At 38.8% G+C, this 72,089-nt stretch overlaps 4 protein-coding genes and 1 long non-coding RNA gene across 5 annotated transcripts; 3 read left to right on the top strand and 2 right to left on the bottom strand.

The window, feature by feature from the left end:
- Positions 1–14,633: 14,633 nt before the first annotated feature.
- On the bottom strand, positions 14,634–18,776 carry LOC127859713 (uncharacterized). The gene is made up of 3 exons (XM_052397222.1): positions 18,002–18,776; positions 14,996–17,647; positions 14,634–14,779 (listed from the first exon to the last, which is right to left on the bottom strand). The coding sequence occupies exons 1-3, from the start codon at positions 18,774–18,776 to the stop codon at positions 14,634–14,636; spliced, it is 3,573 nt and encodes a 1,190-aa protein (XP_052253182.1).
- An 18-nt stretch (positions 18,777–18,794) lies between these two features.
- LOC127859712 (uncharacterized) lies at positions 18,795–20,315 on the bottom strand. The gene has a single exon (XM_052397221.1). The coding sequence runs from the start codon at positions 20,313–20,315 to the stop codon at positions 18,795–18,797; it is 1,521 nt and encodes a 506-aa protein (XP_052253181.1).
- Positions 20,316–30,953: 10,638 nt separating this feature from the next.
- On the top strand, positions 30,954–62,538 carry LOC127859283 (high-affinity choline transporter 1-like). The gene is made up of 10 exons (XM_052396528.1): positions 30,954–31,008; positions 32,884–33,063; positions 33,901–34,008; positions 37,480–37,635; positions 40,126–40,274; positions 47,618–47,743; positions 49,025–49,178; positions 52,170–52,277; positions 53,786–53,892; positions 54,546–62,538. Exons 2-10 carry the CDS (start codon positions 32,892–32,894, stop codon positions 55,230–55,232), a joined length of 1,767 nt encoding a protein of 588 aa, XP_052252488.1. The 5' UTR covers positions 30,954–31,008; positions 32,884–32,891; the 3' UTR covers positions 55,233–62,538.
- LOC127859286 (uncharacterized) lies at positions 42,909–43,904 on the top strand. The gene is made up of 2 exons (XR_008039290.1): positions 42,909–43,037; positions 43,194–43,904. It is a non-coding gene; the product is annotated as an uncharacterized LOC127859286 (long non-coding RNA).
- A 4,217-nt stretch (positions 62,539–66,755) lies between the features above and the next one.
- Positions 66,756–70,647, top strand: LOC127859284 (uncharacterized). The gene is made up of 3 exons (XM_052396530.1): positions 66,756–67,175; positions 68,415–68,523; positions 69,493–70,647. Exons 1-3 carry the CDS (start codon positions 67,118–67,120, stop codon positions 69,740–69,742), a joined length of 417 nt encoding a protein of 138 aa, XP_052252490.1. The 5' UTR covers positions 66,756–67,117; the 3' UTR covers positions 69,743–70,647.
- The last annotated feature ends 1,442 nt before the right edge of the window (positions 70,648–72,089 follow it).

The following is a 72,089-nucleotide window of genomic DNA, read 5'->3' as shown; positions in this document are numbered from 1 at the left end:
TCGGCCCGATGAAAAGCATCGCTGCAAAGGGGCTGGGCATATGTCCTTATATGACTTTTGTAAAACCGTATAAACACTAAAATTGACATGTCATAATGAAAACTGTTTTGATCATTGGTCTTATGATTTCTTTTCCGATGTCATAAATGGTTACGGTTTGTTGGAGAACGTAGCTTCCATGGACGTTGGAATACGGTTTTCCTTATATGGTTATGGTTATCTTCATTCACAAAACTTAGTCAGAAAGGTGGTTCAATGATTTCTGTTAGCCTTGTCAAAAAATGTCTGGTTCGATGAAAAATATTTTTAAAAAACTGCCAGGGGGAGGGGATGGGGGGGGGATTTTTCCCAAAATGGCTTTTTGACACATTTTTTAAGAAGTCAAATTGTTTGAATTTTCTTCATTAAACCTTTACAGAACATTTGTTCCAACTAAGTTGAAAACATGGCTGCCATGGGTTGTGGCAGTAGTGAAACCGTGCGATTACTTTCTGTTATTTCATATTTTTTTGTCAATAACATCAAAGTACAATTGAATTAACATATGTCAAAATAATCCAATCATCCATGGGACTTGATGGTCATTAACCCATTCATGCCTAGCGTCCTGAAAAAGGGACATTGCAAACAGCGTAGACCCAGATGAGACGCCGCATAATGCGGCGTCTCATCTGGGTCTGCGCTGTTTGCTTAAATGAATTTCTTTATGAAATATTCTAAATATAGACATAAATATACTTGACACCCCTAATTTTGGAAATAAATTGATCCTATTTAGAAGGATAGGAGAGTCCACTGGGCATAAATGGGTTAAAGGAGTCTAAGTGTAGGGTCAGGTTGGAGGTGGGGCGTTATGACACTGCTGTCTGGGGGTATGTTGTGCTTCTATTATTTTAAACAATTATGGAAGTTCACGGTTGTAACCTTGTTGATTTATGTTTATGAAATTCGTCACTGTCGTTATACTAAAAATGGAAGCAAATGCTTTTGATATACCGGTAAACTAGTATGCATTAACGATAAGTTTGCAACAATTTGCTTAGAGCTCGGGTAATCACGTGAAGTTTACAGTAAAATTCCCAGGAAAACTTCAGGGCTATTATTTCAAAACAAAATAACCTTCACAATTTTTTTTGATGAGCTTCTCTGTCTTAAAAAACAAACAATGCGCCTGTACTGTTTGCAATCTGAGGTAACAACTTCTACGATTGTCACATATAAAGGGGCCTTTTCACAGATTTTGGCATTTTTTAACTTATTCATTAAATGCTTTATATTGATAATTGTAAACATTGGATCGTAAAAGCTCCAGTAAAAAATCAAGAATAAAATTAAAAAAGGAAAAGGACATTGCTCGGAGCAGGTTTCGAACTAGTGACCCCTGGAGTCCTGCCAGAGTCCTGAAGTAAAAACGCTTTAGCCTACTGAGCTATTCCGCCGAGTACACGTTCCTGACGTATTTTATACCTTATATAAGCAATCTTCGTAGTTTCACAAAATTTAACGACAAAAACAGAACTCTCCAAATTATTCAATCGTTTCGCGTTGCAACGCTTTATAATTTTTAGGTTTTAAAATCGTCAAAAGATGCATATAATGGCTATATTAGAGCATGGTTAATGTTCAGTATTACTGTTTCCTCACAAATATCATAACTAAAACGAAAACTTACGAATGTGAAACAACTTTTTCGGCGTAAGCTGAATAAGCCAGCTTTTCACCCTGACTTGACCTTTGTAAGTGTCCAATAATACTCAAATAAAATTTCCCGCGGCTAGGTACGAATGAATACACTTCATTTATTCCATTGGCTGATTTGAGTATAACACCAGAACATTGGAAACATATCCGCGTCTTTGTAACACTGTTTTACTGCATGAAACAATTTTATCTCTAATGAAAAGGCCCAATAGATAGAACAGTTTTACAATCAATTTTCGACATAAATACAGTTTGTGCGTTCACCTTTTATTTTCAGAGAATTACCAGCGCAAAAGCGTTTAACTAAAGGCTATGTTGTCATATTTAGTACTTACTTGCATTGCATTTCAACCCGCGAGGTTTCGGGTCAATACGCGGTCATTTTGTGAAAGTCAGTGTTTATATACAGTTCATCACCGGAGTTCGCAAAAGGGGTTGCGATCATTGTGTCTTACTGACAATAACGTAGTGACTGTAATGCATTGCATTCCAATCCGCAAGGTATCAAGGTCAGTTTGCGGTCAGTTGCAGAAATCTTTATATAAACGCCGTCTCGTAAACTTTGTGCACTTGAGGTCTGTTTTGATCAGAAAGATACAAAATAAAGATATTCGGCGATATTATTGTGGTATGTCAATCATCGATTTTTAATATGGTTTCAAAATTTGCATGATAAGGACCAATTTTGATAAAATTAATTAGAAATATTTATCCATTTAGACCAGTTTATTAAGCATGACCACAATAATTCGCTATACTATAATTATGCAATTAAATAAGATTCGAGTATTGCCGGCTGACCTATATGCACTCGTTTATTTTCATGTTTCTTGTGTTTTTCTATTCTGTAAATATAGATATCTGAGTAATAATATCACATAAAGCAAAATAAGCCACGAAATCTGGCGCAACACCCCGTAATTGATTTGCTTATGATGTAGCTAACAACTGCGCAGAAAAAAGGCATCCGCTACTTTTTATCTCATAGAGATAACTTTTGATCGTTCATAAACATCGACCACAATCAACGCCGTATATCTTTTTTAAAGATATTTCTTGTTTTCAATTTTGTCAACTTACCAAAGCGTGAAAAGATCCCTTTAAGGGAGTTCTGTTTTTGTCGTTAAATTTTTTTATTTAAATTTACATTTATCAATATAAAGCATTTAATGAATAAGTTAAAAAAATGCCAAAATCTGTGAAAAGGCCCCTTTAAAGGAAATGCATCAAGATTTAAATTTTAGATACAAGTCACGAAAGCTGCACACAACTAGAGCTTTGTCACAGACGTGACGAATACCCCCACATGCTCCAATGACACAGACTATTTTGGATGTTGTCTTCACATAAAACAGCGGAAACCATGCTGAATGTTTGAAACGAACCCGGTGACCTAGTTTTTGACCCGGCATGACCCATATTCGAACATGACATAGACATCATCTAGATACAACATCTGACCAAGTTTGGTTAAGATCGGATGAAAACAACTTGAATAAGCAAATGGGTAAGCGTGGGGAAAGGTGGAAGAGAGGCGACCTAGAAACACATTCTGCCGAAACCTGGATGCAGATATCAAGCAAATGGGTAAGCGTGGGGCCAGATGGAAGAAAGGCGGTCTAGAAATACTTTCTGCCGAGACCTGGATGCAGATACCAAGCAAATGGGAAAGCGTAGGGACAGGTGAAAGAGAGGCGGCCTAGAAACACCTTCTGCCGAGACCTGGATGCAGATACCAAGCAAATGGGTAAGCGTTGGGAAAGGTGGAAGAGAGGCGGCCTAGAAACACTTTCTGTCGAGACCTGGATCAGATACCAAGCAAATGGGTAAGCTTGGGGAAAGGTGGAAGAGAGGCTGCCTAGAAACACTTTCTGTCGAGAGCTGGATCAGATACCAAGCAAATGGGTAAGCGAGTGGACAGATGGAAGAGATGCGGCCTAGAAACACTTTCTGTCGAGACCTGGATCAGATACCAAGCAAATGGGTATCGTGGGGAAAGGTGAAGGAAAGGCTGCCTAGAAACAACTTCTGCCGAGACCTGGATGCAGTACCCAAGCAAATGGGTAAGCGTGGGGAAAGGTGGAAGAGAGGCGGCCTAGAAACACTTTCTGTCGAGACCTGGATGCAGATACCAAGCAAATGGGTAAGCGTGGGGAAAGGTGGAAGAGAGGCGGCCTAGAAACACCTTCTGCCGAGACATGGATGCAGTGACCAAGCAAATGGGTAAGCGTTGGGAAAGGTGGAAGAGAGGCGGCCTAGAAAAACTTTCTGTCGAGACCTGGATCAGATACCAGGCAAATGGGTAAGCATGGGGACAGATGGAAGAGAGGCGGCCTAGAAACACTTTCTGTCGAGACCTGGATCAGATACAAAGCAAATGGGTAAGCGTGGGGAAAGGTGGAAGAGAGGCGACCTAGAAACACATTCTGCCGAAACCTGGATGCAGATATCAAGCAAATGGGTAAGCGTGGGGCCAGATGGAAGAAAGGCGGTCTAGAAATACTTTCTGCCGAGACCTGGATGCAGATACCAAGCAAATGGGAAAGCGTAGGGACAGGTGGAAGAGAGGCGGCCTAGAAACACCTTCTGCCGAGACCTGGATGCAGATACCAAGCAAATGGGTAAGCGTTGGGAAAGGTGGAAGAGAGGCGGCCTAGAAACACTTTCTGTCGAGACCTGGATCAGATACCAAGCAAATGGGTAAGCTTGTGGAAAGGTGGAAGAGAGGCTGCCTAGAAACACTTTCTGTCGAGAGCTGGATCAGATACCAAGCAAATGGGTAAGCGAGTGGACAGATGGAAGAGATGCGGCCTAGAAACACTTTCTGTCGAGACCTGGATCAGATACCAAGCAAATGGGTATCGTGGGGAAAGGTGAAGGAAAGGCTGCCTAGAAACAACTTCTGCCGAGACCTGGATGCAGTACCCAAGCAAATGGGTAAGCGTGGGGAAAGGTGGAAGAGAGGCGGCCTAGAAACACTTTCTGTCGAGACCTGGATGCAGATACCAAGCAAATGGGTAAGCGTGGGGAAAGGTGGAAGAGAGGCGGCCTAGAAACACCTTCTGCCGAGACATGGATGCAGTGACCAAGCAAATGGGTAAGCGTTGGGAAAGGTGGAAGAGAGGCGGCCTAGAAAAACTTTCTGTCGAGACCTGGATCAGATACCAGGCAAATGGGTAAGCGTGGGGACAGATGGAAGAGAGGCGGCCTAGAAACACTTTCTGTCGAGACCTGGATCAGATACAAAGCAAATGGGTAAGCGTGGGGAAAGGTGGAAGAGAGGCGACCTAGAAACACATTCTGCCGAAACCTGGATGCAGATATCAAGCAAATGGGTAAGCGTGGGGCCAGATGGAAGAAAGGCGGTCTAGAAATACTTTCTGCCGAGACCTGGATGCAGATACCAAGCAAATGGGAAAGCGTAGGGACAGGTGGAAGAGAGGCGGCCTAGAAACACCTTCTGCCGAGACCTGGATGCAGATACCAAGCAAATGGGTAAGCGTTGGGAAAGGTGGAAGAGAGGCGGCCTAGAAACACCTCGTGCCGATACCTGGATGCAGATGCCAAGCAAATGGGTAAGCGTGGGGAAAGGTGGAATAGAAGCGGCCTAGAAACATTTTCTGTCGAGACCTGGATCAGATACCAAGCAAATGGGTAAGCGTGGGGACAGGTGGAAGAGAGGCGGCGAAGAAACACTTTCTGCCGAGACCTGGATGCAGATACCAAGCAAATGAGTAAGCGTGGGGACAGGTGGAAGAGAGGCGGCGAAGAAACACTTTCTGCCGAGACCTGGATGCAGATACCAAGCAAATAGGTAAGCGTGGGGAAATCTGGAAGAGAGGCGGCCTAGAAACACTTTCTGTCGAGACCTGGATCAGATACCAAGCAAATGGGTAAGCGTGGAAAAAGGGGAAGAGAGGCGGCCTAGAAACACCTTGTGGCGAGACCTGGATGCAGATACCATGCAAATGTGTAAGCGTGGGGACAGATGGAAGAGAGGCGGCCTAGAAACACCATCTGCCGAGACCTGTATCAGAGTCCAAGCAAATGGGTAAGCGTGGGGAAAGGTGGAAGAGAGGCGGCCTAGAAACACTTTTTGTCGAGACCTGAAACAAATACCAAGCAAATGTGTAAGCGTGGGGACAGGTGGAAGAGAGGCGGCCTAGAAACACTTTCTGTCGAGACCTGGATCAGATACCAAGCAAATAGGTAAGCGAGGGGACAGATGGAAGAGATGCGGCCTAGAAACACTTTCTGTCGAGACCTGGATCAGATACCAAGCAAATGGGTATCGTGGAAAAAAGGTGAATGAAAGGCTGCCTAGAAACACCTTCTGCCGAGACCTGGATGCAGTAACAAAGCAAATGGGTAAGCGTTGGGAAAGGTGGAAGAGAGGCGGCCTAGAAACACTTTCTGTCGAGACCTGAAACAAATATCAAGCAAATGTGTAAGCGTGGGGAAAGGTGGAAGAGAGGCGGCCTAGAAACACTTTCTGTCGAGACCTGGATCAGCTACCAACCAAATGGGTAAGCGTGGGGAAAGGTGGAAGAGAGGCGGCCTAGAAACACTTTCTGTCGAGACCTGGATCAGATACCAAGCAAGTGGGTAAGCGTGGATAAGTGGAAGAGAGGCGGCCTAGAAACACCTTGTGCCGAGACCTGGATGCAGATACCAAGCAAATGTGTAAGCGTGGGGACAGGTGGAAGAGAGGCGGCCTAGAAACATCCTTTGCCGAGACCTGGATCAGATACCAAGCAAATGGGTAAGCGTGGGGAAAGGTGGAAGAGAGCCGGCCTAGAAACACTTTCTGTCGAGACCTGGATCAGATACCAAGCAAGTGGGTAAGCGTGGATAAGTGGAAGAGAGGCGGCCTAGAAACACCTTGTGCCGAGACCTGGATGCAGATACCAAGCAAATGTGTAAGCGTGGGGACAGGTGGAAGAGAGGCGGCCTAGAAACATCCTTTGCCGAGACCTGGATCAGATACCAAGCAAATGGGTAAGCGTGGGGAAAGGTGGAAGAGAGCCGGCCTAGAAACACTTTCTGTCGAGACCTGAATCAGATACCAAGCAAATGTGTAAGCGTGGGGACAGGTGGAAGAGAGGCGGCCTAGAAACACTTTCTGTCGAGACCTGAATCAGATACCAAGCAAATGGGTAAGCGTGGGGAAAGGTGGAAGAGAGCCGGCCTAGAAACACTTTCTGTCGAGACCTGAATCAGATTACAAGCAAATGTGTAAGCGTGTGGACAGGTGGAAGAGAGGCTGCCTAGAAACACTTTCTGTCGAGACCTGGATCAGATACCAAGCAAATGGGTAAGCGAGGGGAAAGGTGGAAGAGAGGCGGCCTAGAAACACCTTGTGCCGAGACCTAGATGCAAATATCAAGCATCTGGGTAAGCGTGGGGAAATGTGGAAGAGAGGCGGCCTAGAAACACTTTCTGTCGAGACCTGGATCAGATACCAAGCAAATGGGTAAGCGTAGGGACAGTTGGAAGAGAGGCGGCCTAGAAACACCTTCTGCCGAGACATGTATGCATATACCAAGCAAATGGGTAAGCGTGGGGGAAAGGTGGAAGAGAGGCGGCCTAGAAACACCTTGTGTCGAGACCTGGATGCAGGTACCAAGGAAATGGGTAAGCCAGGGGACAGGTGGAAGAGAGGCGGCCTAAAAACACATTGTGTCGAGACCTGGATGCAGATACCAAGCAAATGTGTAAGCGTGGGGACAGGTGGAAGAGAGACGGCCCACAAACACCTTCTGCCGAGACCTGGATGCAGATACCAAGGAAATGGGTAAGCGACTAAGCGTAGGGACAGGTGGAAGAGAGACGGCCCACAAACACCTTCTGCTGAGACCTGGATGCAAATACAAAGCAAATGGGTAAGCGACTAAGCGTAGGGACAGGTGGAAGAGAGGCGGCCTAGAAACACCTTCTGCCGAGACCTGGATGGAGATACAAAGCATATGTGTAGGCGTGGGGACAGGTGGAAGGGAGGCGGCCTAGAAACATTTTCTGTCGAGACCTGGATGCAGTTACCAAGCAAATGTGAAAGCGTGGGGAAATGTGGAAGAGAGGCGGCCTAGAAACACTGTTTGCCGAGACCTGGATCAAATACAAAGCAAATGGGTAAGCGTGGGGACAGCTGGAGGGACTGACTCAGACCTGAATACATTTAAATATTACACTTACACATTTCTTGTATTGTGTTATATGTGGAATGATGGGCATATTGCCCTTTTTCCAGAATAAAGCATATGTATCTATATCTATATCTTAAAAGTATACTTAAGAATGTTTAGCTAACATGAAATGGTTTGAAACTTGGAATAACATTTATTCCATGTATTTGATAAAATGCGCTTCCATAAAAGCTGGTCATACTGATGTCTACTACCAACACACTACTCATATATTTATTCTGGCAAATATTGTATTTTCAAATGCGTATTATACTAGTATACACATCAATGATGTTCATACGTCGCTTATACTGTTTTAGTAAACGCAATTTAGTGTGACAGCACTGAGCATGGGTGTAATAAAATCACTCGCGCGCTCGCCGTTGCGAGTTAACATTGCTGTCGGGGGAGCTTGATTCATGAAATTCTAGTCCAATTGAGCGAGTGCATTTTTATGTGCAAAATCGGCAATTTCCATAACAGATCAAACAAGTCAACTTGATATCGTTATTGTCTTCGTTCTGATATAATTATTTGAAATTTTTCACGGAAACTGTGGAAATAGACTGGTGCTCAGTGTTTCTTTAAGTAAAATTTTGGGCCGAAATTCCAAATGTTGACATTTTTAAATCAGATTTCCTAATGTATTCTTTAAAAAGGTTTTATTTTTCGAAAATTATTTTGGTTGTTTAACTATGTGAATTACACCTCAGCAAATATAACGTCAAATAAATGTTTATTGTCAATTTTAGTTTTTTATCAGCATGAAATAAAATTCAAAAGACCCCGATTTTAGTCAAAACGATTTTGTTCTCAAAAGATGGGCGCTGATCACATTCCGAAAATGATCAGAAACAAGAAATATCTTTAAAAAAGATATACGGCGTTGATTGTGGTTGCAGTTAATGAAAGGTAAAGACTTCAATGAATGAGATCAAAGATAGCGAATGTCTTTTTCTGTGCAGTTCTTAGCTGCAGCAAACGCAGTACGGGATGATACGCGGAGTTTTCGCGGCTTATTTTACATTGTTACATATTGCTGGTCATAAACGTATAGATACAAAACAGAAAACCAAAAGAAGAATGGAAGTGAAATTAAAACATATGAGTCAATCGGCCACACGCGAAGTATCCGTACATATTTTAATTATTTATACGCGCGTTCTTCGAACAAACCTGTTTTAGTGGTTTGTCTGGCGTTGCTAGTTGATTCGATTATTAACAGTATCGAGAATCATTGCGCTCATGCTTTAATTCATCAGTCAATATGATGGCATAATTCTTGTTAAATTAATTAATAATAATATTTATCATGGTATTGTTGTAAAACACATTAAGAATCTATTATTGACATACCATATGATATCGCTGGATATCTTCATTTAACATATGTCTGGTCTAAAGAAAATTCCAGTTCACCTAGTTCACGCTATAGCGTCTTTATTATGAAACGATTATTTTCCTGAACTCCGATCAGCACATAGGGTAGAGACGCAGCGATGACCTGTATGTAAACTCTGACATTCACACACAGTGGCCGCAAATTGACCCAATATACCTCGTGAGTTGAAATGCAATGCATTAAAGTGAGTCTTCGCTTCCACTGATCTCTATACTTTAACATGTTAACATGTTGACTGGAATATGGAAGTTAGTACTAAATATGAGGACATAGCCTTTAAGTGCAAAAGTTCTCGCGCTGAAAATCTTCTGAAAATAAAAGGTGGACGCACAAACTGTATTGATGTCGAGATTGAGTGTAAAACTGTTCTATCTATTAAGCCTTTTTATTAGATATAAAATTGTTTCATGCTGAACAAGCAGTAAAACAGTGTTTACAAAGACGCGGACATGTTTGCAATGTTCTGGTCGTATTCTCAAATCAGCCAATGCAGTTAATGAAGTGTATTCATCTGTACTTGGCCGCGGGAAGTTTTATTTGAATTCTATTGGACGCTAACAAAGGTCATGCTAAGGTGAAAAGCTGGCGTATACAGCTAACGCCGAAAAAAACGTACTTGACAATAAGTCATTTCATAAGTCCTTTTACAACTTTCCACACGTAAAGATGAAACGATGAGAGGCGGACATTTTCGCAGCCTGTTATCTGGGTCGGTACTTAAATAACCCATTTATGCCTAGTGGACTCGAAAAAAGGTCTAGAAAAAAGGCCTTGGCAAACAGCAATTCTCCAGTTGACCCCGCTGGGAGAGTCCACTAGGCATAAATGGGTTAAAATGCGTATTTTGTATCGCTATTTTGCAGGTTATATGTACGTTTGGTAAGCCACATATATGTAAACGTTGTACATATGACCGGTTAGCCCATGAACTTTTGCCTTCGCATAAACGTTCATCGTGAGACCATTTGTACATATGGCCGGTCCGCCCTCGAACTTTCGCGTACACATAAATGTTCATCTTAAGCCCATCTTAATTTCAAGAAAATATAAAGAGGGACGCACACATACTTATCATAACGTTAATTTAAACATCACAAAACGAGTGTTATAACAATATGTGTCTAGTTCTGAGAACACTGCAGATTTCACAGGCTAATCTGGGACGACACTTTATGCACACGCATTAAGCGCGGTTTTCCTAGAACGAGTCTCAAGTGATACCAAAATCTAGCGAAAGATGTTTTTCTTCGGTACATTATAAATGATAAGTTTCCAGTATACGTAACTTGTCAAGCACGAGAATATATTTTATCAAAATATCAAGTTAGTTTTAAATGTTATAACGTGTGTCGCCCCTTTTTTGACTGTAATAGAACCATTACGAATATAATTATTATTGGTTACCTTTTGTTTCACTGACCAATCGCGTTACGTTATGTTGCTGAAATGACTTTGCAACGTCACGAGACGTCAGCCAATATAGACAACTTATCGGTTTTATCAATGGGTTTATATAAATATATACATAAATGTTCATTGTATATGCTAATTGAAAAGCATGTGTTAAAAAGATCTGACACGCGTTGTCATTTTATATCATTATTTAGTATAATAATAGGTGCTACCTTATTAACGGGCAAAAGCTTCTTTGATAACCATGTTATGAATAAAAAAATGGACATTATTGTGTAAAAACATTATAATTTTTTCAAAACAAAAATAAATCTTTTTTTTTGCTGGATGAAGCGTTTTTTATCTGCCAATCTTTTAGATCTACTATTTTATAAGTTTGTGCTTATTTAGCATCTAGAATTCAAAGATAGTTCGGTGGCTGCAGCGTAGTGGATATAGTGTCTGCTTAGCGACTCGGACGTCTCGGTATTGATCCTTTAAAGAGATCTTTTCACGGTTTGGTAAATTGACAAAATTGAAAAAAGTTGTTTCAGATTCGCAAATTTTCGGTTTAGCTAGAATTTTGTGAGGAAACAGTATAACTGAACATTTTTCCATGGTCTAATATAGCCATTATATGCATCTTTTGACAGTTTAAAAATCTAAAAATTATAAAGCGTTGCAATACGAAACAAATGAATAATTTGGAGAGTTCTGTTGTTGTCGTTCAAATTTGTGAAACTACGAAGATTGCTTATATAACGTTTAAAATACGCATGTTATGTATGCTTGGCAGGATAGCTCAGTTGGCTATTGCGTTTTTACTTCAGGATTCCGGGCGACACTGGTTCGAGCCCTGCTGCGGGCTACTTCTTTTTTTTCCTTTTTTAAATTTTATTTTTGAATTTTTTACTGGAGCTTTTAAAATTTAATGTTTACATTTATCAATATAAAGCATCTAATGGCAAACTTCAAACCATGCCAAAATCTGTGAAAAGGTCCTTTTAAGTCGAAGCGTTCTTAAGATCACCCTTTAGAAACCACATACTGGTCCCACACAGGTAAAATATTGTACTATTTTGTCTCAATTCAACTTAAGCTGCTGATTCTTGCATAACTTGATTTAACATAGGTTATCATAGGTTTCAAAATAATGTAATGTGTCAAATCAATTGTTATGGTCAGACTTATCAATGTATAATGATGTAGAACTAAAGGACAGCATACCTGTTTTGCAATTGAAATATTTCATACATATTGGTATCTCACAGAGTTTTCTTTCGCAAACTTGTGTCGCCTACTTTTAATTATGTCGTCACAAAAACTAGCAATTTTAAAGCAATTCATAAATCAAAGTCTTACCTTCATACACTTAGTTTGTTGCTGTATATTAAAGATTTGAATGCAAACAAAAATGTCATATAATCCATATTTTTCTATGTATACATGATAATTACACAAGGAACAGACATAGATATATCAGTATTCATATGAGCTTATTTATATGTCAGTAATTGTCTTTCTAAAATTAGCCGCTAGCAAATGGATGTAAATAATGTTAATATATTCAGTAGATATATACAAACTTATACGGTATGGCGCTACAAAACACTTCACATATTTTATTTGAACGTATAAGAATAGTAACACAATACAAAATACTTTATCACTGTCATCAACTAACAAGAAATTTTACGTACATGTGCTTGCAAAGTGATAATGAATTTTGATCAAATGTTGAATGAATTAATTATATATTATAAACCATTCAGTGCATGCACGAAAAACAAGTATAATAAAGAAAAGTATGCAGTTTGTTCAACACAATATCATATAATTGTATTATCTTAAAATAATGAACATGCTGCTTTGTACCTACGTATCATACATTTATCATGGAACAACAAGTAACAGCCAAACATTTATTTAAACATAATCACCGGGCAGGAATAACACAAATTAAAGGTATATAAACAACACAACACAACTTATGGTATTGTAACCAACTAAAGCAATATTCTCCTTTTTTTTCTTTTTACATTTTCAATCTCATTGTGAAACTTATTTTTTCCTTTATGTAATTTTGACTATTGACAAAAGTCATAGCAAGCACGCAATACAACAAAATCGTGAATAAAAAGCGTTTTTTACCCAACTGTGTACGCTGTTGCGTGAACACATTTATGCCTAGCGTCTAGAAAAAAGGCCTTGACAAACAGCGTAGACCCAGATGAGACGCCGCATGATGCGGCGTCTCATCAGGTTCTGCGCTGTTTGCCTAAAGGAATTTCTGTAAGAAATATTCTAAATATAGAAATAAATATACTAGACATCCCTTATTTTGGAAATAAATTGATCCAATTCAGAAGGATGGGAGAGTCCACTAGGCTAAATGGGTTAAGGCATGTGAAAACCACTCGCAGGTCGATAAGCACACAATTAAATTTGTAAATTCTTTTCTTTTTCATCATGTGCTGGTGTTATTAATAACAACACAACACAACTTATGGTATTGAAACCAACAAAAGCAATATTCTCCTTATTTTTTTAATTTCATTTTTCATTTTCAATCTCATTGTGACACTTAATTTTTTCATTTTTTGTAATTTTGACTCTTGACAAAAGTCATGGCAAGCACGCAATACTACAAAATCGTGAATAAAAAGCCTGGTCTTTTATCTAACTGTGTACGCTGTTGCGTTAACACATTTATGCCTAGCTTCTAGAAAAAAGGCCTTGACAAACAGCGTAGACCCAGATGAGACGCCGCATGATGCGGCGTCTCATCAGGTTCTGCGCTGTTTGCTTACAGGAATTTCTGTAAGAAATATTCTAAATATAGAAATAAATTTACTAGACATCCCTAATTTTGGAAATAAATTGATCCAATTCAGAAGGATGGGAGAGTCCACTAGGCATATAAGGGTTAAGGCATGTGAAAACCTACCACTCGGAGGACGATGAGCACACAATTAAATGTGTAAATTCTTTTCTATTTCATCATGTGCTGGTGTTATTATTAACAACACAACACAGCTTATGGTATTCAAACCAATTAAAGCAATATTCTCCTTATTTTTTTTATTTTTTCATTTTCAATCTCGTTGTGACACTTAATTTTTTCATTTTTTGTAATTTTGACTATTGACAAAAGTCATAGCAAGCACGCAATACTACAAAATCGTGAATAAAAAGCCTGGTCTTTTATCCAACTGTGTACGCTGTTGCGTTAACACATTTATGCCTAGCGTCTAGAAAAAGGCCTTGGCAAACAGCGTAGACCCAGATGAGACGCCGATTGATGCGGCGCCTCATCGGGGTCTGCGCCGCTGTTTGCTTACAGGAATTTCTGGAAGAAATATTCTAAATATGAGTGAGATACAGTTCTGTACTGCTTAAACCACCAACATCATCAGCTGAGAACCGCCTATCAACAAGTGTTTCGGCCCTTTAATCACAGGACACTCTCCAGGCGGCGGGCCCGCAGTGTTGATCAGACACTACGTGTTGGTGGTAGGCTTCCAGCTCCTCTCCTCTCTCTTCATCCACAACCAACTGGATGCCCTTTCTGCTGCTAGGCTCAATTTGCCCACTGCTCTCTTCCTGTCTGCTCCTTTGATGCCCAAGGCATTGAACATTCTCCACAGCGACTGTGCTGGGAATCATCTAGTGCCAATTTCCACAGGGTAGAGCCACACTCGCCATCCTTTCTCTCTGCACTGTTCTTTCAGGTATGTATACTTGGCCTTTTTCCGTTCGAAGGCCTTTTCACAACGAGATTCCCAAGGGACTGTCAGTTCAACCATGATCAGACACTTATCTTTAGTGGACCACAACACAATGTCAGGCCTTAATGTTGTCTGGATAATGTTCGGGAACACTAGCTTTTGCTTCAGGTCAACAGACATTTCCCACTGATCAGATTCATCTAATACAGAACTGGTAGGCTGCAGTTTTTAAGACGCCTTTTGTCCTTCCTTCACGAACTGAATCATTTGGGGTTTCTGTCTGGGCCTCTTCTTGGTCCTCTCGCGCTCCAACTTGTCAGCAAGTTCATGAAGAACACTGTCGTGTCTCCACCTGTAGCGTCCTTGGGTGAGGGCTGTGGTACACGATGACAGAATATGTTCCATGGTTCCTGTCTTGTCACACAATTGGCACTTGGGGTGATCCTGTAGACCCCATCTGTGCAGGTTTGAGGGTGACGGTAGCAGGTCATAGACTGATCTGAGCAGGAACGCTATCCTCAGTGGTTCGTAGCTCCAAATATCAGCCTAGGTCAGTTTTCTTTCTGTCGTTGTCCACTTCGTCCACGCACCTTGGGCACCCATAGCCACAGCTTTCGATCTTCTGTCTTCTTCTTCTGCTGCTCTGACTTCATCTTGCACCATTCTCCTCCTTTCCATGTTTCCAGCAGAGCTCCATAATGTTATCTTGGAGCTGCCTAGCCCCTGTCTGCATACAGCTGTGATGCAGACAATGTCTTTTTGCTGGAGTCTTTTCTCGGCCTGTTCGACTGCTTGGCTTGCTGACCACTTTCTCCCTGTCCTAGTTTCAATCCCAGCATTTCGAATTGAACTGTCCTGCGATTGCTTGAGCGTCACTACCAGTCGTGTCTTTGCAACTTTGAACTCCTCCACTAGTGATGATAGCGGGAGTTGTAGCTGGTTCGATCGCCCATACAATCCGATGCTGGTAAAGCTTGGTGGTATTCCCAGCCATCGGCGCAGGTGTTTGCTGATCTTTCTCTCCAAGCATACGACAGAGGATGTCGGTATTTCATATAGCATAAGGGGCCACATCAGTCTGGGGAGAAGTGCATTCTGGAAGAGCCATGCCTTGAACTTTCCTGGTAAAGCGGATTTGTCAATTTGTTTCAGCCCTTCCTGGATCTGTGATCTGATGCGCTCTACGTTTGCTTTGTCACTAAGGCTCGAATCAAACCACTTGCCCAGGCACTTTATGGGACTGTCCATAATTGATGGTATGTCTTCCCCTTGGACTTGTAGGGTGAACCGTTTTGTGACTGATCCGCGCTTGATGACCAGACTTCTGGACTTCTTGGGTTTGAAATTCATTCTAGCCCAGGTGGCTGCCTCCTCCAATACTTTCAGTACCCATCTTGCTTGTATGTGTGTCTGTGTTGTCACTGTTAGATCGTCCATGAAGCCTCTGTTTGTTGGCAGGTGTAACCCTGTAGATGTCTTAGGCCCGCGGGTTTCTTTGTTTGCAGGGTTGATTATGAGGTTCATGCCCATCACAAACAGGACAACTGAGATGGTACACCCGGTCACTATTCCCTTCTCCAGTCTCTGCCAAGCTGTCATCTTCTCGCCAACCATGAAGCGCAGTTTCATTCCACTGAAGTACGCATTGGTCATCCCTTTAATGTGTTCAGGGCTATGGTAGTACTGGAGGGCTGATTCGATGAGCTTATGTGGAATAGATCCGTAGGCGTTTGCAAGGTCTAGCCATACTACAGTCAGGTCTGATTTGTTCACCTTTGCTTCTCTAATGAGCTGGCTGATTGCACTGGTATGCTCAACACACCCTGAGAAGCCTGGCACTCCACCCTTCTGGACTGTCGTATTAATGTACCCATTTGTGGTAAGGTAGGTTGTCAGTCTTCTGGATAAGATGGCGAAGAATATCTTGCCTTCCACGTTTAGCAAAGATATTGTTCTGAACTGGCTGATGTGTTTGGAGTTCTTCTCCTTTGGAGTAAATATACCTTCGGCATGTAGCCACTCATCAGGTATTATCCCCTTCCTCCAGATCACCTTAAGTAGGTTCCATAGTCTACGTAGCAGGAGAGGGCACATCTTGTAGACCTTGTATGGTATCTTGTTTGGTCCTGGGGCTGATCCCATTCTCGCTTTCCTCACAACTTCTTTCACCTCTAAGAGCGAGGGCTCTTTACATTCCAGTGGGGATGTTGGGGGTACGACATGTTCTAGTCTTGGGCAATCCCCGAGTGGTATTAACCTGTCTGGATCTGAGTGAACCTGTCTGAGGTGTTCCTCGATGTCTGCCATACTGGTTTCTAATTGGCCTGACCTTTCTTTGTCCAGAAGTTGTTTGGAAAATTTGTATGGGTTAGATACAAACTCCGCTCTCTTTTGTGCCCTTCTTCTTCTCGCCGTTCTCGCATTCTCAGCCTTCCTTAAAGTCTGTAGCTCTCTCATGAGAATGTCTCGTAGCTCCTGGAGGCCCAATCTCTCTTCTTGACTTGCCTTCTTGTATGCCTTGTTGAGGCTCTTCAGCTCTCCTCTAATCTGTTTCATGCGACTCTGTCTCCTGTTGGGTGTCTGCTGGGGCTTTGGTCGACGTGTTTTCTTGGTGCCAAATCGCTCCTTAGCCACCGTGTAGACTAGAGTTGTCATGCACTTTAACTTCCTATCTACTGGTCCTTGCATGGTGGATGTCAGTATGGCATCTAGCTCCTTGTCTAAGTCGTTCCAGGCTCTTTTGTCTGTGGTCTTCGGCCAGTCAATTGGTTGTCGTTGTTCCACTGCGGCCTGATTGGCTTTGGGCTGCGGCAGGTCGTGTATTTGCTCAGTTTGTTCTTCTTCTCTTAGTAATTCCAGAAGCAGGTCCTCTTTATCCTTCATCTCGCCTGGTAGTGTCGAAGTAGCACTCCTTGTCTGGGCAGTGAGCTGTTCAGCAGCGGAGAGGTCCCCAGTACTATGGGTTGTGACCTGACTAGGATCCTCCTGCGTCTCGCCAGGGATCAAAACTGCGCGCTGTTGCTGTTCAGTTCTCTGACCACACACAGTTATGGCTTGGTGGATTCGTAGGCCTCTGAGGTTTTTGCAGACCTTGCCACACCTGCATCTAACAACTGTCGGTGTTCCAGTCAATGTCGTTTGGACTAGCTGTGTCGTTACCGTTAAATCCGTCCTATTGAGTCTTTCTTCCACCCTCCCTCTCGGAAGACTCTGAGGGTATTCTTCAATGTTCGAGTCTGTAGCTGTTGTATGTGGGTTGTCCTCTCTCGAAGACTGCACTCAGGGGTGCTAGCCCATTGTGCCCCGGTCCAGGCTGTTCCTGGGGGTCACCTGTCTCTCCAAGTGTCACCAAACTATTCTTGGTTGTCATCTGGTCTTTCCCAAATGTCACCGGTTTCCCGGACAGTAAATGAGTGAGATACAGTTCTGTACTGCTAAAACCACCAACATCATCAGCTGAGAACCGCCTATCAACAAGTGTTTCGGCCCTTTAATCACAGGACACTCTCCAGGCGGCGGGCCCGCAGTGTTGATCAGACACTACGTGTTGGTGGTAGGCTTCCAGCTCCTCTCCTCTCTCTTCATCCACAACCAACTGGATGCCCTTTCTGCTGCTAGGCTCAGTTTGCCCACTGCTCTCTTTCTGTCTGCTCCTTTGATGCCCAAGGCATTGAACATTCTCCACAGCGACTGTGCTGGGAATCCTCTAGTGCCAATTTCCACAGGGTAGAGCCACACTCGCCATCCTTTTTCTCTGCACTGTTCTTTCAGGTATGTATACTTGGCCTTTTTCCGTTCGAAGGCCTCTTCACAACGAGATTCCCAAGGGACTGTCAGTTCAACCATGATCAGACACTTATCTTTAGTGGACCACAACACAATGTCAGGCCTTAATGTTGTCTGGATAATGTTCGGGAACACTAGCTTTTGCTTCAGGTCAACAGACATTTCCCACTGATCAGATTCATCTAATACAGAACTGGTAGGCTGCAGTTTTTTAGACGCCTTTTGTCCTTCCTTCACGAACTGAATCATTTGGGGTTTCTGTCTGGGCCTCTTCTTGGTCCTCTCGCGCTCCAACTTGTCAGCAAGTTCCTGAAGAACACTGTCGTGTCTCCACCTGTAGCGTCCTTGGGTGAGGGCTGTGGTACACGATGACAGAATATGTTCCATGGTTCCTGTCTTGTCACACAATTGGCACTTGGGGTGATCCTGTAGACCCCATCTGTGCAGGTTTGAGGGTGACGGTAGCAGGTCATAGACTGATCTGAGCAGGAACGCTATCCTCAGTGGTTCGTAGCTCCAAATATCAGCCCAGGTCAGTTTTCTTTCTGTCGTTGTCCACTTCGTCCACGCACCTTGGGCACCCATAGCCACAGCTTTCGCTCTTCAGTCTTCTTCTTCTGCTGCTCTGACTTCATCTTGCACCATTCTCCTCCTTTCCATGTTTCCAGCAGAGCTCCATAATGTTATCTTGGAGCTGCCTAGCCCCTGTCTGCCTACAGCTGTGATGCCGACAATGTCTTTTTGCTGGAGTCTTTTCTCGGCCTGTTCGACTGCTTGGCTTGCTGACCACTTTCTCCCTGTCCTAGTTTCAATCCCAGCATTTCGAATTGAACTGTCCTGCGATTGCTTGAGCGTCACTACCAGTCGTGTCTTTGCAACTTTGAACTCCTCCACTAGTGATGATAGCGGGAGTTGTAGCTGGATCGATCGCCCATACAATCCGATGCTGGTAAAGCTTGGTGGTATTCCCAGCCATCGGCGCAGGTGTTTGCTGATCTTTCTCTCCAAGCATTCGACAGAGGATGTCGGTATTTCATATAGCATAAGGGGCAACATCAGTCTGGGGAGAAGTGCATTCTGGAAGAGCCATGCCTTGAACTTTCCTGGTAAAGCGGATTTGTCAATTTGTTTCAGCCCTTCCTGGAGCTGTGATCTGATGCGCTCTACGTTTGCTTTGTCACTAAGGCTCGAATCAAACCACTTGCCCAGGCACTTTATGGGATTGTCCATAATTGATGGTATGTCTTCCCCTTGGACTTGAAGGGTGAACCGTTTTGTGACTGATCCGCGCTTGATGACCAGACTTCTGGACTTCTTGGGTTTGAAATTCATTCTAGCCCAGGTGGCTGCCTCCTCCAATACTTTCAGTACCCATCTTGCTTGTATGTGTGTCTGTGTTGTCACTGTTAGATCGTCCATGAAGCCTCTGTTTGTTGGCAGGTGTAACCCTGTAGATGTCTTAGGCCCGCGGGTTTCTTTGTTTGCAGGGTTGATTATGAGGTTCATGCCCATCACAAACAGGACAACTGAGATGGTACACCCGGTCACTATTCCCTTCTCCAGTCTCTGCCAAGCTGTCATCTTCTCGCCAACCATGAAGCGCAGTTTCATTCCACTGAAGTACGCATTGATCATCCCTTGAATGTGTTCAGGGATATGGTAGTACTGGAGGGCTGATTCGATGAGCTTATGTGGAATAGATCCGTAGGCGTTTGCAAGGTCTAGCCATACTACAGTCAGGTCTGATTTGTTCACCTTTGCTTCTCTAATGAGCTGGCTGATTGCACTGGTATGCTCAACACACCCTGAGAAACCTGGCACTCCACCCTTCTGGACTGTCGTATCAATGTACCCATTTGTAGTAAGGTAGGTTGTCAGTCTTCTGGATAAGATGGCGTAGAATATCTTGCCTTCCACGTTTAGCAAAGATATTGTTCTGAACTGGCTGATGTGTTTGGAGTTCTTCTCCTTTGGAGTAAATATACCTTCGGCATGTAGCCACTCATCAGGTATTATCCCCTTCCTCCAGATCACCTTAAGTAGGTTCCACAGTCTACGTAGCAGGAGAGGGCACATCTTGTAGACCTTGTATGGTATCTTGTTTGGTCCTGGGGCTGATCCCATTCTCGCTTTCCTCACAACTTCTTTCACCTCTAAGAGCGAGGGCTCTTTACATTCCAGTATAAATTTACTAGACATCCCTAAGTTTGGATATAAATTGATCCAATTCAGAAGGATGGGAGAGTCCACAAGGCATATATAGGTTAAGGCATGTGAAAACCTACCACTCGGAGGTCGATAAGCGCACAATTAAATTTGTAAATTCTTTTCTTTTTCATCATGTGCTGGTGTTATTAATAACAAGCTACATTAACTTAAAAATATTAATCTCAAGACAAACGAAGCATTATGTATTTGTAAAGGGACTTTTCCACATATAAAGAAAAACTGTCATTAAATATATTTACTGAAAAATATGTACTGTTTGAGAAGTCTTAACGTACTGTTATACATGTAGTAAGAAAAAAGTTGAATAAAAATATAGCATTCCTAGTGATTCGAATCCTCAACGTGTACAGCAAAAGCTTCCACTGCGGCAGGTAGGCTTTCATATTTGGCGGCAAAACATTAACTGTACATTATGACTTGAGGAAAAACCTTAACAAACGTTTTATTATTTTACCGATTTCAAATGATGACCATCGAACCAAAACAATTTAACATTTTCTTCGTCCGAATAGTTATTTTTCTTGTTTAAACATAATGCATACATTCGTTGTCTAATCTATTACAATTGTTTTGAAAATACTCATTTAACCAAACTGTGAACAAGACCCTTAACAAATCCCTACTCGGTTATCATATACGACAATATCAGGTTCTACCCCGCAAAATGCCGTGGCATGCGCCTTGTACAATTGCTGGTTGCCTTGCATAAGCCAGCGACGACCTTTTGTGAATAACGAATATGTATCCCTTCAAGTGCAACATTATTAGTATCAAATTAATTTCTGATGTAACATTCTCATTTTAAAAGTGTTTAATTCAATAAAACTGGTTATCGAACTGTGTGAGTTATAAGGCCGTTTATGCTTTAAATTAAACCGACATACCTGTAAGCAAAATTTAAGCCAATTAAAATGATATCAATCTTCAGCATTAGCATAAATTTATCTTGCTATCTCTAACAAAATCTTGAACATTACTTTTAACTCTTACACGAGCAAGACGTTTTTTCATAAGTTAATAAGCCTGAAATGAGATGCGACCGTATTATACTTTCTGTGTAATTAAATGATAAAGCATATCTGTTTAATCGGTTTTTAAGTAGCGCTTACTCGCTATTTAGTTTCATATAAATTTGATACGACGAAAACTTTACAATGTTGCAAATTATAAACTGTCTGAACCTTGCACGCGATCATAAAAGAAAACATTGGCTGCCATCTCCACGAGATCCTATCGTAAGGTGTCATGTTTGGTTGGGTGTCCGGTAGATATGGCATATCCGACTGTCATGTTTGGTTGGGTGTCCGGTAGATATGGCATATCTGACTGTCATGTTTGGTTGGGTGTCCGGTAGATATGGCATATCCGACTTTCTATGCGGCCCCGCGGTCATTATTAATCAAAATCGATAAGATTTAGAATTACATTAAATAAGAACTCTGCTGTTGTTGTGTTGTATAATGTGTTAATATTTTTAATATACAAATTACTATGTTATATAAATCCTTTGCAACTCTTTTAAACAATCATATGTTTTCGTGTTGATAAATTATCGTCTTTTTTCGAATTTAAACGAATATGAGTCATTTTGCCTTTATTTATACGTACATTTAGGGTATTCAGTAAAATATGCGCATACCGGATTACGAAATTGTTTAAAAAATTTATTTAGATTTGAAATTCTCCAGTTGTCCCCGTTTGGAAAATAGTTTTAGATAATCGGCAATTAGACCCTCGGTCAGCTGCTGGAGCGTTCACGTCGCAACCGTGGCGAGTGTCACCCGTGGATGATTCTCTTGAAGCTTTTTCGGAAGAATATCAAAGCAGGTTGCTAACGGTCCATAGGTGGTTTCACTACATTCTCTGAAGAGGGTAGGAAAGGAGAACTTCTGCGGGCGGCTCTGCGAATCCAGCGAGTACTGTCATCCCTCGAGTCGGACGTCCTTTCCTTTATGACAATACATGTCACGAGTGGAAACATGCCGGCCTCATTTTCCTGTATTTTAATACACTGAAGTAAAGCACGCTGGCTAGATATGCGTTAGAAATGCTCGTATGGTATTTGCTCTTTATGTTTCCGTGTAAAGGTTTTAATGTGTGTTAGTGTATATTCGTTGCTGTTAGTATGTGAATTTTAGCGTGTTATTGCGTTTTGTAAGTGGGTTAGTAGTGTTTTCACTGTTCGTAGGCGCGTGTTTGCGCTTTGTATGTATGCTCGTATATTTTTTTCTTTGCCTTTTGTTAGAGTGTTCAGACAATCATATTCTCTCTGCAATGTATGACCATTCGAACGTTTCTCTCTCTGCAATGTATGAGCGTTTGTACGTTTTTCTCTGTGCAATGTATGAACGTACGCACGTTTTTCTCTGTGCAATGTATGAACGTACGTATGTTTTTCTCTGTGAAATGAATGAACGTACGTACGCTTTTCTATGTGCAATTTATGAACGTACGCATGTTTTTCTCTGTGCAATGTATGAACGTTCGTACGTTTTTCTCTGTGCAATGTATGAACGCATGTTTTTTCTGTGCAATGTATGAACGTACATACGTTTTTCTCTGTGCAATGTATGAACGTACGCATGCTTTTCTCTGTGCAATGAATGAACGTACGAACGTTTTTCACTGTGCAATGTTTGAATTTACGTACTTTTTTCTCTGTGCAATGTATAAATATACGCATGTTTTTCTCTCTGCAATGTATGAACGTACGTACGTTTTTCTCGGTGCAATGTTCGAACGTACGCACGTTTTTTTCTCTGTGAAATGAATAAGCGTGTGCACGTGTTTCTTTGTGCTATGATTGGACCGTAAGTACATGTTTCTTTACGCTGTGTGTGTGTTCAATAACCAAATCCATAAAACCATAAGGGTTTATGGTTAATACGTCATGTATATTTGAATGATGTCAAACGCTTGCAGATGTTTTAGCTGCGTTAAACATCTTTTGATATCTTATGATATGTTTTCGTCTTTCTGACACAGTTTATAAGGCTCACTTGGTCATTGTCGGCTCGGATACTGCTTTAATGTACCCCGGGTACTCTTACTCATACTTAAATGTACCCCGGGTACGGAAAATATACAAACAAGTACCCGTCCAATTTAGACTGTATCCGAGTTTTATTCCGGCCAAAATCCGATGTCGTAATACGCGAAATACGAAACACAATTCTCTTTGAAAAAAAAACCCTTCATCAACATGCTTTTTGAGCAAAAGTTTATACAAAATATAGAGCCATTTTACAGAATATTGACATAAATATAAACAACCTTATTTGAAAAAATAGACGACAACGACCTATTTTGCGTAAAAATGCCCGGGAACGTTTTTTTCATTCATTTATTTCATATTTTAACAATTTGTAAAACATGGTACATAAAGCATATATTACACATAAAATAAGTTTTATCTGCTGATGGCATAAGACATAGCAAACCAATAAATCAAAATAGCATCATAGTTGATAAATCAAGCAAAAAAAGATACAGGTTTATAAATATTCAATAAATTATATAACTTAATCTAAAAATTTGAGATAATAAAAGACTAATAGTGTTATTGGTATATACATGTTAAACATTAAAATTCAAGAATAGCTCAAAAAAACAAAAAAGGAAGTAAATCCTTATTTCCATTGTGGTCCTTAATACATTGTAGTTGACCTAGAAACAACAACTAATTAAAACTAGAAAAAAAACACACTCAAATAGCAGCAAGCAGATGGGTGTTGCCGTTGTACTTGAAACTGAGAAGGCTCTTAGCCTGTCTTATGTATTGTGGCATTTCATTCCAGAGAAAACAACCTTGATATGCAAATGACCGTTTGCCAAAACCTTTAACCTTGGGCAAACACAATCTTCCAGCGTCTATGAATGAATCATTGAAAGCACCAACTGACACTCTTAACCTAGTGGGATAGTTATGAACTGAACTAAGTGGAATAAAATGCTCATTAAGGTAACCTGGTGATCTACCACTGTAGATTTTAAACATTTGGCACAACATGAATTCATCAACTCTTTTAGAGACTGGTAACCAGTTTAGCTTGACAAAATGACTTTGATCTATATGAGCCCTAGCTTCAAGATCCAACACAAACCTGATCATTCTGTTCTGGGTGACCTGTAATTTATTCCTAAGTTCCTGAGTCAATCTGTTATACCAAATTGAACAAGCATAATCAAAATGACACTATTTCAGTATTTTTCTCGTACCCGGGGTACATTTAGGTATTCTTAAGAGTACCCGGGGTACATATAAGAAGTACCCGAGCCGACAATCACTAATAGATCGTTAATAAGATTATTATCAGAATTATTTATCAGAAACAAATACTTAGGTTAGCATAAATGCTTTTAATAATTTTGCAATTCTGGAAACATTAGTCGTCTGCTACATAGTTTCTTAGATCTGCAAGCATCTGCATCAAACCGATTCAGCACTGAGGCGGTGTCTATCGTGTACTTTTTCATATATGAATTGACCAGTCGCCAACTCCGCCCACATTTTGTCGATCAGCCAATCAGATATCGATTTTTCACACACCCCTCAGCAACGCTTATCTGGCCGCCATTTTGTCCGACAAACAAAGCGTTTTGTACATATGGAATGGACGTAATTTTTAAGAGTTTACACAGATTTTATATCAAATGCATGATCATTACTGTTCGATCATTATTCAAAATTGTAGGTGCTATACATACTTTATGAAAGGTTATTATTTTATCTTTATTTCTTGAACATATGAACGAGTAATGAGAAAACAAACACAATAAATAGTTTAACCACACCAGGTATGTTCTATAAAACGTGTTATACCGTTTGATGCACAATATTATTAAGCAGTTTGGGCAACATAATAATTACCACACGTGCTTATTAATCTCAGCGTAATTGTCGATGATTAATAAATAACAGTATGTTGCGTGGATATCAGAATGAAGGAACATTAAGGCATTGTTAGGTACTGTACACAAGAAAAGAAAACTATTTAATTACTTAAATGATTTCCAATTATATATTTATTTTCTGTGGATCATAAACAAGGGAAATCATTATAAATTGTTAACTTAAATATTGTTTTAACTAAAGTAAAAACAACAAAAAGGTGATTTCAACGCGGCTTAGCCAGCGACTTCAAGTGTAAAATGTACGGCTTATAATACAACAACAACATTTCTAATACAACATATATTGAAACGGGGAGAAATGTGAAAATTGCAATTGTTATAGATAAGCAAATGAATAATATGCTAAATGTATTCAATTCGAATGTTCGTGAACAGCACCGTAATACCAACATTTCAATTTTTGATAGTGAAATGTAACAGGTTCGCATTAAACATAAATGGAATAAAATGCATATTAGACTATCTGTTAATGAAACCACGAAATTAGGCCTGTATTAAATTATGGTTACAATCAAAATTTAATTTATATCCAAATAAAAAAAAATCGGTGTCTTTTAAAAAAAAAACACACAATAAAACAAAGATCTAAACATTTTAATAAACAAAAAACCCATCATGATATGGATATGTCATTTGCATTTAATAAAAATATTTTCAAAATTATATATGAATAGAAATTATCTCAGGTTGCTAACAAATGGGTCTCAATTAAAAGAAAACTCCACAGTCGCGTACAGTTATCTTACCCGTATAATATGGACACCGGATGTCATTAGAATTGTTAATTTAATTTAGACTACGAGGTGTCTTTCTGTTGACTATTTTGTAGTAATTAAACTTTCAAAAGATTTGTAGGTCAGTGTATTCAAACACTATTTGCTATATCAGTCCACAGGCGGTTAGCGTGTGGCTATTATATTAATTAGTGAAAACACCATTTTGAAAGATAAATAATCAAATTTCTAACGAAAAATTAACTTTTCTGAAAAATATTTTTTTTCATTATCAAATATATATGTTTATATATATGAAAGACTCGAGTTACTCGAGTGACTTCTAGAAAGAGCTCGAAAACAGGAACCTATATTAAACATTCAACATTTACATAAAAGGTTTCATGATAGCACGATGTTTTGATTTACGTTGCAAACCCCACAGAACCAATTACAAGAGTAACGTTTGATATATCTACCAGCAGGTGTTTGAAACAAGTAACACGAAACCTGGGGTCGCCAACATGATTGGCAGCTTGTTACTTTATCTTTAAAGGGGCCTTTTCACGTTTTGGTAAATTGAGAAAAATATTTTTAAAAAATTGGTTTCAGATTCGCAATTTTTCGTTATAGTTATGATACTTGTGAGGAAACAGTAATACTGAACATTGACCATGCTCTAAAATAAACATAATATGCATCTTTTGACGAATTAAAAACCTGAAAATTATAAAGCGTTGCAACGCGAAACGAGTAAATAATTTGGAGAGTTCTGTTGTTGTATTTTATGATTCTACGAGGATTGCTTATACATGTATACAGTATACAATACATCTCGCATTATATCAGCACGGATTACCGAGTGGTCTAAGCGATATACTTTTACTCCAAGGTTCAGGGGTTCGAGCGCAGTTTAGGGTTACATTTCTTTCTTTAATTTTAAATTGTATTAATGTTGTGTGTTTTTACTCGAGCATTTTAGATCAAATGTTTACATTTATCAATATAAAGCATTTTATGACAAACTTCAATACATGCCAAAATCATGAAAAGTTCCCTTTACATTAAATTACATCAAACATCGACATTGGTCGAGATTCTCTATTCACTCCGTTGCAGCATACGATGCTTATTACGGCAAGTGTTTCTCGGAACTTTGCTACATAAAGACATTTTGATACATCTACGTTTTTGTCTGTTTAAATAAAAGCTACCCAAATTCGTAACATATCAGTAGAGTTAGAACGATAAATAATGTGAATGAATTCTTCAGTTTATGCACTAGTAAAACTATACCCCTGTGTCCACATTTACTTAGCTGTTCGCAAACAGTAGTTTTATCCGAACGCTATAACGATCCGTCACATAAATACTAATAGGATTCATCGGAAAATCGTCCAACGTTTTGATAGAATCACTTATTATGAATAAGTATGAGACTCGTACTCAGAGTATTATGAACAACAAGCATCTAACAACGGTAAACCAACCGTCAGAAAGACTAACGTTGGCTCTCCGGACGGAACCGTAGTTGATTCAAGCGTTTCTCACGTGAGCGCCCTCAGTTCAATGCCGACTCCCGGCGCATGCGTTTGGTCGGTAGGCATTATACTGGACAGATGAGGTTTAAGTCGGACTTTCCGACCTCACTCGAACCCCCTTACAGCACAAGGTCACACAGAACTGTAATACATATTATTGAACAATAAATAGCTGGATATTGCAGCTATAACTAAAATTCCCCGAATTCGTCTTTTGTCGGAGGTTTTCTTTTGAAGTCCGCTTCTGCCCCCCCCCCCCCCCCGGCATAAGACCAGCACAAATATTTAACCTCTTTCAGTGAATTCTTGATATCTTAAACCTCACCCCAGGAAACCCGATAACTTGTGAGCAGTGTAATACCATTGGAGCAGTGCTAGTTATTTTTGCATGAACTAACATAGGGTAAGTAGATTGGAAAAAATGAAATTTTCAAAGTCCAATTTCAAACAACTGTGTATTAGCATTGATAACAAGGTATTGACATACATGTAGAAAAAATCCTGACAAATTTTCTTAACAAGAGGGCCTGAAAGACCCAAAGTCGCTCACCTGAGATTCAAAGGAACTGACCTGTTCTGTGCAGCCCAAGATGCCATTAGAACAATATGTTCTTACCAACTTTCATGACTAGTGGACACCCTGGCAGCCACGTTTTTCAACAGATCAGAACCATTTTCATACACATCCAAGATATCATTTAAACAAATATACTGACACAGTTTTATGAAGATTCATAAGTCCATATAAGGAAAAATGCCCCGCCAACTGGTGGCCATGTTTTTCAAGCAACTGGAACCACTTTCGAACTTGTCCATAATATCATTGGGACAAATCTTCTGACAAAGTTTCATGATGATCGTACAATAAATATGGCTTCTAGAGTGTTAACAAGGTTAAAATTTAGCTATATAAGGAAAAATGCCACGCCCCCTTGGCGGCCATGTTTTTCCACCAACCGGAACCATTTTCAAACTCATCCAAGATGTCATTGGGACAAATCATCAGACCAAGTTTCATGATGATCGGACAATAAATGTGGCCTCTAGAGTGTTAACAAGGTTTTACTAAAGCATGATATATAGCCATATTAGGAAAAATGCCCCGCCCCTGGTGGCCATGTTTTTTTAAGCAGCAACCGAAACCATTTTCGAACTCATCCAAGATATCAGTAAGACAAATCTTCTGACCAAGTTTCATGAAGATCGGAAAATAAATGTGGCCTCTAGAGTGTTAACAAGGTTTTACTATAGCCATATAAGGAAAAATGCCCCGCCCCCTGGCAGCCATATTTTTCAACCAACCAGCATCATTTTTAACTCATCCAAGATATTATTGGGGTGAATCTTTTGACCAAGTTTCATGAAGATCGGACAATAAATGTGGCCTCTAGAGTGTTAACAAGATTTTACTATAGTCATATATAGCCATATAAGGAAAAATGCCCCGCCCCTTGGCAGCCATGTTTTCAAGCAAACGTAACCATTTTCGAACTCATTCAAGATATCATTGAGACGAATGTTCTGACCAAATTTCATGAAGATTGGAAATAAATGTGGCCTCTAGAGTGTTCACAAGGTTTTACTATAGCCATATATAGCCATATAAGGATAAATGCCCCGCCCCTTGGCAGCCATGTTTTTCAAGCAAACTTAACCATTTTCGAACTAATCCAAGATATTATTGAGGCCAATCTTCCGATCGAATTTCATGAAGATTGGACAATAAATGTGGCCTCTAGAGTGTTAGCAAGGTTTTACTATAGCCATATAAGGAAAACTGCCCCGCCTCCTGGCGGCCATGTTTTTTTCACCGATCTGGACCATTTTCGAACTCGTCCGAGATATCAATGAAACCAATGTTTTGACCAAGTTTCATGATGATTGGGCAAACATTGTGACTTCTAGAGTGTTCACAAGGTTTCTCTATAGCCATATAAGGAATACTGCCCCGCCCCCTAGCGGCCATGTTTTTCAACCACCGGAACAATTTTTGATCTCAACCAACATATCATTTAGACAAACATTTTGACAAAGTTACATGAAGATTGGGCATCAAATGTGACTGACTAATGGGGTTATTTACCCTCGGGACTTCGGTTAAAAACCATTGCCCGAGCACACTGCTTAACATAGACCTCTGCATAAAAAAAGCCGAAAACGGCCATAAAATGGACAGCCCGATTTTACTGGGCTGTACCATTGGTATAAATATAAAACTTTGCAGTGTTGGTGCGGTGCCTTAATAAAAATCTATTGGTTTAAAAATATATAACCTTTATATGTAGCGTTAAAAAGACGCAGTGCTTTACAGTGGAATCAAATGTGACTTCTACAGTGTTCACAATGTTTTTTCTTTTTTTGACCTAGTGACCTAGTTTTTGACCCAGCATGACCCAGTTTGGAACTCAGTCGAGGTATCAATGGGACAAATGTCCTGACCAAATTTCATGAAGATCAGATATGTGGCCTCTAAAGTGATCACAAGGCAAAATGTTGACGACGGACGACATACGACGGACGACGCACGACGGTCAAAAAGCGATCACAAAAGCTCACAATAGGCACATTGTGCCCAGGTGAGCAAAAAATGAGCGTATTGTGGCTCCCTGAAGTAGAAGATCGGGCAAAATGGGCCATGTTCATGCTTTTAGGGGAGAAAAACTGCTTTAATTTGCAAGCCACTACAATAATTAAAGGATTTATACAAACTTACACATGTTTGCCATAACCTCTCAGCAGGGTTTCTCCAGAAAACTATTTCTTGTGGATAAATTTGCGTTTTTAATGACCATGTTGGGAAAACATGGATACCATCGGGAGAAAACCAGGAGACCTTATATGAACAGTGACTTTATAATTATTTTTGGTGACAAAATGCCTAATTTCCATACGTCTTAACGATTTAAGTACACATTATCATAAAACAAACTATAGTATATTGAATACAACCACGAATTGCTGCAAAGAATAACACAACGTTCCAACTAAATACACTTTTAATCAGTCTCCACATCTTAAAATATACAATACGTGACGTCCACACAGAACTGCTTTCTAAGAAGTCCGCATGAGCGGCATGACTGAGAGCTAAAAGGGTATCCTACAGGTTCTGATAACCTCATTATTAGACTGTACCTATCTTAATTAAGTTACGATATTGCATTTTGTCTCTACATTACTCCTTGTGTGTTTGTAATACTGTTCGTCGTGACTCTTCCAAGGTGATTTAACTAGACAAAGTTAATACAATTTGTCCACCTGTATATTTATGTTTTTGTAGTTTATTTTCAGGGACGCGTTTGGGCTGTTAATGCTAATCAGTGTATTCTGGCCTCGTCTTTGTCATGTTTCTTTTTCTTGTGGGTAAATCAGCATCTTTGCAAACATTTTGTAAATAATCACATTGCTTTTTCTGCAAAGGTAATTTGTGTATGTGTTTTATATTGACACGTATGGAAAATATATGCCATATACTTTCTATGTATTGTGTTTGTTATTGTATGTGTCAAGGAGAAGTTTTTGTATGTTCTCAAAGAAAAATTAGTTCTGTAACGTGTTTTCGCGACATTTGTTGCAGCATTGTCATTGTGTTGTGATGCAATTAAGGACATATCACTTTCTGGAATGGTCAGAAGTGGGTGGGGTGATTAACAATAATAATGCCGTATATTAGCATTCTATATTTGAACAATATGCCCAACTACAATAACATTTCCTTCATTAATACATGAACCAGTTCTAAATCATGTAAATGAAGAAAATAAGGACGACTCCAAAGAAGAAAGTGGTTTATTTCTTATATAAGGTGAACAATTAAATTGTTTACACCTAATAAAACTTAGGTATATGTAGAAGATTGAGAAGGTTGTGGACAAGCAGTTCCATCAGCTTCCCGACCAAGAACAGGCTCTTCTAGACCCTTGTAGTCTCCATCCTTCTGTACGGCTGTGAGACTTGGATGCTTCACACTGTCGCAGGATCAGAGCTTCAGATAAAATTTTTGTCAAATTCTTATTTACTCCCTATTTTAAAAATTAATTCTTATTTTACCCCCTATTTATAAAATTAATTCTTAACAATATATTGCCAAATAATGTTTTATTCATTGTTTTTGACACATCAACAATTCAACATTTTGGTTTATAGTCTTGGAAAAGTCTGGCTTTTCTTCTCCGTCTCTTGCTTTCCCATAATCGGAAAGCTTTGCAAGAGCTTATAAGTTCATCAATTATTGACGAAACCATGCTTTGGGTATTTGAATCTAATTGAAAGAATGCATGCAGCGTAGACTTTTGACACTGAAATGGCTTTTTTTGCCTTCCACGCTTCGATACACCGCGTCGGTCAACCATTTTGATTTTTTATGTAAAACCGTCACAGACACTTCGGCTTAGGTCATAATGGCCTTTTGGTCGCCGTAAAAGTCATATAAAAACTTATATTTAACATTTACAGACATTTTGAATAGGTATGCAGTATATGTCTTGTGTATAAAAATTACGATAAGTGTAATTAAAAGGTACAATGAACAATAATGACTCGCCTGCAATACTAGGAGAACAGAATCGAGACCGTTTGGCCTTTTGACCGTTCTTAGGTGTGGCTTTTCCTCACAGCAAATGATTGAGTGACATTGACTTAAAGTTGTAGTTTTAATTGAGCGCCTAGACGAGTCAGAACGGGGATGAAATGTTTACTGTATATAATTTGCTACTGGAAGTTTTATGCATGTGCGAAAATTTCCAATTCGTGTTTTATTTTGTCATTGCGTAACTTTACGCAAAGATTTTAAATCTAAATGAATTTTTAAGAATTTTAATACGTTTTTATGCCTTTACGCATGTTATCTAGAGCACTGCCCAGGATGCAGGCATTTGAACAAAAATGTGTACAAAGACTGCTCCGCATGTAGCACAAGACTTATGAGTACGTCTTAAACATGACTGCTACACTTGTTGGCCCTCAAGGGCCCCTAATGGCAACCATCAAACGAAGAAAGCTGGCATGGTTTGGACACGTCACCAGGCATGAATCTCAAGCAGCACATAAAAGACTGGAGGAGGATATCTGTATTGTTGTCCCTCATTTCTCCCCCTTAAAATATCCCTTTATATTTCCTTACCTTGTGCTATATAAATGTATAGTGAACAGGTCTAGTTAGTTCTATAAAACCTGTTCGTTAAACTTCTCTTGCTTAAAATGTTTTCTTGGAGACTGGGACTGACACCTAAGATTTAGTCATTAGTAAGCATTGTTTGTTAAAAAGTCATAAATCTCTTCATTGTACATTTCCAGTATAAATCATGGCTGTGAACATCACTGGGCTCATTGTGCTGGTTGTGTTCTACCTTATCATCCTCATTGTGGGTGTGTTGGCTGCAAGACGGAAAGGCCTTACTGGCCGGCCCACTCTCGAGTCATCCATCGTTGCTGACCGCAACATCAGCACCCTTGTGGGCATCTTCACCATGACAGGTTGGCCATTGTGATCAGGATTTGCAAGGGCTGGCATTTTTTTTTGGAGTTAGAATGGACTCCTAATTATCAAAATGGGAAATATAATAATCACCATCTTATCTTTTTGTAAAGGATTTGCATAGATTTGACAGGTCAATACATAAAAAAGTTTCTTATTTTAAACTTATTTCTTCCTTGCATTTCTTCATGTGTTTCTTATCATTTCAAGATGAGTAAGATTTAATGAACTAAGTCTGTTTAGAGTGCATTTGCTCACCTGTCCACAATGTGCCTATGGTGTAAAATTTGACCATGATAATGAATATTCATGAATTTAACCTAACAGAGAGATGCAGTTTAATAAAAGTGTTATATTTCTTTGTGTTTATATAACTAAGTAGATAGTATAAATTGTCTTTGATTTACAAAATGAGTTTATGAATATCAAATTCCCTGTTACTGATTTATTCCTTTGTTGGAAGGACTTCCCACATTCCTTAACCGACTTTTGAGTGTTTAATCGCCTTTTCATCACTGTGTGTCATGATTCATAAGCAATACAAATGTACGCTGTGAACAATTGAGAGGCCACTTTTTATGCTCCCGAAGGGTGGCATATAGTTTTTAACTGTCCGTCAGTCCGTCCGTCAGTCTGTCCATCCTTCCTAAACCTTTAACATTGGTCATAACTTTTGCAATATTGAAGATAGCAACTTGATATTTGGCATGCATGTGTATCTCATGGAGCTGCACAAAAGATCAAGGTCTTCCTTCAAGGTAAAAGGTTAAATATATGGCTTCAAAGCGACGCAAAAGGGGGCATTTTGTTTCTAACAAACACATCTCTTGTTTCAGCTACAACTGTTGGAGGTGGTTACATAAATGGAACTGCAGAATCCATAGCAACAGCAGGGCTAGTGTGGACACTGGCTCCACTGGGAATTTTCATCGGTCTTATAATAGGTGTGTTCTTCTTTATGTGACAAACTGGAATCTTATGTGCTTTTGTTTAATTGTTCATCAATCTAATTTTTTTGCTTATCTTTTCAAACATGAAAACCCAAGGTTATATAGTTGTCATTGCAACAATATATAGTGACTGGCTGTCAAAAAAGTTAGTTTTCATAAGAATTAATCAGGGACCTAAACATTTGTTTTTATAGGTCCCTGAATTAATGAATTAACTGATGACATAACATGTTCATGATATCACACATCAATACAAAGTTTATTTTCTTGATTTAATATCATACAGATGACAAAAGTGAACTAGCTGCATGTACTTATTGAATCTCAGTGCAACATTGGAGGTGGAACCAATGAAATGTTTCATAAGCTATTTATATGTGCGCAGTTTTGATAGCCTCATTTCTCACGTTTGCTTCAGGAGCATAGATAAAGTTTGTTCTAGCAATCAATTTTCTTGGACCAAGCATTTAACATGCATATTTCACATGCTGAAATTAGCATAAGAATTCTTTTCAAAGAAAGTTTACATTCCCAAATGCAGAATATTCTTGCCTCTTACATTTGACAAATCTCAATCTAGTGAAGGTTTTTTGAGATGTGGCAGCACTTCTGCAAACAGTATAACGATATAGCGATATACATTGAGTAGCCAGGTTTTTGTTTTCAAATTGGGGGCCGATATTTGCCCCCATTCTCAAATGAAAAACTTACATACATTTGTCCCAATGGGACCAACAATTCCCAGTTGAAGGTTTCCAAAACAGGAACTCTTTCAGATCACAACATTTAGTTTATCTCCTATCCTGCTCAGTGAGTTTAACTTCATAAATAGTACATTGAAAACACTTATTGCCAATTTTGACGCGTTTGTTAGGCAAACAACAACACTAAGTTCCCAATTTTATTGAAAACACAATGATTTTTCCCTATCCAATGAGACCCAGCCCTATTCCCAAAATGGTGGAAACAAAACGAAAGCCTGACCTGCATAGCCCTTTGCATGCTGGGAAATTTGTCGTCTGCTAATATGTTGTCTGCTGAATTTCTAAAACTAAGCATTTTCTTTGATTTTTTTTCAAAGAATACTATCAGAATAGCAAACAGTTTGGATCATGATGAGACGCCACGTTCCAAACTGTTTGCAAAGGCCTTCACAATTCGTTTCCAGCACTTAAAGAGATAGTGTACAGCAATATTATTGTCACAATACAGGTTCACACAATGTCATAAAAATCCTTCCATTGTGTGTCAAAATTCTAACCACAAAATGCATTTGAAGTTAACAGACTAAACAGTTTTATTAAAAAACAATCCCAATATCAAACTTGAATTGTATTAGTATAATAGGATATCATTGCATTTTATGGGATTCATCAGGATTTGGGTTGGCATATAATTCTTTTGAAAAGAAATTCATTTAGCTGAAGTGGTTCAAATGAAAATTATATCATTTTCTCTGCACTCTGCATAGGCTGATCTTGCATGGAACTTTTCACCTAAACTGGATTTTTGACAAGAAGATACTTCATTTTATCTAAAACAACCATATAAACAGAAAGTGTCGTCCCTGATCAGCCTGTGAAGACTTGCACAGGCTAATATGGGAAGGCACTTTACGCACATACATAAAGCCTCATTTTCTCAAAGAAAGGCTCCATATATGACTTTTACATTTGCATTAAGCCCCGTTTTCACAGAACGAGGCTCATTTGAACTGATCCCTGTTCATGACCCAGCGGCAGTGTTCATGACCCAGCGGCAGTGTTCATGACCCATCGGCAGTGTTCATGACCCAGTGGTAGTGTTCATGACCCAGCAGCAGTGTTCATGACCCAGAGGCAGTGTTCATGACCCAGTGACAGTGTTCATGACCCAGTGGCAGTGTTCATGACCCAGCGGCAGTGTTCATGACCCAGCGGCAGTGTTCATGACCCAGCGGCAGTGTTCATGACCCAGCGGCAGTGTTCATGACCCAGTGGCAGTCTTCTTGACCCAGTGGCAGTGTTCATGACCCAGTGGCAGTGTTCATGACCCAGCGGCAGTGTTCATGACCCAGCGGCAGTGTTCATGACCCAGCGGCAGTGTTCATGACCCAGCGGCAGTGTTCATGACCCAGCGGCAGTGTTCATGACCCAGCGGCAGTGTTCATGACCCAGCGGCAGTGTTCATGACCCAGCGGCAGTGTTCATGACACAGTGGCAGTGTTCATGACCCAGTGGCAGTGTTCATGACCCAGCGGCAGTGTTCATGACCCAGCGGCAGTGTTCATAACCCAGTGGCAGTGTTCATGACCCAGTGGCAGTGTTCATGACCCAGCGGCAGTGTTCATGACCCAGTGGCAGTGTTCATTACCCAGCGGCAGTGTTCATGACCCAGCGGCAGTGTTCATGACCCAGCGGCAGTGTTCATGACCCAGCGGCAGTTATTTTTTTAACCTTTTTGGTAATGGGGCCGGGTCCCTTTGCATTGGAAAAATTTGCGGTGTTTTGACTCAAATTGGGAAATTAGTGTTGTTGTTGTTTTGCTAAAAATGCTTCAAAATTGTGAATACAAGTGTTTTATATTCACAAAGGTTGAACTGATATTAATGGGAGTAGAACAAAATATTGAGATTTATAAAAAAAAAAAGTTTTTTTTTTTTTTTGGAAACCTCCCATTTGGAGTTTTTAGCTCCCGTTTAGTAAAGATAGATATTTTTCGTTTCGGAATGGGGCCCGATAACTGGACCCGATTTTGAATGAAAAGATCTCTGAGCGGTCTACTGTGTTCATGATTACATGTAATTACTTATTAAGAAGGTAAAAACTTATTAAAATGCGCAAATGTTTATTGTTTTGAAAAATGCATTTTTTATAGGCAATATGAAGAAATGTGATACACAAATACAAATACTAACGAAATGTGTTGTTGTGTTTGTAAGTACTTAAATGTGTCCAAATTATATAGATAAGAAATATATGTTGTAGCATATGTGTTGGCATATGGTTGCAGCCCTGGTTTATACACTGATATTGCACAATGTTTTATTTCCTTGACACTAAAGTCTACTGTTGGTTGTGGTTCCTTAGTGGATATAGTGTCTGTCGGCAATTGCATTATACTTAGAGTTTTGTTGTTAAAATTAAAAGAGGCGCAATCCAGGTTCAACATTTTTTGCTAATGTTTTTAATGTACAACTGACAATAAACAACAACAACAATAATGATTTATTGACGTCTTCAGAACATGAACGTTTTCTTTCTCTGCAAGGTCATACGACATTGCGCCAAATTCATGACGGTGTCCGCCAAGTGTTCAAGAGCGTTAAATGCCGACTCTGTGAGCATTCCTAAGGATTTTCTCTTCAGACAGCAAGTACTGGTTTTACCCAGGAAATGGAGTAGCAGGTGTCTGAAAACTGCTAAGGTTTTTGATGCTACAGAACGGGGAAAGATATGCTTTAAGTGTGTTGTATATTTGTACCAGGTGGTGTGGTGTACGCAGGTCCCATGCGTGAACACCGCTACATGACGATGCTGGACCCGTTCAATGAGAGGTTTGGTGGTGTTGTCGTGGTGCTGGTCTATATGGCCTCTCTCTGTGGAGACCTGTTCTGGACTGCCTCCATCCTCTCAGCTCTAGGTGAGTCATACCTTACTCCTTAGAATATAGTAAAAATCTAAATTTGTCACAGTTCCAGTGTGTTTTTTTCCTGTTCAAATCCGGGGCTGGTAATAGGCCCAATACACTATGAAAAAAAGTATATATTTTTCCCAAATTGGGACCTTAAAATACCCAATTGATGTTTGCGAATTTTTAGCTCACCTGATTGCTCGGGTGAGCTTTTGTGACCGGTCTTTGTCTGTCGTATGTCCGTCTGTCCACATTTGTTCTTAAACACTCAAGAGGCCACATTTATTGTCCGATCTTCATGAAACTTGGTCAGAAGCTTCGTCCCAATGAAATCTCGGTCGAGTTTGAAACTTGGTCGTGCTGGGTCAAAAACTAGGTCACTAGGTAAAAGAAAAAACACTGTAGAAGTCACATTTCATGCCCAATCTTCATGTAACTTTGTCAAAATGTGTTTCTTAATGATATGCTGGTTGGGTTCAAAAGTGGTTCTTGTCTGTTGAAAAACATGGCTGCCAGTGGGCGGGGCAGTTTTCCTTATTTGGCTATAGAGATACCTTGTAAACACTCTAGAGGCCACATTTTTTGTCCGATCTTCATGACATTTGGTCTGAAGATTTGTCCTAATGATATCTCAATGGAGTTGGAAACTGGGACATGCTGGGTCAAAAACTAGGTCACTAGGTCAAAAAAAAGAAAAACCTTGTAAACACTGTAGAAGTCACATTTCATGCCCAACTTTTATGTAACTTTGTCAAAATGTTTGTCTTAACCCTTAACCACTTAGATACGTATTTTGACGCATTTGTAGTCCCTTAGAAAGTCACATTTAATTTACAGTTACCCGCAGGCTGTTCTGGTTTTATGCTGGTTGCAAAAGCCATTTTCACTTTGCATTTGAGTGGCAAAGGGTTAATGATATGTTGGTTGAGTTCAAAAGTGGTTCTGGTCCATTGAAAAACATGGTCGCCAGTGGGCGGGGCAGTTTTCCTTATTTGGCTATAGAGAAACCTTGTAAACACACTAGAAGTCACAATTTTTGTTCAATCATCATGAAAGTTGGACAAAACATTGGTTTTATTGATATCTCGAACGAGTTTGAAAATGGTCCAGATCGGTGAAAAACATGGCCGCCAGTGGGCGGGGCATTTTTCTCTATATGTAAATAGTGAAAACATGTGAAGACTCTAGAAGTAACATTTTTGGCCCAATTATCATGAAATTCGGTCAGTTGAATAACATGGCTGCAGGGGGGGGGGGGGGGGGGGGGTCCAGATCGGTAAAAAAATCTAACCAACGCCCCTGGGGGGGGGGCAGTTTTTCTTATGTGGCTAGAGAGAAACCTTGTAATGGAACACTATAGAAGTCTCATTTTTTGCCTAATCATCGTGAAACTTAGTCAATACATTGGTTTTATTGATTTCTCGAACATGTTGGAAAATGGCTCATGTGAAACACACTTTTTAGCTCACCTGATTGCTCAGGTGAGGTTTTAGAATTGGTCTTTGTTCGCTGTCCGTTCGTCCACATTTGGTTTGTAAATACTCTAGCATTCACACTTCTCAAGCATTCTTTATGAAATTTGCTGAAAGATCTCAGTCAAGTTTGATAATGAGCAAAATCACATAATAAATGCCATAATTATTGCCCTTAGATTGTCCAAATTTTCATAATATTATACAAAATCCTTGTAAACACTCTAGAGGTCACAATTTTGTTTCAGATTTTATGAATCTTGGTCAAAATATTTATTTTTTAAGCAAAGTTTGATGTTTGGTAAGGGGGGTCAACTCAAAATATAGGTCACCAGGTAAAATCTTACAAAAAACAAAAACACTCCATACGCAGTGTTTTGGTTCAATAATGATGAAACTTGACCAGGATGTTTGTCTGGACAATATCTAGGTCAAGATTGACGTTTGGTTAAGATTAAATGAACCTACTCCTCTCAGTTGAGCGAACTAGGGACATCTTGGCCCTCTTGTTTTAATTATTTTTTGTTTAGATCTCAACATTTAGATCCTCTCTGATCCAGCTCTTTCAGTTGCACCATAGTAAATATAATATTGAAAACAATTTTATTGTCAATTTTTAAGCATTTGTTAGCAATACAACAACAACACTAGTTTCCCAATTTTTGAAAAATCCGCGTTTTTTCCTTATCCAAAGGGAGCCAGCCTAATTCTCAAAATGCTGAAAAAAAACACTGAGGTCATATCAAATCTGTGTCATACAGAGGAAAAACAGAGATAAAGGCCACAGTTATTACACAAACATTACACAATTGGCACTTCTTTTTTTCCCTACATGTCTCAGGTTAGCTACCTAGGGCCTTTAGGCCTCTTGTAATATAAATAACAAAGGGATGAACTCAATAATTAAGTTTAAGGCTTTGGAGATAGTGAAGATTTTGTATTTCTATTATTAATTAAAAAAAATGTTTTTCTTGCATTCAAGAATGTCTATGCTTTTACAGAATTTCTATATGTTATGTCTTAACAGGAACCAGTCTCAGTGTGATTGTTAACCTTGACCTCACCGTTGCCATAGTGACCTCGGCAGGGGTCACAGTGTTCTACACAATGATTGGTCAGATGATAAGTGTAGCCTATACAGATGTGGTACAGCTCATCTTCATCGTGTTCGGACTGGTAAGCTGGGTACCAGACAATGGACTGGTTAGCTGGGCACCAGACAATGGACTAAAAGCTGGGCATCAAACAATGGACCAGACAATAGACTGGTAGGCTGGGCACCTGACAATTGACTGGTAAGCTGTGCAACAGACAATTGGCTGGTAAGCTGGACACCAGATAATGCACTGGTAAGCTGGGCACTTCACAATGGACTGGTAAGCTGGGTACCAGACAATGGACTGGTAAGCCGGGCACTTCACAATGGTCTGGTAAGCTGTGCAACAGACAATGGACTGGTAACAGGGCACCAGATAATGGACTGGTAAGCTGGGCACCAGTTAATGGACTGGTAAGCTGGGCACCAGACAATGGACTGTTAAGCTGGGCATCAGATAATGTACTGGTAAGCTGGACACCAGACAATGGACTGGTAAGCTGGGCATCAGATAATGTACTGGTAAGCTGGGCACAAGTTAATGGACTGGTAAGCTGGGCACCAGACAATGGACTGGTAAGCTGGGCACTTCGCAATGGACTGGTAAGCTGTGCACCAGACAATGGACTGGTAAGCTGGGCATCAGATAATGTACTGGTAAGCTGGGCACCAGTTAATGGACTGGTAAGCTGGGCACCAGACAATGGACTGGTAAGCTGTGCACCAGACAATGAACTGGTAAGATGGCCACTTCACAATGGACTGGTAAGCTGTCCACTTTACAATGGACTGGTAAGCTGTGCACTTCACAATGGACTGGTAAGATGGGCACTTCACAATGGACTGGTAAGATGGGCACCAGACAATAGACTGGTAAGATGGGCACTTCACAATGGACTGGTAAGCTGCGCACTTCACAATGGACTGATAAGATGGGCACTTCACTATGGACTGGTAAGATGGGCACTTCACAATGGACTGTTGAGCTGTTCACTTCACAATAGACTGGTAAGATGGGCACTTCACAATGGACTGGTGAGCTGTTCACTTCACAATAGACTGGTAAGATGGGCACTTCACAATGGACTGGTAAGATGGGCGCCAGACAATAGACTGGTAAGATGGGCAATTCACAATGGACTGGTAAGATGGGCGCCAGACAATAGACTGGTAAGCTGCGCACTTCACAATGGACTGATAAGATGGGCACTTAACTATGGACTGGTAAGATGGGAACTTCACAATGGACTGGTGAGTTTTTCACTTCACAATAAACTGGTAAGATGGGCACTTCACAATGGACTGGTAAGATGGGCACTTCACAATGGACTGGTAAGCTGTGCACTTCACAATGGACTGGTAAGATGGGCACTTCACAATGGACTGGTAAGATGGGCACTTCACAATGGACTGGTAAGGTCAGGGTTGCCACTTAACTTGAAAAGTCAGGGAAATTTGATTTTCATTCAAGGTCAGTGAAAAGTCTGGGAATTAAAAAAAAAATGGTCAGTGAAAAGTGAAATTTCAGAAAAGTCAGTGAAAAGTCATGGAAAAGTCAGGGAAAAATCAAATTTTCGGTCAATGCTTAATTTAATTTTAGTGGCTATGGCAGTCTTATCAGGTATCATTTGTTGTATATTTTTTATGTGAAATGTTTTGACTATTTCTTTGTTCATAAAACATTAGCATGTATAAAGCATGTTCAAAAATGTAATCATTGGTACTAAGTTCAAACAGTTATGTACATTTATAAATACTATTATATGTAGATTTATTTCTATTAACATTTCCCATTAGCCATACTCATATGTATTGCATATGCTTGTGTCTAGATGTTAAAGTGTGATCATACATGTAGTATGGGATGGATATTGTATATGGACAGTTTTTTGTCCTAGGTGTTGTGCTACTACTGTATTGCCAAAACTAACATCACACTATCTACCTATATCAAAGTACTGACAGTACTGGTGTGACGATGCTTTTGAAGAGGATTGATAAAAAAGCATCTATTTAAGTTTATCTACATCATAACAATTGTGTATGTTGGTACGAAAATTTGGGGTAGGAAAAAAATGGGTACAAACATTTTGGGTACAAAAATTATGCCCTAAAAAAGTTAAGTACGTAAAAAGATTTGGTTACAAAAAAAAGTTGGGTAGGAAAAAAATGGATACGAACAAAATTTGGTTACGAGCAAAAATGTGGGTACGAAAAAAAATTGGGTACGAAAAAAATTTGGTACGAAAAATGTAGGGTACGAAAAAAAATTGGGGGTACGGGGAAGTAGTACCCTTGGGGAACTTGATCCTTTCAGCGAAACTGGGCAGCGGGTTACATTCTTGATCAAATATAACAAGAAATATCTTTAAAAAGGTATTCGACATGTATTTTCAGTACCACTTATCTTAAAAAACTGTCTGTTACAGTAAAACTTTTGTGGGTTATAACATTACGTTTCAGCATATAAATTCAAAACTTGACAGGCTCTTTAATTACACCATGCTCTTTAATTTCACATGTATATCATACCAAACTTTAAATTTCGTTGTTTCCTTTCCTAAGTTAATGATGCTATGTGTACGGACGTGATTTCACAATCCCATGTGCAAGAACATATACTTTTTATACGCCCGTATAAAATACGGGACGTATAATGTGAAACCCCTTGGCGGGCGGGCGGGTGGGCGGGGCGGCGGGCGGGCGGCGGGCGGAAGGCATCACTTTGTCCGGACTCTAATTCAAATTGTATTCATCCGATCTTCACCAAACTTGGTCAGCAGTTGCATCTAGTTGATATCTAGGCCAAGTTCGAATATGGGTCATGCCGGGTCAAAAACTAGGTCATAGGGTCAATAAGTGCATTTTCAAAGGGGCCACTTTGTCCGGACTCTATTTCAAATTCTATTCATCCGATCTTCACCAAACTTGGTCAGCAGTTGCATCTAGTTGATATATAGGCCAAGTTCGAATATGGGTCATGCCGGGTCAAAAACTAGGTCATAGGGTCAATTAGTGCATTTTCAACGGCGCCACTTTGTCCGGACTCTAATTCAAATAGTTTTCATCCGATCTTCACCAAACTTGCTCAGAAGTTGAGTCTAGACAATATCTAGGCCAAGTTGGAATATGGGTCGTGCCGGGTCAAAAACTAGGTCATGGGGTCACTTAGTGCATTTCAAGGATTTCATGGTGTCCGCTCTCTAAATGAAGTAGTTTTCACCCGATCTTCACCAAATTTGGTCAAAAGTTGTGTCTATATGATATGTAGGTCAGGTTTAAATATGGGTCATGCCGGGTCAAAAACTAGGTCACGAGGTTACTTAGTGCATTTCAAGCATTTAGCATGGTGTCCGCTCTCTAATTGAAGTAGTTTTCATCTGATCTTCACCTAATTTGGTTACAAGTTGTGTCTAGATGATATGTAGGTCAAGTTCGAATATGGGTCATGCCCGGTCAAAAACGAGGTCACATGGTGCATTTAAAGCATTTAGCATGGTGTCCGCTCTCTAATTGAAGTAGTTTTCATCTGATCTTCACCAAATTTAGTCAGATGTTACATCTAAATGATATCTAGGTCAAGTTCAAATATGGGTCATGCCAAGTCAATAACTAGGTCTTGAGGTCACTTAGTGCATTTCAAGCATTGAGCATGGTGTCCAAAACCTTCGAACGGGCGTATCTTGTGACAGTTTGGCACTCTTGTTCTCTTTTGATTATCGTTCTTTTTCTCTAATTCAATAAGCTGAGGCATGTTTGTAGCTTAAGTACGGCAATAATTTCATGACGATTCCCGATCGAAAGTGGGTATGAGCACATAGTCGTTAGAGCACTTGAATACGTGAGTTCGCCCATGAACACATGGTAAGGTTAACTAAATCTCCGCGATATGACTTAATATGTGTTTAAAACAGCAAACAATATCCAACAAACGAATGAATTGTCAAACATAGTATATGCACTGATGTGGCTCTATAATTTATGTTTGAAAAGTTGATAAAATATGCAAAATGAGAAAGCACGCAGAAGAGCGAGTATCACAGATATGACACAACTATTATGCTGTTTATATACCATAGTCACTACAACGTTTACAAATTGCAGGTTCGAAATAATTCGTTTTCTTTACACTCATGATCGCGTTGAAAGTTAATTAAACACGTTTTAATTCGCAATTTATTTACTGAATCAAGACAAATGTCAAATACAATACAGAAAATGCATAGTTGTTTCATTGATCTATAATCATATAATGGATTGAATATAACTGATTTAAAATTAACGTTTTCAAACTATTATTAATTCTTTTCCCAGAATATGCTGTCCTATTTATAGCTGAGCTTTCTATACCTTTATCAATGATAATCAGCGTGGTATGCCGATTAGAAAAATCGAGCTATCTCAATCGGACTGGCTCGGTCTTTAACATAGGTTGCCATTGTGAAGAATTTTTTCATGATATGATAACTTAGACGATGCTTCGCAGCATCGTCAAAAAGTAATTCTGCTAGTCGGCTGAAACTTAACAATTGCAGAAACCAGTACATGAACCTCATTTGTCATAATGGAAGTTTTGCCCTTATTTTATTAAAAGATTAGATTTTTAGCTCGTCTATTTTTTGAAAAAAAATATGAGCTATTGTCATCACCTTGGCGTCGGCGTCCGGTTAAGTTTTGCGTTTAGGTCCACTTTTCTCAGAAAGTATCAATGCTATTGCATTCAAACTTGGTACACTTACTTACTATCATGAGGGGACTGGGCAGGCAAAGTTAGATAACTCTGGCGTGCATTTTGACAGAATTATGTGCCCTTTTTATACTTAGAAAATTGAAAATTTTGGTTAAGTTTTGTGTTTAGGTCCCTTTTATTCCTACAGTATCAAAGATATTGCTTTCATACTTACAACACTTACTAACTATCATTAGGGGACTGTGCAGGCAAAGTTATGTAACTCTGACTGGCATTTTGACAGAATTATGTGCTCTTTTTATACGCCCGTATAAAATACGGGACGTATTATGTGAAACCCCTTGGCGGGCGGGCGGGCGGCGGGCGGCGGGCGGAAGGCATCACTTTGTCCGGACTCTAATTCAAATTGTATTCATCCGATCTTCACCAAACTTGGTCAGCAGTTGCATCTAGTTGATATCTAGGCCAAGTTCGAATATGGGTCATGCCGGGTCAAAAACTAGGTCATAGGGTCAATAAGTGCATTTTCAAAGGGGCCACTTTGTCCGGACTCTATTTCAAATTCTATTCATCCGATCTTCACCAAACTTGGTCAGCAGTTGCATCTAGTTGATATATAGGCCAAGTTCGAATATGGGTCATGCCGGGTCAAAAACTAGGTCATAGGGTCAATTAGTGCATTTTCAACGGCGCCACTTTGTCCGGACTCTAATTCAAATTGTATTCATCCGATCTTCACCAAACTTGGTCAGTAGTTGCATCTAGTTGATATCTAGGTCAAGTCCGAATATGGGTCATGCTGGATCAAAAACTAGGTCAAAGGGTCAATTAGTGCATTTTACTTTGTCCGGACTCTAATTCAAATTGTATAAATCTTATCTTCACCAAACTTGGTCAGTAGTTGCATCTAGTTGATATCTAGGCCAAGTTCGAATATGGGTCATGCCAGGTAAAAAACTAGGTCATAGGGTCAATTAGTCCATTTTCAACAGCGCCACTTTGTCCGGACTCTTATTCAAATTGTATTCATCCGATCTTTACCAAACTTGGTCAGTAGTTGCATCTAGTTGATATCTAGGTCAAGTTCGAATATGGGTCATGTCGGGTCAAGAACTAGGTCATAGGGTCAATTAGTGCATTTTCAACGGCGCCACTTTGTCCGGACTCTAATTCAAATTGTATTCATCCGAAACTTTTAAACAACTTTTTATCCTGCGTCAAAGTGGTATGGGGGTATAAGTCACATTCAGTGACAAAGCTCTAGTTCAAGTTGAATTCATTAAACTTGGTCAGAGGTAGTATATAGATTATATATCAGTCAGGTCTGATTGGAGACATGCAACCGATTAACACATGCAATATTTTTATGCAATATTTTTATCCAGTTTTATTTTGCGATATTTTCATCGGGTTTATTTTTTTCGCGATTTTTTTTTGCTTATTTCCAAAACAAATACATCAATCATCAGTGTATCATCTCCAATGGCACACGAATCGGGCGTATATTGCTCCGTCATGCGGCGCTCTTGTTATACTTAGAAAATTGAAAATTTGGTTAAGTTTTGTGTTTAGGTCGACTTTATTCCTACAGTATCAAAGCTATTGCTTTCATACTTGCAACACTTATTAACTATCATAAGGGGACTGTGCAGGCAAAGTTATGTAACTCTGACTGGCATTTGAACGGAATTATGGGCCTTTATACTTACATGTAGAAAATTGAAAATTTGGTTAAGTTTTGTGTTTTGGTCCACTTTACCCCTAAAGTATCATAGATTTCATACTTGGAACACTTGCAAACTATCATAAGGGGACAGTAAAAGGACAAGTTGCATAACTCTGGTTGTCATTTTTACGGAATTATGGCCCTTTTTTGACTTAGTAACTTTGAATATACATGTATGGTTAAATTTTGTGTTTCGATCCACTTTACTTCTAAAGTACCAAGGCTATTGCTTTCAAACTTCAAATACTTTCATGCTATCACGAGGTTACTTTACCTGGCAAATTGAATTTTACCTTGACCTTTGAATGACCTTGACTCTTGACTCTCAAGGTAAAATTATTAAATTTTGCTAAAATTGCCATAACTTCTTTATTTATGATAAGATTTGATTGATACTTTGACAAAACTACTCTTACCTGACATACCACAATAGACTCCACCCAAACCTTAGTGCCCCCCCCCCCCCCGAATCTCCCCCCCCTATTTTTTTTTTTTTAAAGATCATCTCACAAATGACCACCACACCCCTCACACTATACCCCCACCCCCCCCACCCCCCTCCCCACCCCCCCAAATTATTTTTTTTGAAACGGTTAAAAAACACAAATATTTATTTTTATTATTTTATTTTTGAAATACCGTCCAACCATCACACCCAAGAATCACCCCCGCCCCCACCCGATTTTTTTTTCATTTTTTTTTTTGCATTTTTGGAAGATAATGTAATTAATGTCCACACCCCCACACTATACACCCCTCTTCACTCCACCTCTCCCTCCTTTGTGATTTAAATTGAGAGTCCCTTCACCTTTAAAAAGAAAATAGATGAGCGGTCTGCACCCGCAAGGCGGTGCTCTTTTTAAACTTGCGTTGCCCGTAACACACTTAAAGGATATAATTTCTCCACAACCAGGAACATTTATCTTTCATTCTGATGTGTGGTTATTTAATGACTGGAGTTGACTTCCTGGGAGTTTTTGTCAAATGGCCGCTTGGTTTTGTTTCAGTGTCTAAGTGTACCGTTTGTGTTGACCAATGAGAATGTAGGCAGCATTGATACGCTCACCAACGATTGGCTGGGGAAACTGGACACGCCCTCGCTTCCACAGTGGATAGACCTGCTCATTGCTATGGTAACATGCAGTTTGGTTCATAAAATGAGCTATTTATAAATAAGCTTACATTTAATAATACCAGTAAATTTTTCTTCTAAAAACATTTGATACCTTCAATATTAGGAACATCCTTTATACTTTAAACCTATTTATTTTAGCTTGACTGCATTTAAAGTACTTATTTCTTATTTGAAACGCTCGGGAGTCCGTTTCCTGGGCCTAGATGGTGGCCCAGTACTTGGTGTCTTTCGGGAAGATCTTAAGAACATTCCCCCAGTGAGGATCAAACTCGTGACCTGGTCGCTTGGCGGACTTTACATCCATTACACCATGTTAACCTATATACAGTGATAAGGTCATCATGTTTCCACACTGACGGGTTGATCATTATTCTCTCACTGCTCAGAACTTTCCTATACCTACATTAATGGTACCATCACGTAGCTTCATGAATTTTATGGTACCATCACGTAGCTACATGAATTTAATAGTACCATCACGTAGCTACATGAATTTAATAGTACCATCACGTAGCTACATGAATTTAATAGTACCATCACGTAGCTACATGAAATGGATCATCATAGACAAGGAATTTCTCTTTTCCTTTGGAAGAAGCCCTAGCCTATTGATGTTGGGAACAATTATCCCCTAAATAGCTGATTTGGGATTTGATATAGCTTGTGGACGTTTGGATTTAGGGGAAAATTGCATGATTTTAAAAAAGTTTTTGTTTGAAATGAGGCCTTTAGTTTTCCTCTGTTATTTAAGGTGTAAAACCCTGTAGGCACTCAGTAATAAGATCATCATTGAACCAAAATATTTTATTACTCACAAATTGTATTTTACAATGTCCACCCTGATGGGATTATAATACATGTATACTCCCTATGGTAAGCTCATGTATACTTTTAAGTATCTAAAATCTCACAAATAATATCTGATGTTACATATCAGATATCAAAGTTACTAAAGGCCTTGTCATTTTTTAGAAAGTTTCATTATAATGGTCTAAATTAAAAATGAGAACCCTTGGGAGTTGCCAATGGACGCATGCGAAATAATTATACAACGTTGATAACCACTATCTTATAATAGACTTAATAAAAAAGTGTGATCAGTGGAAATGTGTGATGTTTATCTCACTAAAGTGAGACAATTTAGGCAGTCCTGAACATATTTAAATTGTTTTTACTCAAAAACAAAATGTTTTCACTCAAAAACAAAATGTTTTCATTGTGACATACATTTATTTTCGGTGTTCTCATGTTATTTTATATTCTGCATGTTTCTATTCAGACATTTGGCACCATTCCGTGGCAGGCGTATTTCCAGCGTGTGTTGTCGGTACGCAGCGGTCGCCAGGCAAAGATCCTTTCTGTGGCAGGAGCGTGTGCAGCTTTTGTGTTGGTCGTACCCTCCATCTTGATAGGGGCTGCTGGGAAATCTGCAGGTGGGACTGGTTCAGGGGGTTGCTGGGAAATCTGCAGGTTGGACTGGTTCAGGGGGCTGCTGGGAATTCTGCAGCTTGGACTGGTCCAGGGGGCTGCTGGTAAATCTGCAGGTTGGACTGGTTCAGGGGGCTGCTGAGAAATCTGCGTTGGATTGGTTTAGGGGGCTGCTGGGAAATCTGCAGGTTGGACTGTTCTAGGGGGTTGCTGGGAAATCTGCAGGTTGGACTGGTTCAGGGGGTTGCTGGGAAATCTGCAGGTTGGACTTGTTCAGGGGGCTGCTGGGAGATCTGCAGATTGGACTGGTTCAGGGGGCTGCTGGGAATTCTGCAGGTTGAACTGGTCCAGGGGCTGCTGGTAAATCTGCAGGTTGGACTGGTTGGGGCTGCTGGAAAATCTGCAGGTTGAACTGGTTCAGGGCGCTGCTGGGAAATCTACAGGTTGGACTGGTCCAGGGGGCTACTGGGAAATCTGCAGGTTGGACTGGTTCAGGGGGTTGCTGGGAAATCTGCATGTTGGACTGGTCCAGGGGGCTGCTGGTAAATCTGCATGTTAGACTGGTCCAGGGGGCTGCTGGTAAATCTGCAGGTTGGACTGGTTCAGGTGGCTGCTTGTAAATCTGCAGGTTGGACTGGTTCAGGGGGCTGCTGGGAAATCTGCAGGTGGGACTGGTTCAGGGGCTGCTGGGAAATCTGCAGGTGGGACTGGTTCAGGGGCTGCTGGGAAATCTGCAGGTGAGACTGGTTCAGGGGCTGCTGGGAAATCTGCAGGTTGGACTGGTTCAGGGGGCTGCTGGAAAATCAGCAGGTGGGACTGGTTCAGGGGCTGCTGGGAAATCTGCAGGTTGGACTGGTCCAGGGGGCTGCTGGTAAATCTGCAGGTTGGACTGGTTCAGGGGGCTGCTGGGAAATCTGCAGGTGGGACTGGTTCAGGGGCTGCTGGGAAATCTGCAGGTTGGACTGGTCCAGGGGGCTGCTGGTAAATCTGCAGGTTGGACTGGTCCGGGGGGCTGCTGGGAAATCTGCAAGTTGGACTGGTTCAGGGGCAGCTGGAAAATCTGCAGGTTGGGCTGGTTCAGTGGCAGCTGGTAAATCTGCAGGTTGGACTGGTTCAGTGGGCTTCTGGGATATGTGCAGGTGGGGTTATTTCTGTGGACTGCTTGAATATTTGAGGGTGGGATTGTTTCAGGGGGTGCTTGGAAAACTGCAGGTGGAACTGAATCAGGGGGCTGCTGTGAAATCTGCAGTTGGGATTGGTTCAGGGGCAGCTGGGAAATCTGCAGGTGGGATTGGTTCAGGGGACTGCTGGGAATCCATGTGAAATGAATGGTCATAAGGAAAATAAACATAATTGTTAGACATAAGAAAATATGCCCTATACTTTGAAATGTTTGCAGGATAACTATTTAAAAGTACTGCTTTTGTCATATTACAGTTTTCTAACTTCGGTTTCGTCATTTTCAAGCCATGTGATTTTAAACACTTTTCCATAGAGGTATCTAAAGCAATTTATCATTTTCAGCTTCTCTATATTTGTAAGAATAAATATCTATATAAAAATCTATATTCTAAAATAATACACTTGGTATTTGAAAGACTGGTCATCAGAAAAATGTCTGTAGACTGTCAACTGTGAGACAGATGCACATTTTTTACTTTAAGATCCCTTAATGATCAAAATCGATTAATACTTTGTAAAATAAAGTTAACCCATACAAAAATCAGTTTCCTTAAAGCAATAGCTAAAATTTTAACGCAAGCTTTTGTCTTTTTATTTATTTAACGAGATACAATATGCTAGTTTTAATTTTTTTGTGGGACAATATATTCCATTGGAATTTCCAGCGAGAATATCCAAACAATGAGGGATAGCAAGATTGGCCCGTGGCTTCAGGCAGGGTCAGAAGCATGATTTAGTTCTCATGAGTAATCATTATGTAATTTATGTTATTTAAGATCCATTAGTGCTCAAATTCAACGAATACATCTGAAGATTAAGTTAATCCATAAACTAATCAGTGTTCCTTATTGCAATTGGCAAAATTTCAATGCTAGATTTGGTTTGGTAAAATTGATTTAACGAGATACAAAATGCTTGTTTGTTTTAAAGCACAGTTGAAATTTGATGGCTGCAGCTGCAGATTTCTGGGATAGCCGGCATCAATTATGCAAACCAAATGAATCTGATCATGACTCCATATCATCCATAAAATGAAACAAGATGACATCATGAAATCATTTTTAGTTCTTACAAAGTTGCAGAACATTTGTTGTTTAACGTTTTAAGTACCATTGTTACTTGTTTCAGGGTCCTCCTATTGTAATTAACATTTGTATGGCACATTTTGTTGTTCGAAGTTTTTATATAGCATTATAGTATTGGACAGTGTTTATGGATCTTGAAACACAATTCAATTCTAATGGAAAGTGTTGTCTCTGATTAACCTGTGTTGATATGCACAGCCTCATCTGGGAAGACACTTTACGTTGATGTATTAAGCCCAATTTCCTCCGATTGAGGCTATCTGGTACGGTTAGAAAATGCTATGTTCATAGGATCAGAAGCTGGAGGAATTAACGAGCTAGAACCAAGGACCCTGTTAACTTTATAATGAAGCAATTATGCAATAAAATATCATATATTCTCCAGAATTTAAGTTACACAAGTCCATAATGTAAAGCAAAAATATTGTACTGTTCTACTATTTTCTAAGTTTATTAGTTTGTACCTGATTATTTTCAGTTCTTTAGCATCGAAATCCATAGACTTTAAGGCACTATCGAGTCTTTAAGCTGCATAGAACTTGTACTTTGCTGCTTGAGTTTTCTAGACAATGTGTGTTCTATTTCAGATTGGAACTCTACCTGACTTGGTGTGTCACTTCTGTGTTCTATTTAAGATTGGAACGCTACCAGCTGGGTGTAACGCCACTGTGTTCTATTTAAGATTGGAACGCTACCAGCTGGGTGTAACGCCACTGTGTTCTATTTCAGATTGGAACGCTACCCGACTGGGTGTATCGCCGCTGGACATTGGTCAGGGAAGTGCGATACTGCCCCATGTGCTGAATGAGTTCACACCACCAGCCGTCTCCATACTGGGTCGGTATTTGTTACTCAAACTTTATGTAAGGTTGTTCTTTATGTAAACTTTTTAATCCCTTGTCAAAAGCAGAGGGATATATAATCGGTCATCATTTTGTCCATACATTTCAAAAATGTTCAAATAGCTGGGGATATCAATTCAACTAATTTGCTTGTTTATTTTAGCTCAATTGCATCAACGACTTAATACCCTAATACTTATTGTAACCCTTCAAGTCTGTTTTCTGGGAATAACCAGTACTTGGTGTCTTTGGGGGATTTTTGAAGAGCGCTCCAACCATTGGGATGAAATCTGTGACCTCCCAGTCGCTAGGCGGACACCATATCCACTAAGCCACGGCAACCTAGGTTGTTCTTGTTATGTTGTTCTTCAAACTTGGTTATCATGTGGTCAACAATGCTGTAGTAGCCCAATAAGAAATTTAGTTTATTGGTTGCTATAATAATGGATTTTTTTACCAGCAGAATTGTGTAATTAAATATGAATTTTAGAAAATTATTTTTTGAAAATTTTCAGTATTAGTATATTAGAATAGGTTATTTATAATGATTATAAGCTAATACCAATCTTGAGTTATTTTATGTGAACTTTTTAATTGTTTTTCTTTCATTAAAAACTGAAAACTCAACAGTTTTGGACAGCTTTATTTTGAATGAGAAGTGTTCATTATTCTTGTGTATCGGGGCTTCTTAAAGCAAAACTGTATAGGTTTGTTAAGATAAAAGCAATAAACTGTTCCATTTAACTATTTATGTAAATTAAATTCATGAATATTAAATCTTAAAGCTTCAAGTTATGTCCTTATTCTAATTTTATATGTATGCTAAAAAAACATAACTTTGAAAATATATTTCTTGCTTAATAGTAATAATTTGATAGCAGAAATGATAACATTTTGAGTATCTCATCCCTGTGTTTCAGAATACTTCTATATGAGTGAGGAATATTTCATGTATGCAGGACTCTGTAAAAACGGGTCTTATTACATGTGTGTAAAGTGTCGTCCCGATGAGTCTGTACAGTCTGCACAGGCTTATCAGGGTTGACACTTTGTGCTTTGATGTAATTTTTCGTTGGTTATGCGGAAAGTGTCATCCCTGATATGCCTGTGCAGACTGCATAGACAAATCTGGGACAACACTTAATGCTCATGCATTAACCCCATTTTAAGCTCGGCTGTTTTCGGAGAAAGCCTGAGGTATTGTCATAGCCAGCTCATCGTCTGCCGTCGGGCGTCCGCTGTGCTAAAGCCTTAACATTGACTCTAAAATCAAAGTGCTTCCACCTGCAGCTTTGAAACTTCATATGTAAATGTACCTTGATGAGTTCTACACGCCACACCCATTTTTGTCTCACTAGGTCAAAGGTCAAGGTCACTGTGACCTCTAAAAAAAAAAAAAAATTCTGAAAGCTTTCATTTCTTCAAAACTGCATCCGCAGCCGAGCTTGGCACCCGTTATGCGGTGCTCTTGTTTTTTATAACAATTGCTCATACCTATTGTAGGCCTAGGCGCCATCTCAGCAGCAGTGATGTCATCCATGGACAGCTCTGTACTTGGCTCCAGCTCTATGTTTACATTCAACGTTTATAAAAACATCCTTAGAAACAAGGTAATGTGTATAAGAACATCCTTAGAAACAAGGTAATGTGTATAAGAACATCCTTAGAAACAAGGTAATGTGTATAAGAACATCCTTAGAAACAAGGTAATGTGTATAAAAACATCCTTAGAAACAAGGTAATGTGTATAAGAACATCCTTAGAAACAAGGTAATGTGTATAAGAACATCCTTAGAAACAAGGTAATGTGTATAAGAACATCCTTAGAAACAAGGTTATGCGTATAAGAACATTCTTAGAAACAAGGTTATGCGTATAAGAACATCCTTAGAAACATGGTAACGTGTAGAAGAACATCCTAATCATCATTAAATATAATAATATTGCAAATTGAATACAGACTTTTAATTTTTGCTTGGCAGAAACTGTGTGTACTTAATTCAGTCAATAGGCCTCATTCGCTTCAGATGAATAGAAAGTGTACCTATTAAATTTATAATTATCAAGTCATCATATTTTTGCCAAATTCAATTTGATGTCTTCTAGTTTGGTAAGTATGGTTTCCCTTTTTAACCATTTGTTCAAAGTTTTATTTGTGTTAGGTATCTTTAGAGCATGGCTGTAAACATACCATAACTCAAATCCTAACAACCTCACTCTTCCTTATTCTCCAATTACCCAATATTTCTTCTCCCTGTTGCAGGCCTCAGAAAGGGAGCTACTTTGGGTTCAGCGTCTCGTGATCCTCATTGTGGGTGCCATGGCAACAACAATCTCCATCTTTGTACCCATCATATATGGGCTCTTCATTCTTGCAGCCGACATCGTCTTCGTCATTGTTCTTCCACAGCTGACGTGTGCTCTGTTTTTGAAGTTCACGAACGCGTACGGGGCATTTCTGGGTTTCCTCACAGGTGCAGTTTTGCGGCTCGGAGCTGGTGAACCGTATTTGAAATTTGAGCCGATCATAAAATACCCCTGGTTTGATAACAATATAGGGCAAGTTTTTCCATTTAGAACATTTTCCATGGTCATGTCCTTCTCAATCATTATTGTCGTATCTTTAATCACTAATGTTTTGTTTTTAAAAGAAGTCTTCCCAAAGAGTTGTGATATATTCGGAATATTAAAAAGAATGAAGCATTCGTACAATCCGGCGCCGACATGTGAGTTGACTGAAGTTCCCCAGTCCAATTCAGCCACACAGTTGTGTCGCTGTCCAGACAGGAATGTGCCCTGTAATCACGAAAAACAGTCTGGTGACCTCTCCTCAAATGATCTCTCCAGTGGGTCACATGACATATCATGTGACCATGGTTGTGAGAAGACTGGTTCCCAGCAATGGTCCCCTGCACCAGTAGAAGCGGGTAACCTGGGCACAAAATTATAGGTATTTGGACGTGTTCTCAGCATTAACCCCCTGTCAACTTTAGAGGCTGGAAAACAGGGCGCACAATACAAGGTTTTTGATCTGGATCCCAGCACTGGTCTCCTGCCAACTGTTTGCCAGCAGATGCTGGCAAACAGGGCACAAAATTATAGTTGTCTCTGATAATCTGCATTCAAGGTTATGTGTAGTAATGTATATCATTTCCTGCCAAAATCACCCAATAAACAGAGAAAACCGAAATGTTTTCCACTTTGTTGAATGCAGAAGACACTCATAATATCATTCATTTTATTCTTCTTTGTGATGCATAATGATTTTCATGGGGATACATATTAAATTTATCCTCTGAAAATGGACTTTTTACCTGCATTAAGTGGAAGTCATATTTAAGTTTATTAATAATCATCTTTAAAATAGCACTAATTTTATTCTAATTATGATGCTAGTCACAGAATCTTGTTTTACTTACATATATTGCCTGGCCACAGACACTAGTATTCTTTTATGAAGAATATTAAAACAGAAGAAAGTTAAATGTATTCATACTGATATTTCAGTATTGTGTTACCTCTTTTTTCCTACATAAAATAAAGTAAAAACTGTATTTCAGTGTTATTTGGACCTTATTTCAATATGTTAATTTTTTTGCCCACCCCTGTATTTTTATTTTGTAAGTGTTTCAATGTCTATCTTGCTACCTAACCCTATCTTGTGCTTAGTCATGACGTCTTACAATTTCATTTGTTTAATGACTGTATATATCATAAACTTGTTCCCCCAATGTAGGTATGCAATATCTCGATCTATCGTGCAAACATGCTCTGTCATGTTCTGTACTTTACCCTTGTTCTGGGAAAACTGGGCTTAATGCATGCACGGACAATACTTAACGCATATCGTCGCTGTCGTTCTCAAACCTCGTAGCTCCAAAATTTTCAAAATATTTTTTTCATCTTTTCCGAATATATTAAGTCTGGCGCGTGTTTTGTGCTATATCTCGTAGCTCTGCGCCAATCAGAGCCCTTGAAAAAGCCACGTGACGAAATGTTGTAGAATGATTGTTGGGTTTTTTCCTGGCGAAAAGTCGTAGCGACGCCATTTCACCTATAGGTACGTCGTTTCGTTTGGACAAATTTGACAAAAACGTTTTTATAATTTTTTTTATTTGCAACTACGAGGTTTCCTATCAGGACGAATTGTCGTTTTTTTCTTTCTCCTGAAAAGTTGGCATTTTGTAGATACGAGGTTTGAGAACGACAGCGACGATATGCATTAAGCACAGATTTTCCAGAAGGAATCTCAATTAAGGTCTCTGTCATTTTCAGTCCTATAGGTGTGATCTGTCATTTATACAATATACATTGCTATATGCAATAAGCTGTGAACAAAGTACTTCATCAATTGACATGCATCTTCCTGTATTCAATTTTATCATTGTATGTGTTCATGGGTGTAAATATCACTCTACACTTTGTTGACAGAACACCACTGTACACATTACATTGTTACCTCTTTCAGGAACACTTTGGCTTGTTTGCAGAACATTTTATGCAGAGTGTCTTCATTTCTAAGGGCATTTATTAAACAACTGGGTTCCAAAGATTATTTTATATTTATATAAGTTTTATCATGTATGTTGTTTTCCTTTATAGTGCTTGCATCATATGTTTTCCTTTTGCTTGCTTGAATCATGTATGCTGTTTTTCTGTGTTTTGCTTGCATCATTAATGCTATTTTCCTGTTTCTAGCTTGCATCATGAATGCTGTTTTCCTCCATCTTGCTTGTTTTATGTACATGTTGTTTTCATTTTTCTTGCTTGCATCATTTATTCTATTTTCCTTTTATCTTGCTGGCATCATGTAGGCTGTTTTTCATTATCTTGCTTGCATAATGTATGTTGTTTTCCTTTTTATTGCTTGGGTTTCTTAATTATAAGGATTATACATATAACATGTATTGTACATTCATATGTATAACTGTTTGATCTGTTGAACACCATGTTTTTATTTACAAGTTAATGTCTTTTTACTGAGTTGTTTGGTTGTCAAGTTCTTGTTTGAATCAGAGGCAGGTTTTTGATAGTATTTAATTATACATTTGTTGCTCATGTTTTTTTTGCTCCCCTTAGCAAGAATTGCTAAATTTGGAGCTTTTTTTAATTGCCGTATGTCCGGCATCATTTGTCATGCAGTGTGTGATGTGTGTTGTCAACTTGGAGCTAATTACAACTCTAGATGGACATTTTTAATTCAATCTTGATAGAAAGTGTTCACAGTGTCTATGTGGATAATATCTAGGTCAAGTGTGAGTCTGGGGCATCTGCATCCAAAAAAATGTAAGGTTGTAAGGTCATATCTTAACCCTTTGCATGCTGGGAAATTTGTTGTTTGCTAAAATGTTGTCTGCTGAATTTCTAAAATTAGCATTTTCTTCGATTTTTTTCAAAGAATACTATAAGAATAGCAAACAGTTTGGATCCTGATGAGACACAACGTTCTGTGGCTGTGGTGTCTCATCTGGATCCAAACTGTTTGCAAAGGCCTTCAAAATTCGGTTCCAGCACTGAAAGTGTTAAAAAACTTTTTACCACTAGAGTTAGGAACATTTTCAACTCAATATTGATGAAACTTGCTCAGAGGGTTTGTATTGACCTTAGCAAGGTCATATTAAGGTCATGAATATATCTTGGTCATGTAAGTTTAAATCTTAGAAAAATCTAGTCATAAATAAGGTTTATGTAGTAATATGTATTGACACCTGTTCATAATATTGAACACATGTTACTGTCCTCTGACTGCAATATATACACGTATGATGATAATTAATTTTACTTGTGTGAATCATGTATAATGTATTATTGTTTTATCAAGGTTCTATTGTTTTTATGCCCCCTTTAAAAGAATGCAGCATGAAGCTGTCACACTGTACGCTTGTCTGTCTTTATGTCTGTGCAAAATGTCTTGCCTCGGCCATAACTTAGCCATAAATTGATGAATTTTGTAATGTCTTGACGCAAATGTCCATTATCAGAAGGCGAAGTCTCACGTGTAGCAGCAGTCTCCCCAGATCAAAGGTCAAGGTAACGCTTAAGAGTTCATGGATCAAATTTTGCCATAAAACAGCTAGTTCAAACTGTGACTTTTTCATAAATCATTCTCATTTATTATAAATTACCTCAAATAACCTCAAAGGTCAAGGTGAAACGTAGAGGTAAAAAGTATCATTTAGACATTATGAGGTAAGTTTGACATCAGAGGAGTTTTGGCACATTAGTGGAAAGTAGGTGCATCCATGCGTAATGGACACATTTCTTATTTATTGAGGTCTAGCCCATTGTTCTCTCACTGAGTTTACGCCTTCTATCAGGACAAGTCTTCAACAATTAGTTTCCATGAACTTAGGTGAGAATTTAAGGACCTTTGTGGCCCTCTTTTTATGCCCCCGGTAGGGCGTCAAACTTTAACATTTGCCATTACTTTTGCAATATTGAAGATAGCAAAATCATATTTGGCATGCATGTGAATCTCATGAAGCTGCACATTTTGAATGGTGGAAGTTCAAGGTCAAGGTCATCCTTCAAGGTCAAAGGTAAAAAAAAACATTTTTCAAAGCGGCACAATTGGGGGCATTGTGCTTCTGACGAACACATCTATTGTTCAACTTGTGCTGATATACTGGAAGATGTTGGTGCTATTGTTAGTTGCTTTATTTATTTGCTGTACTTATTTCAAATCAGGGAAGGCGTCAATTACTTATGAGTTAGTTTTGGATGCAAGTTTGTAAAATATAAACATAACAATTCATCTGTTTTGACAATGGATGTGAGTTTGAAAATATGATAAAGTATTTTAAACTATACAAGATAAATTAAAATTTTAAATGGAATATCCTCTAAATCTTTATACATATCAGAGCATTGAATAATCTCTTGTTTCATGCATGTATGAAATCTCAAAGATAACTTTGTACATAGCCAAAAATATAATCATACTAAATTTACTACAACGGCTTAATTTTCTGAACCTGCAAATGTTTTCCTAAGGGCAATATTTTTCTAAATAAAAAAATAAATGTTTTACTGACCTATTGCAAAATGAGACCTTTACCTGAATGCTATGTTACCATTAATAAATACGTGTTTATTAAAATATAACATGTTTTTGGAATGTATAATATTGCATAAGCTGTTGATGTGCCCCCTCCCATGTATCTATACTATCCAGCATTCGTGCCAATCTGTATGTGAACCTTTCTGGTCATTATTTATTTTGATAAAAGAATCTTAAGTTTGAACTTTTTGTATTCACTTATTTTGAAAGAAGAATGAAAGATATTTATAAAAATTGTATTCTTGCTTTATGCCTGCAAAAGTTTTTGTTCTGGTGTATGATTTTAAGTTTTGATTTACCTTTACCTATACTTGTTTGGATATATGACATTGTTTTGTTAAGTATTTTACAGCATTTTATGTAACTGTTGACAAGAATCTAGAAAATTTATTGTTGTTAAATAAATATCCCAATTTTTTAATGCATAATTATTGCTTTGCTGATGCTGTTTACTTTTTAGCTCACCTGTCACGAAGTGACTTGGTAAGCTTATGTGACCGTGTGATGTCCAGCGTCCGTCGTGCGTGTGTGCGTGCGTCCGTCTACAATTTGTTTGTGTAGACAGTAGAGGTCACAGTGTTAATCCAATCTTAATGAAATTTGGTCAGAATGTTTATCTTGATGAAATCTGGGTTGGGATTGTATTTGGGTCATCTGGGGTCAAAAACTAGGTCACTAGGTCAAATAATAGAAAAACCTTGTGTAGACAATAGAGGTCACAGTTTTCATCCAATCTTTATGAAATTTGGTCAGAATGTTTATCTTGATGAAATCTGGGTTGGGATTGTATTTTGGTCATCTGGGGTCAAAAACTAGGTCACTAGGACAAATAATAGAAAAAACCTTGTGTAGACAATAGAGGTCACAGTTTTCATCCAATCTTTATGAAATTTGGTTAGAATGTTTATCTTGATGAAATCAGGGTTGGTATTGTATTTGGGTCATCTAGGGTCAAAAACTAGGTCACTAGGTCAAATATTAGAAAACCTAGTGTAGACAATAGAGGTTAAAGTTTTCATCAGATCTTTATGAAATATGGTCAGAATGCTGGTCTTGTTAAAATCTGGATTTGGATTGAATTTGGGTCATCTGTGGTCAAAAAATAGGTCACTACGTCAAATTAAAAAAAAAAGTAGACAGTAGAGGTCACAGATTTCATCCAAACTTAATAAAATTTGGCCAGAATGTTAATCTTGATGAAATCTGGGCTGGGATTGTATTTGGGTCATAGTTTTTTTATGATCTTAATGAAATATGGTCAGAATGTTTATCTTGATAATATCTGATTTTGGATCTTATATGGGTCATCTGGGGTCAAAAATTAGGTCACTGGGCCAATTCTAGTAAAACCTTGTGAAGATGAAAGAGGTCACAGTTTTCGTCCGTCTTAATAAAAATTTGTCAGAATGTATTAATTAATGAAATCTGGCTTGGGATTGTGTATGGGTCTGATAGAATATAAGTTGATGTATCAAGGAGAGTCAGTTGAGCGATTCAGGGCCATCATGGCCCTCTTGTTTTATTGTTTAAGTAGTTTTTCTATTATGCACCTAGATTTACTATGTTGGTTTGTTTCTTTTGTGAAATCTTTTTTCGATGAAAGATATTATATTTTGTGTCTCATTGTATTATATTCTACACTTTTTGCTTACCCAAGCCAGGGACCAATACTTGTTTATACTTTATACTTGCTCATGGTGAGCTTTTGTGATCACATTTTGTCCATCGTTTGCCCTGTGTGAATACTTTAGAGGCCACATTTGTATCCCAATCCTAATTAAAATTGGTCAGAAACATTGGCCCCAATGATACATGTATGTTGGACCACTTTAACACTGGGTCACCTGGGGTAAAAACTAGGTCACTAGGTAAAATGAAAGATAAGATGTATCTGCTGAATTCGGAAATGGTTCTGATCTGTTTTAAAAGATGCTACCATGGGTGGGGCATTTTAATGCCCCCCTTCGAAGAAGAGAGGGTATAATGTTGGCTCATGTCTGTCCGTCGGTCCGTCCACCGTGTGGTTTTTGGATGATAACTCAGTAACACTAAGGCCTAGGATCATAAAACTTCATAGGTACATTAATCATGACTGTCAGATGACCCCTAATGATTTTCAGGTCACTAGGTCAAAGGTCAAGTTCACTGACTCAAAACAGGAAAATGGTTTCCGGATGATAACTCAAGAATGCTTACGCCTAGGATCATGAAACGTCATGGGTACATTGATCATGACTGTCAGATGACCCCTATTGATTTTCAGGTCACTAGGTCAAAAGTCAAGGTCAAAGTGACTCGAAACAGTAAAATGGTTTCCGGATGATAACTCAAGAATGCTTACCCCTAGGATCATTAAACTTCATGGGAACATTGATCATGACTGGCAGATGACCCCTATTGATTTTCAGGTCAAAGGTCAAGGTCACAGTGACTCGAAATAGTAAAATGGTTTCCAGATGATAACTCAAGAATGCTTACACCTAGGATCATGAAACTTCATAGGTTCATTGATCATGACTGGCAGATGACCCCTATTAATTTTTAGGTCACTAGGTCAAAGGTCAAGGTCACAGTGACTCGAAACAGTAAAATGGTTTCCTGGTGATAACTCAAGAGTAATTAGGCCTAGGATCATGAAACTTCATAGGTACATTGATCATGACTGGCAGATGACCCCTATTGATTTTCAGGTCACTAGGTCAAAGGTCAAGGTCACAGTGACAAAAAACATATTCACACAATGGCTGCCACTACAACTGACAGCCCATATGGGGGCATGCATGTTTTACAAACAGCCCTTGTTTCAAATGTCTGTAGTGAAACTTGGTTAACACTACCCTTTAAGTAAGTTAAGCTGATTCAGTCTCAGGTGAGTGCTTTAGGGCATTATTTTCCTCTTTTTTCACTTAGTGTTTCTGCTAAACTGCCGAAATATGTCCAAGTGTAAAAGTGTGGTACATCAGTACGAGCATTCCATTCATATCATGTGTTCTAATGGAAGTTTGTAGCTAACTATACTGGATTTTTTTTGCCAGCTATAATGTATTTGTTCATATTGTTGGTTGCTATAATGTATTTGTTCATATTGTTGGTTGCTATCATGTATCCGTTCATATTGTTGGTTGCAGATTCTACAATTGTTTGTGTTAGCAATTGAAGTATTTTTATGACTGAAATAAATAAAAATTGTTTTTAATGCATTTCATTGACAACTCACATTATTTTAGCTTTACTGAGCATTTTTGTCTATCATCAACATACCTCAGGAAAACTCTAGACATTTTTGTGCTCAATCATAGGGTCATAAGGAAGCTTGGTCAGAATATTTTAAAGTAAATATTTCAGGGGGGGGGGGGTCGGTTCTATTTTCGTTAAAAAACCCAAGAACATCATAGAAATCACTGAAATGCTGAATGTCAGAAACGTGGTCAAACTGTTTGAACTTGTTACAAAATTCGTGAACAATATTTATTGCGCATTTATTGCTCAATGTTAACAGAACATTTTTTCTTGTCACAGAGTTGTCTCGACCCAATTAGAAACTTGTTATGAAACTAGGTTAAGTTGAAAATGCTTTAAAACAGTTGCAAACGTAAACTGTTTATTTGTCTTAATGAGTTTTGGATGGAGTTATAAAATGTTTCCACTGCCTTTACAAGTAAAGCCACTAGATGACATGACTAATTTCATTATAGTGTTCTTAGTCTTTATAAAGATAAGACTCCTATTTACTTTGGTTTCAGTAGGTCAAAGGTCAATGTCGCAGTCCAGGGTCACTTATATAAAAATTTGCTTCCGTTGAGTATGTTAATAGCTGTTTATTGTAGAATGTTCATATTTCTCAAAGCAATACGTCTATTTGAATACGAGAATCTTCTATATTTTGCATAAAGTTGGGCAAAGGTCGATGTAGTGATATTGTATGGGCCTTTAATTAGCTCATCTATTTTTTGAAAAAAAATTATGAGCTATTGTCATCACCTTGGCATCGGCGTCAGCGTCGGCGTCCGGTTAAGTTTTTTGTTTAGGTCTACTTTTCTCATAAAGTATCAAAGCTATTGCATTCAAACTTGATACACTTACTTACTATCATGAGGAGACTGGGCAGGCAAAGTTAGATAACTCTGGCATGCATTTTGACAGAATTATGTGCCCTTTTTATACTTAGAAAATTGAAAATGTTGATAAGTTTTGTGTTTAGGTCCCCTTTTCTCATAAAGCATCAAAGCTATTGTATTCAAACTTGGTACACTTACTTACTATCATGAGGGGACTGGGCAGGCAAAGTTAGATAACTCTGGCGTGCATTTTGACAGAATTATGTGCCCTTTTCATACTTAGAAAATTGAAAATTTTGATAAGTTTTGTGTTTAGGTCCACTTTTCTCATAAAGCATCAAAGCTATTGCATTCAATCTTTCTACACTGACTTACTATCATGAGGGGACTGGGCAGGCAAAGTTAGATAACTCTGGCATGCATTTTGACAGAATAATGTGCCCTTTTTATACTTAGAAAATTGAAAATTTGGTTAAGTTTTGTGTTTATGTCCACTCTATTCCTAAAGTATCAAAGCTATTGCTTTCATACTTTCGACACTTACTAACTATCATAAGGGGACTGTGCAGGCAAAGTTATGTAACTCTGACTGGCATTTTGACAGAATTATGGCCCCTTTATACTTAGAAAATTGAAAATTTTGTTAAGTTTTGTGTTTTGGGCCGCTTTACTCCTAAAGTATCATAGCTATTGCTTTCAGACTTGGAACACTCACAAACTATCATCAGGGGACTGTACGTAACAAGTTGCATAAATCTGGTTGTCATTTTGACGGAATTATGGCCCTTTTTTGACTTAGTAACTTTGCATATATATGGTTACATTTTGTGTTAACATCCACTTTACTTCTAAAGTATCAAGGCTATTGCTTTCAAACTTCAAATACTTTCATACTATCATAAGGGTACTGTACCTGGCAAGTTGAATTTTACCTTGACCTTTGAATGACCTTGACTCAAGGTCAAATAATTAAATTTTGCAATAATTGCAATGACTTCGTTATTTATGATCAGATTTGATTGATACTTTAACAAAACAACTCTTACATGACATACTACAATAGACTCCACCCAAACCACCCCCATGCCCCCCCCTACCCCCGATTTTTGGAAACATGGTTAAAAAACAAAAATATTTATTTTTATTATTTTATTTTTGAAAGACCTTCCAACTATCCCATCCAAGAACCCCCCCCCCCCCCCCAAAAAAAAAAATAAATAAATTGTTTTTGCATTTTTATTTCTTATTTTTGGAAGATAATGTAATAAATGACCAAACCCCCACACTATACATCCCTCTCCACCCCACCCATCCATCTTTTTTGATTGAAGTATTGAGATAGTTCCCTTCACCTTTAAAAAGAAAAATAGATGAGTGGTCTGCACCCGCAAGGAGGTGCTCTTGTGTAAACTTTGTTTTGAGATGTCCTCAATATGTCGAAAACACAAAAATACATTAAGTACATGTAAATAAATGGTAAATACAACGATCCCTTTAACAAGGTTTGTATTCAATTTGCCATGTGTCTGTGATGTTGAAAGACGTTAAGTGAAAGGTTAACTTATTAACATACTGAATGGCCAATGAATTAACAATCTTATTTTAAATTATTGGGCTAGATACTTTCATTGAAGCAAGTAATTAAATTCATATAAACTACGGCCATATTTACAAATGTTCAATACTTAAAACTTTTAGCCCTACATTTTTTCTATATAGACCTATTGGCGTTTTAACTACGTGTTATTCTGTCTGTTTAGAGCGACGGTTATTACTTGCGCTTTTCACCTAGTGGACCAGGGTTTAATGCCCGTTCCCGGAAGCACGCGATTTTTGTTTGTGTTCACCGCAACCGACAGGTGGAGTTTCTTCCGGGTACTCCGACTTCCCCCAGAATACAAGACCAGGCTAAATTGGAAACTTTTTCAGTACCAACTTAATAGCTGGAAATTGCAGCAATAATTCAGAAGAATCATAATAATTAATGTAAACAATAATATCAGTGAAATTGATGGATGCTCCCCGATGATGCGCTTTCTCAATCTATGTGTTAATAACCACCTAAAAAATCTATTATTAGCCTCGGTGACCTTGACCTTGACCCCAGTGACCTACAACCTCATCAAAAGTGAGAGGTCCATGCAAGGTACCTTCATGCTAAATATGAAAGAGATTGGTAAAGTATTGAAGGTGCTATGAGAAACTGTTACAAAAGCATGACGGAAAATATATTATAAGCCTCGGTGACCTTGAACCCAGTGACCACAAACCTCATCAAAAGGTAGAGGTCCATGCAAGGTACCTACATGGCAAATATGTAAGAGATCGGTAAAGTATTGAAGGCCCTATGAGAAACTGTAAGAAAACCGTGACGGAAAATCTATTATAAGCCTCGGTGACCTTGAGCCCAGTGACCTCAAACCTCATCAAAAGGTAGAGGTCCATGCAAGGAACCTACATGCCAAATATGAAAGAGATCGGTAAAGTAACAAAAGCATGACTGAAAATCTATCATTAGCCTCGGTAACCTTCACCTCAGTTACCTCAAACCTCATCAAAAGGTCCATGCAAGGTACCTACATGCCAAATATGAAAGAGATCAGTAAAGTATTGAAGGTGCTATGAGAAACTGTAACAAAAGTGTGAAGAAAAAATCTGTTATTAGCCTCGGTAACCTTGACCCTAGTGACCTCAAATCTCATCAAAATGTAGAGGTCCATGCAAGGTACGTAAATGCCAAATATAAAAGAGATCGGTAAAGTATTGAAGTTGCTATGAGAAACTGTAACAAAAGTGCGATGGAAAAATCTCATATTAGCCTTGGCGACCTTGACCTTTACCCCAGTGACCTCAAGCATCATCAAAAGGTAAAGGTCCATGCAAGGTACGTACATGCCAAAAATGAAAGAGATCGGTAAAGTATTGAGGATTCTATGAGAAACTGTAACAAAAGTGTGACGGAAAAATCTAATATTAGCCTCGGTGACGTTGACCCCAGTGACCTCAAACCTCATCAAAAGGTAGAGGTCCATGCAAGGTACCTACATGTCAAATATGAAAGAGATTGGTAATGTATTGAAGGCGCTATGAGAAACGGTAACAAAAGTGTGACGGAAGTAAGGAAGTATGGAAGTAAGGACAAACTGGCAACTATATGCTCCGCCGAAATTTTATTTCGGGGAGCATAAAAAATTACGTGATGCCTTTTCTTGTAATGACGTCATATGGTTTCCGATTGTTAAAAATCCGGAGAAAGCCGATCTCGACCTCGATGATCACTGACGAAAATACCCGGAGGTCGTCGATTAGATTCGAATTGTTTCGTCGGCTCTGTTTTCCGATCTGGATTAGCACTGCAACATGTTAACTTTTTTAAGGTCAATCCGCGATAATCGCCTTAACACTCTATTAACATAGCTCTTGTGTATTTGTGTAACTCGTACAGTCTTGTGAACTCACTTTCATTAACTTATTATAAGTGAAGGAATCCTTGTATTTTCCGTTATTTGTATCGATCATTAAATTGATAACCAAATAATCACCGTTGGAATAATAATTATACGACCAGAATATGTGAAAGAACTCATTTATTAACCAACTGCAAAAACATTAAGTCTTTTGTAAAAAACCAAAGACTCGAACAACAAGTATGGAAACGTATCAATTTATTTTCTTCAAAAGTTGATGTGACGTTTTGATAAAGGTAACGTTGACGTCATGGCGAATATAACTGAAAACAGCAGCGATGACCCTTGGTACAAGGATCTGACGAACCGTAAGTGAGACTGATGCAGTCTTTTTTTTATATAAAACAATTTATCGATTTCATCATACAAGTCTCGCTCTCGGAAAATGTGACTTGAATCATGCGCGTAAAATGTCGCCCCAGATCAGAATGTGCAGCCGCACAGGCTAATCGGGGACGACTCTTTCCGCCTTGATTGGATTTTCGTTATGAAGAGACCTCTTTTACAAGAAATTATCAAGAAGAAAGTGTCGTCCCTAATACCCTGTTACACTACTCACATGTCAAGAAGAAAGTGTCGTCCCTAATACCCTGTTACACTACTCACATCATGAAGAAAGTGTCGTCCCTAATACCCTGTTACACTACTCACATGTCAAGAAGAAAGTGTCGTCCCTAATACCCTGTTACACTACTCACATGTCAAGAAGAAAGTGTCGTCCCTAATACCCTGTTACACTACTCACATCATGAAGAAAGTGTCGTCCCTAATACCCTGTTACACTACTCACATGTCAAGAAGAAAGTGTCGTCCCTAATACCCTGTTACACTACTCACATGAATTAATCCATGTTTTCCCGAAGCGAGGCTCGTTTACATGAATTGTGGTACCCTGCTCACTGAAGAACAAGCAGGTAGTTTTGTCACTATGTCTGACATAGATCTTGTATTTTCACAGATTTGTGGTTGAACAGTGTTTTTTTTATAAATAAAAAGAATGGTTATATGAATGGCTTTCCGTAATCAATATTATACATACTTAATGTCTTGTTCGAATGGCTTAATAGTGTCTTTGGTTACATGTTCACGCAATTCGCGATTTTTTATGGTTCAATGTTGCATGTTTGTGTTTTATTTCCGAGTGTTACACAGTGTACGTGTTTTCTGACTGACTTTTAAAAAAAATACAAGTTGTTCTCCGAAGAATACATGATTTACGTGTTTCTTATTGAATGATACATGTGTATGTTTCCTGGCAGACTGTTACACAATGCACGTTTTTTTTGTCCAACTGTTAAACAACGTACAGTCCGCACAGGCTAATAGGGACGACGTTTTCCGCCACAGCTGGATTTTCGTTAAGAAGGAACTTCCTTTTAACAAGCAAATCCAAAAAAGCAGAAAGTGTCGTCCCTGATAGCCTGTGCAAATTTCACAAACTAATCTGGGATGACACTTAACGCACATGCATTAAGCCCATATTTCCCAGAATGAGGCCCTTAAAACATGTGTGTCGTGATGATTGCTCAGTTTCTGCGCTGTTTCAGCGGAACTTGGTGTGGTCGACGGTGTGTCCAATGCAGCGTTCTTCGGCGGTATCCTAGGTGGGCTCCTGGCGATCGTCGCTATTGGGGGACTGATTTACCATTGTAAACGGTAATATACCAATACGTGCATGTGTGAAGTGAAACCAAACGGGGATCATTGCGTGGCCTCTAATAGGCTCCATATGGTCAAATTATTACTATTTTGTCTCACAGTGGACCCATTTGCATTTTTGTTATACATGTAGTTCATGTTTGTCCCGTACTGCATTTTCGGCTATAGTCCATATCGAGCTGAACAGGCTTTTTTTGGAGGGACCATTATGGACTGTAAAGTTGGGATAAGGAACGGTTTAATGACGTCACGATCATGCAGCATATGAGTCACACACTGGTCATATTGTTTATATCAACACAGGTTTACCAAATATCGTACATAAAAGGGGTGAGCTTGGACCCATATGCGCTTATTTACATCGGCTCGACAGGACCTCATAACTTGGTTCCACACGGAGTTTGTAGGTGTTTGTTTTCAAATTATATACTTCTTATGGCCATACACCCAGTAAATGAAGACAATCTCATATCGAGTTGTATGTTATATAGGTATTTCTGGAGGTATGAGAAAACGAAAATCTGTCAATATACACATATTTAGGCTTAGCGACTTTCCATCGATGCCGCGAAACCGAGATATCAGGCACATGTCAAACCGCGTCGTCGATTATACAATTGTTAAAGTTAATGTCTATATTGTTATCTAAACAGTTGTTAATGTCTTGTAAAATAATTAGGAGAGATAATAAATGGTATTTGTACGGCGGTATAAAGGGGACATAGGAAATATTTTACTCAACTATTTCCATGACGTGCGCATGTCATAGAGACTGTCAAATAAAATATTTCCTATGCCCCCTTTATGCAACTCTATGACGTGCGCACGTCATAGCTATGAGGTGCGCACGTCATAGAGACTGTTAAATAAAATATTGCCTATGTCCCCTTTATGTCACCGTATATTTGCCTTTAACAACTCGTTAAAATCCTGATAATACATTTATAATTACCTCCCTTTTCGCAGGAAGAAAGAGTTAGAGAAGCAGGTGCGCGAAAACGAGGAGAAAGAGCGAGCGCGCGCAAATAACAAGGTGGCGCCCACCGGGGACATCTACGACGAAATGGAGGAGGAAATAGCGCGCCACGAAGAACAAAAGAAGAAGTTGTCGAAATACCTGGCGTTCCTCACGCAGAAAGATGGTCGCGGGCTTCACGAGGTTAATCAGAAGCGTCAGGCGGCGCAGCAGGCGAGGAAGAACAAGGGCTGGTTCTGATACTGTGCCTCCGCGACTACAAATTATCTCGATTTCAAACGTTATTTCAACTTAAAATTGATTGTATACCAATAATAATCTTTGATACATTTAAGACCAATGAGAATGATTGTTACAAATTAGACCAATTAAAATGGTTGTTGCATTTTAGACCAATAAGAATGATTGTTTTATTTGTTACCAATGAAAGTGTTTGGTACATTTAAGCTTTGATTTCGATTTCGATGTTATGACTAAGATTGAATTAAAAATGTTTTTAGTTTACGAAGTCTTAATTTGAAGAAACATTTAGATCATACCGAGTAATTGTTACATTTGAAATGTGTACTTGATTGATTGATCAAGACTTTTGAAGGTTTATCTTGATTGGGTCTGGTCCCACATTTATAGCGATTCCTATGCCATTCTTAACTTAAGTAGCAGAATTTAAGATCAAACTTATAATTTGAAGCACCATACTGTTGAACCGATACAATGCATATTCTAAATAATTATTAAGTATAATTATATTGCAACTTGTATGTCAATATTTCTTTGTTGTTGTTGAGAAAACCCAATAAACATGGTCTATTTTGAAAATAGTTTGCCGGTTTTCTTTTTAAATACCGCGACTATGATCATTTATGACCTCAATTTTAATTTTGATTTTCATATTTTAGCCAATATGTGACACACATTCTCATTGGTCATGGTTGTTAGTTGATATTGAAAATCATTATCCATTGTTCAGAATTTTTTGTTAAGATTAAGAGATCGAAAACTTTGTTGGCGGGTTTCATACACAATCGAAACATTGACGCTCGAGGGCATGCTAAAATGTTTTGTGTTGCTTTACTTTTCATTTGCTTTAAATCGTCTGTATTCTTGTGAAAAAAATGTTTCAACAAAATAAAATGAATAATGAGCATATTGTGTTTTTTTTTATAGATTAATTGTAAAGTTATTTATATTTTTGTTAGCTTACTTGGTACGATTTTTGGAAAAGTAAACAATTTAATTACACGTGTTTTGACAACAATAAATCTAAGCCAAAGCCCGTCGTTCACAAGTTCAACGGCAAACAAATGCAAATAAACTTTATTGTATCGCAAATTTATACATTTTTGAAGAATTTGCTTACAACTATATTTTTACTTAGTTTTGTTTCCTGTAGGTATTATAGTGAATAGACAAAGAGAATAGGAATATTGACCGCTCGAAGATAAACATCAATAGAAAGGAACAAGTAGCTATTGATGCAAATTTCCCCACACGTCAATGGACCTGGAAACATGATAACGTCTTATGTATTGAGTACAATGCTTTTAAACGCGTCCGATGTTGCGATTTCTCGACAAGTCCTGGTCGTAAGCTGATAATATATATGAGCATTTGATTTTTGTATAATATTAAAGGGACTTGTTCACAGATTTTAGTATGCTTTGAAATGTGTCATTAGAAGCTTTAAAATGATAAATGTAAAAATCGGAACTTAAAAGCTCCAGTATAAAGCAATAAAAAAAATACAGAGAGATAAAAAAAGTTATCCAAACCTGGGCTCGATTCACTGAACCTGTTCAGTAAAAGTCCAATGCGTAAACCACTCGGCCATCCGTGTTGATACACATCTTATAGAAGTTTCCACTTTATATACACAATCCATGTAGTGTCACAAAATACTACGATAACAACAGAACTCTTTAAAGTATTCAATCGTTTAGCGTTTGTAACGCTTTGTATTTTTTAAATGTTATTTAAATCGTCAAAAGATGCATATAATGGATATTTTAGAGCATGGTTAATGTTCAGTATTATTAATTCCGTGCAAATAAAATAACTACAACGAAAAATTGCAAATCTGGAACCTTTTTTTCAATTTTGTCAATTTACCAAACTGTGAACAGGTCCCTTTTAAATAAAGAAATGGTAAAACGTGTAATTGTGAAGGATACATTTCAAGAATGTTAACTCGAATCTTTGTTTCAGTAACACACACTCTTTAGAATAAGTAGCCCCGTTTTTGCTTCCTTATTCTTTATTTGCCTCGTCCATTGGTCTGTGCAGGTAAAGGTCATCCTGTACCATACCTTACAATGTTTGATGTAAGTATGCTTACAGTTTAATAGAATATAAGTTAGTGTATAATAATATTTGCTGAGTTGTTTTATCGGTATCTAAAAAGATAAGTATCTTGGGGGAAACGGAGAGATTATTTTATATGCAATTCTATCAATTTCTATTTCTTTAATTGTGTTCGAGTGTCGAATTTTATTTGCCAGTAATTGAGCGAAAAGAATACAGATTTATCGGGTTTTTGACAGCCTCTTTTTACTGTAATAAGATTTTATTAAAATCTATTGCTTTGAAT

Source organism: Dreissena polymorpha, chromosome 15 (assembly GCF_020536995.1).
Source record: "Dreissena polymorpha isolate Duluth1 chromosome 15, UMN_Dpol_1.0, whole genome shotgun sequence".
Lineage (NCBI taxonomy): Eukaryota > Metazoa > Mollusca > Bivalvia > Myida > Dreissenidae > Dreissena > Dreissena polymorpha.
This window is presented reverse-complemented; position numbering and strand designations above follow the sequence as displayed.

Coding starts and splice junctions, on each gene's coding strand:
- LOC127859283 (XM_052396528.1), top strand. CDS start 32,892: ATGGCTGTGAACATCACTGGGCTCATTGTGCTGGTTGTGTTCTACCTT. Junction 37,636..40,125: donor CTCCATCCTCTCAGCTCTAG/GTGAGTCATACC, acceptor ATGTCTTAACAG/GAACCAGTCTCAGTGTGATT. Junction 49,179..52,169: donor GGCTGCTGGGAAATCTGCAG/GTGGGACTGGTT, acceptor GTTCTATTTCAG/ATTGGAACGCTACCCGACTG.
- LOC127859712 (XM_052397221.1), bottom strand. CDS start 20,315: ATGGGATCAGCCCCAGGACCAAACAAGATACCATACAAGGTCTACAAG.
- LOC127859284 (XM_052396530.1), top strand. CDS start 67,118: ATGGCGAATATAACTGAAAACAGCAGCGATGACCCTTGGTACAAGGAT. Junction 67,176..68,414: donor GTACAAGGATCTGACGAACC/GTAAGTGAGACT, acceptor GCGCTGTTTCAG/CGGAACTTGGTGTGGTCGAC. Junction 68,524..69,492: donor CTGATTTACCATTGTAAACG/GTAATATACCAA, acceptor CCCTTTTCGCAG/GAAGAAAGAGTTAGAGAAGC.
- LOC127859713 (XM_052397222.1), bottom strand. CDS start 18,776: ATGGGTGCCCAAGGTGCGTGGACGAAGTGGACAACGACAGAAAGAAAA. Junction 17,648..18,001: donor AGCAGCAGAAAGGGCATCCA/GTTGGTTGTGGA, acceptor CACATACAACAG/CTACAGACTCGAACATTGAA. Junction 14,780..14,995: donor TGTGGCTATGGGTGCCCAAG/GTGCGTGGACGA, acceptor CGTGTACCACAG/CCCTCACCCAAGGACGCTAC.